This window comes from Loxodonta africana, chromosome 21 (genome assembly GCF_030014295.1).
Source record: "Loxodonta africana isolate mLoxAfr1 chromosome 21, mLoxAfr1.hap2, whole genome shotgun sequence".
Classification (NCBI taxonomy): domain Eukaryota; kingdom Metazoa; phylum Chordata; class Mammalia; order Proboscidea; family Elephantidae; genus Loxodonta; species Loxodonta africana.
The window spans coordinates 8,610,368-8,682,456 of record NC_087362.1 but is presented as its reverse complement, the minus strand read 5'-3'; the positions used below and the strand labels follow the sequence as shown (position 1 = coordinate 8,682,456).

Below are 72,089 nucleotides of genomic sequence, written 5' to 3'. Positions count from 1 at the left end.
ATATAGTGAGTACCCAAATGGTGCAAGAATCAACATGCAATTAACGATTTAATGATTAGTGACTTTTGTGTGTAGAAGTGCCTTAACACTTATAATCACAGCTTTAAAATATCTAAATATACCTCCCAGTGTTGGTTGTTATTTAATGTAGCAACTCCCTTTCCTAATAGTGTTATAAAATGTTTATTGATTTTATTTAGGTTATGGATGTTGTCACTTTAAGAAAACGTTAAGCTCACTGATTGCATATAAAGAGTGTACGTTAAAAAACGGTGGTTTATATACAGCTACTAAAGGATTAATAGTCATCAACCTAACCATTTCATATGGTTACACAAAATACACGATTCGTGCCTTGATTCTGACTCTTCTCCTTTCCATAAAAATTAAAAACAAACAAACAAAAATACTTTCCCTTTGTTTTTCAGTTCTTATTAAGTGAGAACTGTTATTATCTTGAAGTTTCATTATTGACTTCCCCTTGAAAGTTCTAATGTTCATCTGGGATTCTAAATTTGTATTCTCCTTCAAATCCCCTTCAAATACGTTTATCTCATAATTGCTTTCTCAGTCAAATGTACAGAAGAATTCAAGTAAGAAGATGGTAGACTTAAACTTCACCACAGGATTTCCTTTCTCCAAATCTCAATGAAATGGACGAAAACTAGGAGAAGCTAGTGTTTTATTTTACTAGGCCTCTGATAACAAAAAGATACAAATTGGCTAACTTACAACAACAGAAATCTCTTGTCTGAAAATTCTCGAAGCTATAAGCTCAAATCATGGTATCATATCAGTCATGTTAATTCCTTCTGGAGGCTCTGAGAGAGAAACATTCCACACCTCTCTCCTAGTTTAGGGTAGCTCCAGGGGTTCATTGGCTTGCAGCTGCAATGGCACGTTGTATCCTTCCTCTGTCTATCTCCATGCCTCTTCTACTCTTTTATAAGGAGATCAGTCACATAGAGTTAGTACCCATGCTACTTCATTATAACCTTACATTAACCTAATTGAGAACATCTTCAAAGACCCTATTCCAGACATGGTCACAATCGCAGGTAAAGGCATTAGGACTTCAACATATCTTTTGGGGGGACAAGATTCAATCCATAGCAGCCAGAGAATAAACAACCAAAAGCAGAACAAACAAAAAGTTTCAACTAAAAAATTAAATAAGAAAGGAAATATAACCTCATAAAATCCATGTGAAAATTTCAAGCCAACGAATGAGACAAGATTCATTATATTGAAGCTTGTAGCAAAAGAAGGGAGGAATCAAAGTTAGTTCCTCAGAACGTTCCCTCTCCTTAGAATTAATCCTAGTAAGGTTATAAAATCTTGAGAAATTCTCATTAATATTCCCAAATGTATACAGAGGCAAATGAGTGGGCCAACTTATCTTTTCCAGGTCTAATTGAGCGGTAGAGGAAACTACTACCAGCTACAAAAGGATCAACCATGGTAAATTTAATAGGGCTGTTTCTTTCCAAAAAATTAAAGACTCCAGGCCAGGTTGGGGAAAAGGTCTCAAGCCTAACACCATCCTTCTAATTGAATAGGATACACCACTAAATTAATTGAAACGAACCCTGCTAAAGCACCGAAAAAAAGCCAAGGTACTCTAACAAAGACTGCATGTGGCCCACAGTTAAACTGTTGAACTTCAAGGATAATGATAGAATTCTTTAGGCAACCAGTCCAAAAATATATTACCTAAAAGCAGAACAAATTAGGTTGGTCTCTGACCTCTCCATAGTAACAGTCAAAGTCAGAAGACAATGGAGCGTTGTCTTCAAAGTACTGAGGGAAAGAAACTGTGGCCCCTGGATACTGTTCACATGCACAATGTTATTTCAGTAAAAAATTAAAGAACTTAGGAAATAGAGCATCAGGAACTGTACATCAACAAAAAGACAATTCCTTGACAACAAGACAACTAGACAACTAGAAATGCATCGAAATAAAGAACTCAGAACTTGAAGTTATCATCACTTCTGATGAGCATTGAATCCATTTATATATAAAAATTTTACCATTGTTATTAGATGCCAGGCAGTTTTCTAAAGAATTTATTATTCGTTTAATCCTCTCAAACTCATATGAAGTGGGCACTACTATTTCCATTTTATAAATGAGGAAAACAGATAATTGTGATGGTTAATTTTATGTGTCAACTTAGCTAGGATATGGTGCCCACTTGTTTGATCAAATACTAAGCTAGATGTTTCTATGAAGTTATTTAGATATAATTAACGTTTATACTTAGTTGACTTTAAGTACCGCAGATTAGCCCATTGCTGTCAAGTCTATTCTGACTCGTAGAGACCCTATAGGACAGAGCAGAACTGCCCCATAGTTTTGTGTAATCTTTACAGTCAAATTTGTAAATGAATAAGGAAGACAGAAGAAAAGTTGACACCTTTAATTATGGTGTTGCTGAAGAATATTGAATAGATCATGGACTGCCAAAAGAATGAGCAAATCTGTCTTGGGAGAAGTACAACCAGAATGCTCCTTAGAAGGAAGGATGCCAAGATTGTGTCTTACATACTTTGGACATGTTGTCAGGTGGGATTAGTCCCTGGAGAAGGGCATCATGCTTGGTAAAACACAGTGTCAACGATAAAGAGGAAGACTCTCAAGGAGATGAATTGACACAGTGGCTGCAACAATGGGCTCAAGCATAACAATTGTGGGAATGGCACAGGACCAGGCAGAGTTTCGTTCTGTTGTATACAGGGTCACTAGGAGTCAGAATTGACGGCACCTAACAACAACAACAACAATCTTTACAGAAGCAGGCTGCCACATCTTTCTCCTGAAGAGCAGCTGGTGGGTTTGAACCCCTAACCTTTTGGTTAGCAGCCAAGTGCTTAACTACTGTGCAACCAGGGATCCTTTAAAGCAGATATACTCCAGAATGTGAGTGGGTCTCATCCAATCAGTTGAAGGCCTTAAGAGCAAATGCTGAGGTTTCTCAGAGTGAGAAGGATTTTGCCTCAAGACTGTAAAAGAGATATCCTGCTGGACTTTCTTGGATGTTACTCAGACAACAGAAATGCACCTTGTACCTCAGACTGATCATTACCATGTCCCAGAGGAGCCAAAATTACGTATTTTAGACTCAAAAGAGTATCAGAGTTTTCAGTCACTGCCTGTCCTATGGATTTTGGACTTGCCACAATCACATGAGCCAATTCTTAAAAAAAATTATCAATCTATCTAATCTATCATCTATGTATTTTCTCTTGGTTCTGCATCACTGAAGAACCCTGACTAATAAAATGGCCAAGTAACTAGTTTAAATGCACAGGAAGAGATGGAGCAGTTGATCTGAACCTAAGAAGTGGCGGATAGCTTCACAGCCTCTTCACTACTGCAACTAACTGCCCTACGTCACCCCACAACCATGGACCTTCCAGGTAGAGAACAGACAGTGGCCATCACAAAGCTGGGTCAGGGTTAGTTAAGGAAGCAATTTTGCATTTGATAGCTGTATTTTTGTTTTATCTAATTTAGATCATTGAGAGTTAGGAAATTACCAAATATTTTCATTTATATATTTAACCCAACTATTGTTCCTATTTGTCATAACTGTTTTAAGTTATATATATAACATAGCTATTATACGATTTTTTCAGTGGTTACTCTCCCTATTACAACATATATCCTGGGCATTCTTACAGCATAATATAAACCAGTACTTTACCTTCTTCCAGACAAGACTAGGACCAAAGAGCTGTGTTTTTTTAAGTTATTTATGATATATTTACTGATTATTTTGGTGGACAAATATTTTTCATAAAACAATAGATTACCTCGATAAATTGATATTTTAATCTATATTTTCCATTATTTTACTTTTTGACATTTCTAGGACATTCAGAATTTATTTTATACTTTTAAATTTAAATATTTAGAAACTACCATAACAACAAACAAAAGCAAAGTGTTGCCTTTGAGTCGATTCTGACTCATAGCAACCCTATAGGACGGGGTAGAACTGCTCCATAGAGTTTCCAAGGAGTGCCTTGCAGATTTGAACTGCCGAACCTTTGGTTAGCAGCTGTAGCACTTAGCCACTATGCCACCTGGGTTTCCAGAAACAACTATAGGAATATGTGAAAAAGTGGTATGCTTAGTACTTTAAAAGTAAGAATATGTAAAATTCACATACATTCTGGTATTTTGTTGAGAAAGAGTGTTCTAGACGATTTTTAAAAAAAAATTTAATAATACAATCAGCAGAAATAGCATTTTTTAAAATATTACACCTGTATTTTTTTAAATTGTGCTTTAAGTGAAAGTTTACCAATCAAGTCAGTCTCTGTTACAAAACCTTATACATGCCTTGCTATATACTCCTAGTTGCTCTCTCCCTAATGAGACAGCACATTCCTTCTCTCCAGCCTGTGCTTCCGTGTCCATTCATCTAGCTTCTGTCCCCCTCGGCCTTCACATCTCCCTTTCAGGCAGGAGCTGCTCACAAAGTCTCATGTGTGTACTTGATTCAAGAAGCCCATTCCTCACCAGTATTACTTCCTGTCTTATACTCCCTGTCTGAAGAGTTGGCTTCAGGAATGGTTCCTGTCTTGGGCTAACAAAAGGGGACCATGACCTCCAGGGTCCCTCTAGTCTCAGTCAGACCACTAAGTCTGGCCTTTTTACTAGAATTTGGGTCTGCATTCTACTGCCCTCCTGCCGCCTCAGGGATTCTCTGTCGTGCTCCCTGTCATGGCAATCATGGGTTGTAGCCGGGTACCATCTAGTTCTTCTGGTCTCAGGATGATGTAATTTTTGATTTATGTGGCCCGTTCTGACTCTTGGACTCATAATTGAATTGTGTCTTTGGAGTTCTTCATTCTCCTTTGCTCCATGTGTGTTGAAACAAATTGTTGCATCTTAGATGGCCACTTGCTAGCATTTAAGACCCCAGGTGCCACTCTCCAAAATGGGATGCAGAATGTTCTCTTAATAGTTTTTATTATGCCAATTGACCTAGATGTCCCCTGAAACCATGGTCCCCAAACCCCAGCCCCTACTACACTGGGCTTCCAAGTGTTCAGTTTATTCAGGAAACTTCTTTGCTTTTGGTGTAGTCCGGTTGTGCTGACGTCGCCTGTACTGTGTGTTGTCCTTCCCTTCACCTAAATTAATTCTTTTCTATCGTATAATTAGTGAGTACCCCTCTCCCTCCCTCCCTCCTTCTCCCGTCTCATAACCGTCAAAGAATGTTTCCTTCTCTGTTTAAACTATTTCTTGAGTTCTTACAATAACGGTCTCATGCAATATTTGTCCTTTTGCAACTGATTAATTTTACTCAGCAAAATGCCTTCCAGGTGCCTCCATGTCATAAAATGTTTCACAGATTCATCATTGTTCTTTAGTGATGCGTAATAGCCCATTGTGTGGATATACCATAATTTATTTATCCATTCATCCGTTGATGGGCACCTTGGTTGCTTCCATCTTTTTGCTATTGTAAACAGTGCTGCAATGAGCATGGGTGTGCGTATTTCTGTTTGTGTAAAGGCTCTTCTCTAGGATATATTCCAAGGAGTGGGATTGCTGGATCATATGGTAGCTCTATTTCTAGCTTTTTAAGGAAGCACCAAATTGATTTTCAAAGTGGTTGTACCATTTTACATTTCCCTGGCAGTGTATAAGTGTTCCGGTCTCTCTACAACCTCTCCAGCATTTATTATTCTGTGTTTTTTTAATTAATGCCAGCCTTGTTGGAGTGAGAGGAATCTCATTGTAGTTTTGATTTGCATTTCTGTAATGCCTATAGATTGTGAGCATTTCCTCATGTATCTGTTAGCTACCTGAATGTGTTCTTTAGTGAAGTGCCTGTTCATATCTTTGCCCATTTTTTAATTGTGGTATTTGTCTTTTTGTTGTTGAGTTTTTGCAATAACATGTAGATTTTAGAAATCAGCCACTGATCAGAGATGTCATAGCTAAAAACTTTTTCTTTTTACTCTTTTGATGAAGTCTTTGGATGAGCGTAGGTGTTTGACTTTTAGGAGCTCCCAGTTGACTAATTTCTCTTTTGCTGTTTGTGCAGTTCTAGTAATGTTTTGTGTACTGTTTTTGCCATGTATTAGTGCTCCTAGTGTTGTTGCTATTTTTCCTTCCATGAACTTTATCATTTTAGATTTTATATTTAGGTTTTTGATCCATTTTGAGTTGGTTTTTGTGCATGGTGTGACCTATGGGTCTCGTTTCATTTTTTTGCAGGTGGATATCCAGTTATGCCAGCACCATGTGTTAAACAGACTGTCTTTTCCCCATTTAACAGACTTTGGGCCTTTATCAAATACCAGTTGCTCATATGTGGATAGATTTATGTCTGGACTCTCAATTCTGTTCCATTGGTCGATGTATCTGTTGTTGTACCAGTACCAGGCTGTTTTGACTACTGTGGCGGTATAATAGGTTCTAAAATCACCTAATGTGAGACCTCCCACTTTGTTCTTTTTCAGTAATGCTTTTCTTATCCGGGGCTTCTTTCCCTTCCATATGAAGTTGGTGATTTGTTTCTCCATCTCATTAAAAAATGTCACTGGTAGTTGGATTGGGATTGCATTGTATCCATAGATTGCTTTGCGTAGAATAGGCATTTTTACAATGTTGAGTCTTCCTATCCATGAACAAGGTATGTTCTTCCACTTACGTAGGTCTCTTTTGGCTTGTTGCAGTAGCATTTTGTAGTTTTCTTTGTATAAGTCTTTTAATCTCTGGTTAGATGTATTCGTAAGTACTTTATCTTCTTATGGACTATAGTAAATGGTATTGATTTGGCGATTTCCTCTTCGTCGCTGTCTTTGTTGATGTAGAGGAATCCAGCTGATTAATTTTATCTTGTATCCTGAAACTCTGCTGAAGTCTTCTATTAGTTTCCATAGTTTTCTTAAGGATTCTTTAGGTTTTTCTGTGTATAAGATCATGTCATCTGCAAACAGAGATATTTTTACTTCTTCTTTGCCAATTTCAATGCCCTTCATTTCTTTATATATCCTTATAGCTGTGGCCAGGACCTCCAGCACAATGTTGAATAAAAGTGATGATAAAGGGCATCTTTGTCTGGTTCCTCTTCTCAGTGGGAATGGTTTCAGTGTTTCTCTGTTTAGGATGATGTTGGCTTTGTATAAATGCCCTTTATTATGTTGAGGAATTTTCCTTCTATTCCTATTTTGCTGAGAGTTTTTCTCATGAATGGGTGTCAGACTTTGTCAAAAGCCTTTTCTGTATCAATTGATAAGATCATGTGGTCTTGTCTTTTGTTTTATTTGCATGATAGATTATATTGATTATTTTTCTAATGTTGAATCATCCCCGTATACGCAGTATGAATCCCACTTGGTCATGGTGAATTTTTTTTTTTTTTTTTTTTTTTGTGAAATGTTGAATTCTATTGGCTGAGGATTTTTGTGTCTAAGTTCATGAAGGATATAGGTCTCTAATTTTCTTTTTCTGTGGAGTCTTTACCTGGTATTTACATCAGGGTTATGCTGGCTTCATAGAATGAGTTTGGGAGTATGCCATCCTTTTCTATGCTCTGAAATCTCTTTAGTAGTAGTGGTGTTTATCTCTTCTCTGAAAGTTTGGTAGAATTCTCCAGTGAAGCTATCAGGGCCAGAGCTTTTCTTTGTTGGCAGTTTTTTTTTTTTTTTTTTTTAATTACTTTTTCAATTTCTTCCTTTGTTATGGGTTTATTTAGTTGTTCTGTCTCTGTGTAAGTTTAGGTAGGTAGTGTATTTCTAGAAATTTATCCATTTCCTGTAGGTTTTCAAATTTGTTAGAGTACAACTTTTCACAGTACTCTGTTATGATTCTTTCAATTTCATTTGGGTCTGTTTTTTTTTTTTTTTTCTGTTGTAATATCACCCATCTCATTTCTTCTTCGGTTATTTACTTCATCTCCTGTTTTCTTTTTCAGTCTGGCCAATGGTTTATTGATTCTGTTAATCTTTTCAAAGAACTAGCTTTTGGTCTTGTTAACTCTATTAGTTTTTCTATTTCATTTAATTCTGCTCTAATTTTTATTATTTCCTTTCTTCTGCTGCTTGAGGGTTTCTTTTGTTGCTCTCTATTTGTTCAAGTTGTAGGGGTAATTCTTTGATTTTGCCCCTTTCTTCTTTTTGGATGTGTGCATTTATTGATATAAATTGACCTCTGAGCACTGCTTTTGCTGTGTCCCAAAGTTTCTCATAGGAAGTGTTTTCATTCTCATTGGATTCTATGAATTTCTTTATTCTGTCCTTAATTTGTTATATAATCCAATCATTTCTGAGCAGTGTTGCTCAGTTTCCATGTGTTTGATTTCTTTACCCTGATATTTCTGTTACTGACTTCTAGTCTTATGGCTTTATGGTCAGAGAAGATGCTTTGTAATATTTCAATGTTTTGGATTCTGTTAAGACATGCTTTATGGCCTAATATGGGGTCTATGCTATAGAATGTTCCATGTGCATTGGAAAAGAAAGCATACCTGGATGCTGTTGGGTGGAGTGTTCTGTATATGTCTACAAGGTCAAGTTGGTTGATAGTGGCATTTAGATCTTCTGTGTCTTTATTGAGCTTCTTTCTGTCCTTGTTCTGTCCTTCACTGAAAGTGGTGTGTTGAAGTCTCCTACTATTATTGTGGAGCTGTCTTTCTCACTTTTCAATGCCATAAGAGTCTGTTTTATGCATCCTGAAGCCCTGTTATTGGATGCATAAATATTTAATATGGTAATATCCACCTGGTGTATTGTCCCTTTAATCATTATATAGTGCCCTTTCTTATCCTTTGTGGTAGATTTAAGTTTGAAGTCTGTTTTGTAAGAAATTAGTATAGCCACTCCTGCTCTTTTTTTATTGTTGTTTGCTTGATGTATTTTTTCCCATCCTTTGAATTTTAGTTTGTCTGTGTCTTAAGTGTAATATGTGTCTCTTGTAGGCAGCATATAGTATTTTTATCCATTCTGCAACTCTTAGTCTCTTTATTGGTGCATTTAGTCCTTTTACATTCAGCTCGATTGTAGATAGGTACGAGTTTAGTGCTGTCATTTTGATACCTTTTCTTGTGTGTTATTGACAGTTTCATTTTTCCACTTACTTTTTTATGCTGAGTTTTTCTTTGTAAATTGTGTGTTCCTCTTTTTCATTGCAGTTGAATTTGTTTTTGCTGAGTTTTTATCATGTTTTTTATTTTGAAGTACAGGATTTTTAGCCTTCTTTGTGGTTACCTTAATATTTACCCCTATTTTTTTAAGTTTAAACCTAACTTGGTTTCCTTGTAAGATCTACGCATACTTTATTTAGTCCCTCTTTATTATTGTCATCTTTTTTTTTTTACATAATGACATCACGGACTCCCTGTTTTGAGCATTTTTAAAAAAACTTTTATTTATTTTTTTGATTTCCCTATCTGAGCTGATATCTGTTTGCTCTGTTCTGTGTTCTAGTGTTGGGTTGATATCTGATGTTATTGATTTTCTAACTAGAGAATTCCCTTTAGTATTTCTTGTAGTTTTGGTTTGTTTTTTGCAAATTCCCTAAGCTTCTGTTTATCTGTAAATGTCTTAATTTCGCCTTCATTTTGAGAGACAGTTTTTCTGGATATATGATTCTTGGCTGGCAATTTTTTTTCATTCAATGATCTATATATGTTATCCCATTGCCTTCTTGCCTTCATGGTTTCTGCCAAGTAGTCCTAGCTTATTCTTACTGATCGTCCTTTGTAGGTGACTTTTTGCTTATCCCTGGCTGCTCTTAAAATTTTCTCTTTATCTTTGTTTTTGGCATTTTTGATGATAATATGTCTTGGTGACTTTCTTTTGGGATCTATCTTGTACGGGGTTGCATGAGCATTTTGGATAGACATCCTTTCATTTTTCAAGATGTCAGGGAGGTTTTCTGCCAACAAATCTTCAACAATTCTCTCTGTATTTTCAGTTATCCCTCCTTGTTCTGGTATTCCAATCACTTGCAAGTTATTCTTCTTTATAGAGTCCCACATGATTCTTAGGGTTTCTTCATTTTTTAAAAATTCTTTTATCTGATTTTTCTTCAAATATATTGGTGCCAAATGCTTTATCTTCCCCCTCACCAATCCTACATTCCAGTTCCTCAATTCTGCTCCTCCGACTTTCTGTTGAGTTGTCTAATTGTGTAATTTTATTGTTAATCTGAATTTCTGAACGCTGTCTCTCTATGGATTCTTGCAGTTTATTAAAATTTTCATTATGTTCTTGAATAATCTTTTTAATTTTTTTTAACTGCTTTATCTCTGTGTTCCTTGGCTTTTTCTCTGTGTTGCCTGATCTCGTTTCTGATTCCTTAAAGAGTTCTGTATATTAATCTTTTGTATTCTATATCTGGTAATTCCAGAAATACGTCTTCATACGGGACAGTCCTTGAGTCTCTGTTTTGGGAATTTGTTGAATCAATCATGGTCTGCTTCTTTATGTGATCTGATATCACTTGTTGTCTTTGAGCCATCTATAAGTTATTGTATTAATTTCTTTTATGTTTGCTCACTGTGTCCTAGTTTCTTTCTTTATTTTGTTTTGATATACCCAAATAGACTACTAGAGTGAGCTAACTTGATTATTGAAGCCTTTGAAGAACTAATGTCCTGTTACCTGATGGCTAGAGCTATTACCAGGTATATGAGCCTAGGAGTCCATTCACTATTCTTGTGTAGATCCAGCTCAGGCGTCTTGATGGTTGGTCACCTAGTATGTGGTGTAGATTCTCACTTGCTATTTTAGAGGAGTAATGATGATGAGTGTATGCACTGGTTCTGGTAGCGGCAGGGGGTCACAACCTGAAGAAGGCAGGGGGCTGACAGCCTTCCCCCAAGTGTCAGTGAGGAAGGAGAATCTCTGCTCTCTAAAGTGTTCTGGTGGGTAGGCTCTGCAGCTGTACCTTAGGCAACCAATGCTTACACTTGTAAGGTCTGGTAGGCACCACTATCCTTCAACCCCTTTCACGGGTGTCTAGGTGGCGTGGATGGAACCTCCAGCCCTCAGGTCCCTGCTGTGGTTAGGTGAAGGCCCTGTCTAGTAGGCAGAGTGGTATCAGACCTCCAAAACCTGCCTCTACACTGCACAGCTGAAACAGTTACCGTCAGACCTCAAACAGATTTGCCCTTGAAATATAATAGCCACCTGGATCCATGTAGAGGTGAAAACCAAAGTCTGTGGACTGGACTGGACTGGAGCTGCTTCTGCTCTGAGCTTCCAGATTAAGGGAGTCAACAAATTATTTTTCCTGTTTGTTAATTTGTTCTTTCTCCCAGGCCAGGAGAATGGCTCAGGGAGCATAGTAGGTTCTATCTCAGGCCCAGGGATGGGCCTTAATATAGCCAGCTGGGGTAGAGGGGGGAGGGATCAGATAAATAGGAGAGAGTTCTTTCAAAAGAAGGAGGTAATAGATTCATGTGCCGTAAATTAGACAAAATCACTTATCTTGTGTTGAGATCTCTGTTTTATCTCAGATTCCAGAGGCATGTGTAGCCTGTGTGCACTGGCTGGTCCATGCCGAGATTGCCCCAGGGGGTTAGGAATGCATCCCACGCTTGCCTTCTTTCGCTGAAGGAGCTGTGTCCTAAACTCCGCAGCCAGTCCCACAGCCATCCCACCAGAGGCTCGGGGTCCCCGTACTTTGGTTGCCTTCTTTTGCTGAAGCAGCTGCTTTCTGAATGCTACAGCCAGCCCCACTGTAGACACACCACAGGCTCAGCGGCGTGCCCCTCTGCTTGCCTTCTTTTGCTGAAGCTGCTGTGTCTCTACCATCAGCCCTGCCACTGTCGTACCAAAGAATGGCACCAAGGAATCAGAGCTGAGGTGCTGCGGGCTCGGCAACTCATCGCTGCGTCTGCACCCATCTCTCCCTCCCCTTTTGCCTTTGATGCTCAGAGTTTCTAGTTTGTCATATATATAATCGATTCACTTGTTTTTTTGGGGTCTCGTAAGAGGGATAGGCGGGAGCTTCTGACTAGTTCACCATCTTTGCTCTGCCTCCTCTCTTTTCATAGAGCATTTTAATCACATTTGCCCCCGTCTGTTTTTGAGACTGAATGCTGACAGATAAAGGTATATCATACATTCAGAATGGGCACACATCATAAATGTACAACTTAATGAAAGTTTTTAAAATGAACATATCCGTATAAATAGCATTCAGAACAAGGAACATATATTATTAAAAAAAATAATAATAAAATATTATTAGGACAATAAAAATTTACTTGCACTCCATATCAGTCATTACCACCTCCAAAAGAAACCACAACTATGAATTATTTTAGAATTCAAAAAAAAAAAGGAAAGGAAAAAGGGGGTTTTGTCAGCTTTTGGGGCCTTGATGGTGTAGAGGTTAAGTGTTTGGATGCAAACAAAAATGTCAGCAGTTCAAATCCAACAGCCAGTCCTTGGGAACCCTAGGAGGCAATAGTACTCTGCCCTATAGGGTCACTATGAGTCAAATTGACTCAATGGCAGCAGACATGGTTTTGGTTTGTCAGCTTTTAAACCCGAAAAATAAATTCACACTTTATCTGAGTTTGCTAGAGTTAACATAACAGAATACCATAAAGTAGGTGGCTTCAAAGAACAAAATTTATGCTGTCACATATCTGGAGACTAGAAGCCCAATCGCATGATGTAGGCAGGTCTATCCTCACTTCCTGTGTGTCTACAGGCGGGAAATGGGACAAGAGATCTATTCGGCTCTGAAATTCTGTCGTATTCCAAGAAAAGGAAAAAGTGATTCCAGAAGCCATTCAGAGACCAAAGAGTTGCTGACATGAACATGGGGGAGTTACAGGGCTGCTTATTCCTTGGTTTCAGAGAATGAGACTACTACTTAGGTTTCAAAGTGTGGAGCAACCATTTTGGCTCCAGGAGGTGAGGCTACCATTCTCATTGGCTGGGCAGATGAGACTGCTGACAAAAGCCCAGAGAGAACTGTCAGTTACACAGTGAGCCCGGAGAGGGGCCTCTCTGGGTGGATGAGTACAATGTCCAGGGTTGAAAGGACACAGCCCAGGATCCAGAGAATGGGGCCATTGCCCAGATGGGAATGGAGAGTCATTATGTTCAAGTTTTGAATTCTGATGAAATTTGCCTGGCTGAATTTTGAATATGCTTGGTATCCGTGATCTTTTCTTTCTTTCCAATTTCTTCCTTTTGGAATGTCTGCCACACTATTATAGTTTAGAAGCAGATAACTTGTATTCTTGATGCACAGATGGAAAAGGAATTTTGCCTCAGAATGAACCATACCCAGAGTCTTATCCATACCTATTTAGATGATTCAAGAGATGAGATTTTGAATTTAGAGTGGATGCTGGAATGGGTTAAGATTTTTTAAAATACTGGGATGGGGTGAAGATAGAGAGATATTTAGATAGATAGAGACACAGGCAGACAGATTGATAGGTAGAGAGAGACATCATCTGTATCAAAATATACCTATTCCATACCATCATACCAAAGCCACACCTCAGAAGCTCTCCTCTGCCTTGATCTCCCCGTGACACTACTATGGAAGGACGCCCTTGAGATTCTCGGAAGACCTGTTTCTAAGAAGGCTGAAAGGCATTTCCTGAAGATGTTTGTTGGTATTTTGTCTGCCTGAAAGTGATTTATAAATCACTCCCTTAACTATTTCTGAAATCTTAGCAAAGGATGTAATACCCTGAGATTTAAGCTTCGGTGATTTGAAATATTTTTGGCCATGAGGATAAACTGGAAATGAGAAACACTTTTATTTTACAACTCAGTATGTCCTGGTTTCATTTTAAACGCCTCTTTATGTTATCTCTTCCTCTCACATTTTAAAAGACATCAGGTGGGACTTTAAATATTCTACCCGAAAATCTCCTTAGATAGTTCATCAAATTCTTTAGGCACTGTTCCTATTTTCCACATTACTTCAGGAAATAGTGTTGCCAACTTTCTGCCACTGCTTAATAACAGGTTCCCTTTCCTTCAGGCTCCAATAACATTTTCCTTCATTTAAGTCCTCACTGACAGCCTCCTTGAGGCCATTTGGGTCTCACTAACAGTTTTTTCAAGGCTTTGTAAACTTTTACCTGCTTTCTGGTCCCAAAACCAATGCCATAGTTTCAGACACCCATCTCTGTTATCTAATTCTATACCAGTAATCATTGCTGCAGTGAAGAGAAATATAGTGCCTTTTATCAACAATAATCATTTATTTTGGTCACAAACCTGCTCCACCTGGTGTCAGCTAGGGCAGATTGACCAGGGCTGGGAGATAATTATTATAAAGAGGATTTGCCTGTCAGCTATAGGCTTATCCAGGGTCTCGTTTTTCTCCATGTGTTGGTCTCTCAATGGGCTCCTTGGGCTTCCTTAGGGCATGGTGTCTAAGTTCCAAGACTGAGTCTCCCAAGAGAATTTGTTAGAAACATTCTCCAGAAGTCACATAGTGTCACTTCAGCAATAAAACCCAAAACCAAACCCACTGCCATCGAGTCAATTCCAACTCATACCGACCCTATATGACAGAGTAGAACTGCTCTGTAGAGTTTCCAAGGAGCACCTGATGGATTTGAACTGTCGACCTTTTGGTTAGCAGCCATAGCACTTAACCACTACGTCACTGGGGTTTCCAGTGCTTTAGCAATACTCCACGCAAATTCAAAGGGGGAAGGGTAATATATATCCCACTTCTTGAGGATGGAGCGCTGGTGGTGCAGTACTTAAGAGCTCAGGCTGCTAACCCAAAAGTTGCCAGTTCAAATCCACCTACAGGGTCGCTGAGTGTTGAATTGGACTTGATGACAATAGGTTTGGGTTTTTTTGAGGATAAAAATGTCAAAATTCTTGTTTAAGAAGAGCATTTGGGGTATGAGTTTGTTGCAATATGTCTCACACACTTAATTTAGACATTTTACTGTTAAAGGACATTCCTACATTTCCCCATTTTAAGCTAACTAGTGCTACAATTACAATTTTAGTATTTGTATTTTGGTGGAAATATTTTGCATTTATGTGGTTATTTATATCTAGGAGAGTAACTGCTGGATGCTAGAGTATGTATATGATTAGCTTTAAAGGATACTTCTAGTTTTCAAAACCTGATATTCCAATTTATAGTTTCACCAATAGTGTGTTTATCCTCCTCACAAATATTTGTATTTGTATAGGCTGATAATGGCAAACAATGTTTTTGCTAACTGTCTTGTTAAGAGGTGGCACCTAATTTCCTTCCACTTGAATAAAGGCTGGACTAGGTGACTTCCTTGGTCAATAAATTATATCAGAGTGAAGTTTTGGGACTTACACGGCTTATAAAAAGAAGCCTTACAGCTTTCCCCTGGGTATCTTGAAACACCTCATTCTGAACTCTGAACCACCATGTATATAATTTGATACCCCCATGCTAAGATGTGTGGTTGCGTACCAGGAAATCCTAGCCTTCCAGCAAACCTGCCAAGATGCCAGCCACATGAGTGAAGCTGTTTTGAAATTTTTGTACCTGTTCGGCCACTAGTAGCTGAATCCCACTAACGATCTCCTTTGAAGCCATACAGAGTAAAAGAATCACCCGTGTAGAAATGCTAGAATTCTTGACACATAGAACCAGGAGATATAAAATTGAGGTGCTTTTCCACCAAGTTTCGTGGCGGATTCTTTCTGCTGTAGTGGATGGCCGGAAGAGTACCATTTTCCTCTCTTACTTCGCCCATTATGGTGTACACGCACTAGTACCGCACTGCGTTTTTAGTTTGCGCTTCACTGATGACTATTGGTGCTGAGCAAATTTCCCGGTTTTGATTATCTTTTTTTAGTGAAGTGCCTGTTAGATTTTTTTTGCCAATTTACATTGAGGTTTCTGTCTTTTTCTTTTAGGTTTCTGGCTCTTTTAGGTTGGACCATGCGAAGTCAGAAATTTTTATGTTTCTCCTTTAATTCAGTTTACAATTGTTCTACTCATTTAAAAATTGTATTATTGGCTTTGTGCAGATTTAGGATTGTGGTATTTTGTGAATAAATTGTCTCTTGTGTCAGTTATCTTCCGATAACTGATTCAGGATCTTCACTTGTTAGGGACCTGTTGACATTTTCTGCTACATCTTGAGTCGGTTTACGTAGGTCGTATTCATTTAGGAATTTGTCCGGTTCATCTATGTTATCGAGGGTGTTGGTGTACAGGTGATCACAGTATTTTGTTATTCTTTTTCTTCCTGTTGTATCAGTCGTAATGTCTGCTTTCCTTATTTTGGTTATTTACATTTTCTGTCTCTTTTTTTTTCAGTCTAGCTTTATTGATCTTTGCAAAGAGCCAACTGCTGGTTTTCTTGATTTTCTCTATTGTTTTTCCATTTTCTATCTCACTTATCTCTGCTTTGATTTTTGTTATTTCCTGTCTTCTGGCAGCTTTAGGCTTGGTTTGCTCTTCTTCTAGTTCCTCAAGGTCTAGAATTTGACTATTGATTGGCGATCTTTTGTAATGTCGGCATTTGTTGCTATTCATTTCCCTGTGAGGACTGCCTTTTTTGCATCTCATGGCTTTTGGAATGTTGTGTTTTCATTTTGGTTCAGCACCAAGTATTTTTTTGATTTTTCTCTTGATTTCTTCTTTGACTGCCTGGTTCTTTAACAATGTGTTGCTTAATTTCCACATATTTGTCTATTTCTGTTTTTTTTTTCCTGCTATTAATTTCTATTTCTTAATTTCTGCTATTTATTTGTGTTTGCAAAATATACTTTGTATAATTTCCATCTTTTTAAGTTCATTGAGACTTGTTTTGTGATCTACCACAGGATCAAACTTGGAAAATGACCTGTGTGCACTGAAGAAGAACATGTATTTTTCTGATACTGGGTGCAGTGCTCCATATATGTCTGTCAGGTCGTATCGTTTTACGGTGGTGTTCAGGTACTCTGTTTCCTTATTAATCTTCTTTCTAGATATTCTGTCCAGTAGAAAAACGGTGTATTGAAGTCCTCAACTATTATTGTGGAGTTGTCTATTTTTACTTTCAGTTCTGTCAATATTTGCTTTATATATGTTGGGGCACTGATACTAGTGTCCTAACATGTACAAATTATACACATTAATAATTGTTACTTCTTATTGATATATTGACTTTTTTATCATTAGAACAATATCCATTATTATCTCTTATAACTGATTTTTACTTAAAAACTATTTTGTCTGATACCAGTATGACCACCCCTGCTTTCTTTTGGTTACTATTTGCATGGATTATTCTTCTCCATCCTTTCTCATTCAGTCTGTGTGTCCTTGGGCCTAAATGTATCTCTTGGAGATAGGATGTGGATGGGTCTTTTCTTTTTTCTTTTTAATTCATTCTGCCAGGCTTTGCCTTTTCCTTGGAGTGTTTAATTCATTTATATTTAAGGTAATTACCAATAAGGAGGACTTACTTCTTCCATTTTACTCATTTTTTTTCCCTGTATATTGTACTTTCTTTGTTCCTCAGTTCTATAGTTTTGCCATTATTTGTGTTAGCTGCTTTTTTGTTCTACATCTTGAATTTCTTTCTTCTTAACTTCTAAATCTATCTGTCATCTATCTATATGATATTTTCTTTGTAGTTACCATAAAAATTACATTTAATTACTTATGTTTACAACAATCTAACTTAACTTGATACCAACAAGTAACATATAACGTTAACATACAAAAACCCTGTTCCTGTTTTGCTCTTCTCTCCCCATATCTGTTATCGTTTTCACTTTTTACATCATTATACATCCTGTGCCTGTTGGAATATAATTATACTCATTTATTATGCATTTGTTGTTATAAAGGTTATACAGCATAACAACTTATTTTACCAGCCACATGCCATAAAAATAAAAATGGCCCTTTCATTTGCCCCTATATTTATATGGGCACACATATTATCTTATATATGTGTGTATATATATATATATATATATATATATATATATATATATACACGTGTTGTTGTTGTTAGCTATCATCGAGTTGGTTCTGACTCATAGTGACCCAATGCACAAAAGTACAAAACACTGCCTGGTCCTGTGCCATCCTTGCACTTAAGCTCATTATATATATTTATATATATATAATATATATAATTTTTGCTCCTATGAATGGCTTTGAGTATCTGTCTAGTATTCTTTCCTTTCCATCTGAAGGACTCCCTTTAGCAATTCTTGGAAGGCGCATCAGATGGTAACAAATTCTCACAACTTCTGTTTGTCTGGAAATGTCTTGATTTCACCCTCATTTTTGAAAGACAATTTTGCTGGATAAAAAATTCTTAGTTGATAGCTGTTTTCTTTCAGTACTTTATATATATATATATTTATAGTTCCATTGTTTTCTGGCCGCTAAGATCAGGAAAAGAAGAAATAGCCACTTAGTCTTATGAAGACCTCTTATATGTTATACCGAGCTTTTTTTCTTGCTGCTTTCAGAACTCTATTCTTGTCTTTGATTTTTGAGAGTTTGGTTACAATATGTCATGGGCTACATCTCTTTGGGTTTATTCTGCTTAGAGTTTGCCGGTCCTTGTATTTGTAGGTTCAACTCCTTTCTTAAGTCTGGAAAGTTTACTGCCATTATTTGTTCAAATATTTTTTCTCTCCTCTCATTCTGGGATTCACATGATGTCTGTGCTACTTTGCTTGGTGGTGTTCCACAATTCTATTTGGCTATGCTCACATTTCTTTATTATTTTCTCCTATTTTCTTGGGTCTTGATAAATTCAGTTAGCTTATCTTCTAGTTCACTTATCCCTATTTCTGCCTGTTCAAATTTATTGTTGAATCCTGCCACTGAATTTTTCAATTCAGTTACTCTACTCTTCAATTTCAATATTTCTATTTTTTTAAATTTTCTCTCTCCTTATCGAGATTGTCAAAAATGTAAATGTACAGAGAAATTCCAAAAATTAGTGTAACAGAATATATTTATTGTGAGTAGATATGATTTGGGCAGCACCCAAACTTGAAGTATTTGGAAATAGGCTCTGAAGTGGGGACGGTGAAAACAGGTTATATAGGTCATTGTTAAGTTAATTTCTCAGAAGATAACATCAAAGCACAGAGCAGGGTTTCAGGGTTCATTGGTTACAGAAACAGAGTCACCAAGGACATGCCGTACAACCTAAAAGACAACCTCTGGTCAAACCTGGAGTTCCTGCTTCTTGAGGTTGGCTGCACATAGATAATTTTCCAACAGAACCCAGTGCCTAAGACCAAACAGTCTCTACTAAGCTGCTTCCTACTCTATTGTTTGACCCGAAGGTGACTTCAGGGAACCAGTTCCTTTAAGGTTCAAAAGGAGTCCTAAGGGCAGATGGCCTGTGTGGGTCACCCCATTTCCACGAGCACAGAAATCTGGGTACCAGGAGAATGAAAACCCATTTGTTGAGATTTCCGTTTTGTTTACTGATTTCATTTAATTTGTTGTCTGTGTATTCTTTAAATTTATTGAGTATGGTTAATGTTGTTTGAAGTCCTCTATTTTGCCCTTTATTCAGACTTCTACAGGACTGATTTCCGCTTCTTCGTAATTTTCTTTTGATTGGGCCATTTTGTCTTGTGTCTTTGTATGACTTATAAGTTTTTGTTGAATCTGGGACATTTAAGTGTAATGCCGTGTTTGTTACCTCCGGTACCCAGAATCTTCTTTCCCCAGGGATAGTAGTTGTGTGCATTGTTCTTTTCATTTTCTACCCCTTCCCTTGAACTTCTCCAATATTTCACTAGAGGGTGCTCTGGTCCTTTATTTATGACTCAGAACTAGAAAAGACCTTCCACCGGGGCAATCCTTCTCTGCAGAAATTTCAAGTCTATGGGGGCAAGCTTATCTCAGAGATCTGCCTTTGGGAAACTTTTCCTTACCGCCAAAACCAAAAAACACCAAACCCATTGCTGTTGAGTCGGTTCCAATTCACAGTGACCATATAGGACAAAGTAGAACTAGACCATAGGGTTTCCAAGGAGCAGCTGGTGGATTTGTACGGCTGACCTTTTAGTTAGCAGCTTTAGCTCTTAACCACTGTGCCACCAGGGCTCCATCAACTGCCATTAACTGCTCCATTTGGTTATGCACTCTGGGGGCAGAAAACTTTTTTATTTTCTCTCTCGGTGCTGCCTGGAGGGGTGTGGGGGACTGGCTTCTTCACATGGGCCCTGTGTCTCCCCCCTTCCACTGAGTGTCCCCTGACCTTTGTGAAGGATCTAGCCCACCAGAATATCAGCTAAAGCCAAGCTCTTCACGTCCTTCCTGGGCTAAGGTAGCATGATTCACTGTATGCAGTTTGTGGCTCTTGGTTTACCACCATGGGGGCTGGGCAGAAGGGGCTTCCATATGGTAGAGAGAAAATAATCATCTTACCTTGTTTGCTGGCTTACTCTTTCTTCAGTTTTCTGCAAGTCCCTTTATCTCTTGAGTTGAGTTCCAGAGTTTTGAATTCCTTGGTTTCAACACATTATTTGTTCTATTTTATATCTTCTTTCTTTAATTATTGTAGAGAAATGCAAGCTTCACTGTCCATACTGCTGTCTGGAGTGGAGCCTCTTCATTCCTTCTTGCATTTCCATTTTTCCATGTGGGGTCGTTTTCTTCCTGTTTACGTATTTATTTACTTTATTTCTGTCTGAAGGCTACAAATGTTCAGCTCTTATATAATAACGTGTTTGTTTTTCTTTGATCTATTCTCTTCACCTTTTTTTTTGTCTGAGCACACCTTCATTTCTCATATTCTGAAGAAAATTTAAAAGCACAGTGTGTCATTGTTTATTTTGAGTGAATCTTTCGACTATTTTCTCTCTACAGGACACCTGTATGATTGAAGTCTTCTTTATGTTACCAATAATTGGCTCACTTGATGTTTTATGTAGCGTTCATTAATTAAAAAATGAAAGTAATATTTGGCATAGGAGACAATTCTGGGTAAAATTGTTTAAATTTTGAAGTGTTTTCTTAGCTTTGTAGGCAAAGCTTTCATTGTTAAAATTTTTTTTTGACATGTTTCTTTTTCTTTCAGTTAGTTTACATTTAAATACAAATGAAGCATTCATTATATTTATCATTTAATTATAAATATTTAATGGATGAAGGACTATATTCGACACTTTATTATAATAATTTTGCATTTGTTTCTGTGGTTATATCTACTGAAATGTTGATAAAAGCAATGGACAGTGCTGTAAATAAATAAATATTATATACCACCGAGAATATTGTGTATAGAGTTTCAGAGACCACCTAATCCACTAAGTTAATTATGCCCAGATAAAATAGAGCCTGGACAAGAACTTAAATCTGACTACAGATAAGCCCTGATTTACAACAAACAGCACTATGATTGTCTTTTTTTTGTTGTACCTTATTGTTAGTAATATGTACTGCTTACAGTATGGCAGCATGTATTTTCCTGATGTTATCAACATTTGCTGAGCACTGGGAACATATTCTTATTCTCCACCAGCACTATTTTAGCAGTTACAGACTGTTTATTTCAGAGTAACAAAACATGATGCTATGTGTGTCAGTCTCCGCATTATTTAACTATTTGATATAATGGATAGAAACATTCAAATCTCATGTGTAAGTGTACTTAGGTGTCTGTCTTACAGTGCTCTAATACTAAAGGATAAGAGGATCTGCTTACTAAACCAACTGAGAGCAGTGTTATCTTGGAAAACAAAACCAAACAAAAACCCAGCCCTATAGCAGTACAAGGTATGATAACTTCATCTCCAATGATTCATTGAGGGCAGAGTTGGAGTTTTATGATGATATCTTCATTCTCTGCTGATCACTGGGTTTTGAACACAGATCTTTGACAGAACTTCTTTATAACTGGAATTATCTCTTGAGGTTTTATTTGTGACAGATATTTCAAATAAACATGAATACTTGCAGTATAGTACTTTAGTAATGTAATGTGTTTTTGTAACTGAGGTGTTAAAAATAATTTCCTGTATGAGAATAGTATCATGACTCTATGTTGCTATAATACTCTTTTTAAAATATTTAAAATAATACCCTGTTATAGTTATCCTTGTAATGAACTTTTTTAACTTTAGCTTCATGAGTCAAGTTCATTATTTTGCTTAGTGATTTTGCTTTCTGTAATATGTGTGTAAAAGTTAGGATGTTAGAACAATCTGGCAATTATCCTTCTAAATATATCACATGTATCACCATGTTTTTATTAATATATACTAGTTTTTATTGCATGTCTGGAGTCCTGCTGGTACAGTGTAAGCGTTAGGCTGCTGATCAAAAGGTTGGCAGTTCGAATCCACCAGCAACTCCTTGAAAATCCTATGGTACAGTTCTACTCTATCTATAGGGTTGCTGTGAGTCGGAATGGACTCGGCAGCACCAGGTTTGGCTTTTTGGTTTATTGCATGTATGTTTGCCTACATGATTTACCCTTCCTAAAAAAAAAAAAAAAAATTTTTTTTTTAAAAACATATTATGGAAACCCTGGTGATGTAGTGGTTAAGTGCTACGGCTGCTAACCAAGAGGTCAGCAGTTCAAATCTGCCAGGCGCTCCTTGGAAACTCTATGGGGCAGTTCTACTCTGCCTTATAGGGTCGCTATGAGTCGGAATCGACTCGACGGCACTGGGTTTTTATGGGTAAACATATTATGCCCCTGGATGGTGCAAATGTTTAACACACTCAGGTGCAAACTGAGGTTTGAGTCTGCTCAGAAGTACCTCAGAAGAAAGGAGAGGTGATTTACCCCCAAAAACCAGCCATTAATGTTAGTTAGCAGAGTTCTGCTCTGACACACGTAGGGTAACCATATTCAGAATTGATCTGATGGCAGCTAGTTTTCTTTTTAAAAAAATAGTGAATGCAGGCCTCCCTAATTCAATCTAACAAAACTGGAGTCTTCCTATGGAAATGATATTACTTTGATAAGTATTCTAAAGGAAGAGTAGAGAATTATAACAGTACAAGGCAATATATATTTAAGTGTCAAGTTAATAAGGCAGGAAACTACTTTAGGAAACCAGTTACCACTCAGGGTAGGAGGTTTTAGAGGAGTCTAGTAGTTTAAGTGCTACAGCTGATAACCAAAAGGTCAGCAGTTCGAATCCACCAGGCACTACTTGGAATATCTATTGGGCAGTTCTACTCTGTCCTATAGGGTTGCTATGAGCTGAAATCAACTTGATGGCAATGGGTTTGGTTTTTTTAATGTCAGAGAGGTAGTCTTTTATTATTTTTATTGTGCTTTAGGTGAAGATTTACAGCACAAATTAGTTTCTCATTAAACAATTAATACACATATTGTTTTGTGACATTGGCTGCCAACCCACGATATGTCCACACTCTCCCTTTCTTGACCTTGTGTTCCCCATTACCAGCTTTCCTGTCTCCTGCCTTCTCGTCCTTGCCCCTGGGCTGGTGTGCCCATTTAGTCTCATTTTGTTTTATGGGCCTGTCTAATCTTTGGCTGAAGGGTGAAACTCAGGAAGTGGCTTCATTACTGAGTTAAAAGGGCATCTGGGGGGCCTGTCAAACCAGTAAGTCTGGTTTCTTTTTGTGAGTCAGAATTTTGTTTTACATTTTTCTCCAGCTCTGTCCCGGACCTCTATTGTGATCCCTGTCGGAGCAGTCAGTGATGTTAGCTGGGCATCATCTGGTTATGCTGGACTCATTCTGGTGGAGGCTGTGGTAGTTGTGGTCCATTAGTCCTTTGGACTAATCTTTCCCTTGTGCCTTTGGTTTTCTTCATTCTCCCTTGCTCCAGATAGAGTTGGACCAGTGAAGTGTCTATCTAAACGGCCGCTCCCAAGCTTTTAAGACCCCAGACACTACTTACCAAAGTAAGATGTAGAACATTTTCTTTATAAACTATGTTATGCTGATTGAGAGGTAGTCTTGAAACAGGATTTTAAAGATTTTGGTTTAAAAATATATATCTCAATGTTTTAAAATTGGATTATATAAGCTCTTAAATATTCAGAAGAGACAGTTTGTTATTTAACCATAAATCTATGCCAAGTAGAGTTCATAAAACTGCTGTAGGAAGTTACTGTGATCACAGTGCATTCTTAGAAACCTTACTGTAGAGTACATTGTTATAAAAATTTTATATTTCCTCACAGGGACAATGTTATAATTTGATGTTATATGGTAGGCCAAGCATCAAATAAATCACAGACATGACTGAAAACATGTCATAAAATAAAAGATACAACTATAAATTTATGCAATAATTTTAAATGATAAAATTATGCTTCATGTTCTATGCAATGGGCATAAATGTACGACACGCTCTGGTAATTTTAGGACCCTAGTGTATCATAAAATAAAAGTAGAATATATAAAAATACAATTCTACTCCATTATAAATTTGCACTATCCACAAGATGTAGCTAAGTTAATCTTCGTCTACTATGTAGTGCTTGGGTGTTCGCTGAGACTCAGTGCCCCCTCTCCTTCCTCTGCTGTTAGTAGTCCACTCCATTGTGTTACTATGCCCTCACATGACTAACATGGTTACTATGGTAACTGAATCACAGTAGTCAGATCTATTCCACTTAATAGATTCATTAAATTATGAAACTGAGATGTGTCTTTAACCCAACATGTGGTAAATATGAAATAATTATTTGAAAATCCTATTCCTAAATAGAAGAGGGTATACATGTGCTGTGGTTGACATACAAGTGTATGCTGTTTTTGTTGTTTGCTTGCTTGTTTTTATTTATTTTCATTTGGCTTATGCATTTTGAAAGTGAATGGCACGCAGGAAAAAAACAAACCAATTTCTCTTTGTATTATTTAAAAAAAACATGTGGAATGATCTCCATATCTCCTTTTCTCTAGTATGTCAAAGAGGTGCCATTGACAGATGTTAGGCAGGAGAGAACAAGCTGAGGAGCTGTTGATTTAGAACATATGAGAAAAGAGTGGAATCTCAGTAATCGTTGAGAGGTCTGCTAAGCAAACACTTATCAAGGGCTATCAAAAACAGGAAATAGGTTTGGATAGAGGATCTGAGTACATTAAAAAATTCAGTATAGAGGTAGGATTAATAGAGGTGCTGGTGAAATGAGTTAGTGACCTAGAGGACCAGGAGAATGGAGAGATCAGGTGAATGCTCTCATCTGTTTCTCCACAGAGTACAATGTCTCTGGCTGCAGCTATTTGTTTCTATTTTGGACACCATGGTCTCTTTTCTGCCTACTTGGGCATCCAAAAGAGGAGCAAGCTACCTTGAGATGTAGCATGTTTTCACTGGACGTATTCAGAAACTGAACAATTATTGTAGAAAGAATTGCCAAGGTAAAATAATAAAATGCAATTGAGAATTACTTTGCTGTGTGAGAGCTATTGCTTTGTCCAAGACAACGCAGAATTCTTTAAGTTTTGAAGGTCTGGGTTTTCCTTGACCTGGAATTAGAATTAAAATGACCTCATTTGCAAAAGCAAGAGCATTCAAGTGATTTGATAATCCTGGTTTTTGGAAAAGAATGAGGTTTCTTTGAGTAGAAGAGAATAGAGCACCCAAATCTCATGATAAGATAGAGATTTGTGGAGAAGGAGGATATTAAAGAGGGAAATATGCTGTTAGTGACAAGAACCTGCACCCTACTCCAAAGAAACACTTAAGAAGTGGCTGGACTTATGTGGTTGAGGATGCTATATGTGTCTCTGTGTGTGTTTGTGTGTGTATGCATGCCTGTGGACACTGTGACCTGAGTTGCTTGTAGCCAAGACTTAAGAACTGTTTTTTAGAAAGTCCTTTTATCAGTCAACTTGTGATGTGTACCAATCAACCACAAAGTCTTAGTGTGTATAGCAACAAGCTTTTATTTCTTATGGGTCTGTGGGTCCACTAGAAACCAGATCTACTTCAAGCTCCAAGACCAATTGGGCTTGGCTCCTTGCAGCATTGTATTCTGATTGATCCATGTTTACTTATTCTGGGGCATGAACTGAAGTGACTCAGAGAATCACTTCTCATGGCCATGGTGGGAGTACAAGAGGGCATATCCAAGCCCTCAAGCCCTGCTTGTGCACAATTGCTAGCATCCCATTAATCAAATAGTCACATGTTGAAGACCAAGCCACGGAGTAGCGAATTATGCTTTGCCTTTTCTAGGAGCGACTGTAAAGTTTCACAGCGTATGGAGTGGATACAGTGAGGTATAAAGGATCAAGGTCAATAATTCAATCTGCCACAACTATTTTTGTAACCATATTTATAGGTGGTGGAGTGTCTACTGTCGGCAGAAAACGTAATGATTCACCTGTGGTAGAAGATGTAATAAACTTATTTTCTACATTTATAAGACAAAGTAAGCCTAGGAAGTTTTATCCAACTGATTGGAGAGAGAGAAAACCCTGATAATCATTTTTGTTAGCCAGACCTCAAGCCAGATGATTGAGGAATTTTAAATCATGTATTTAAAAAATTTTTTTTTTAGAAAGAGTTACCCTTCGTGGATCAGGGCCATGTGTTTTACTCTTCTGTTTTGGTCTGAAAAGGCGCCCAGTGTAAATCACTCTACCTCAGCTTAAAATTTTAAATCGCTGACTGTGATGCACAATGAGGTTTCAGAGGATGAGACTGGGAATGACAGAGGAAGAGCGTTTTCCAGTTTGAAGCTTTCATTTCCCTCAGTTTGGCAGACAGTTTAGACAGGGTATGGTAGGCTCCCTAGCATGGGCTCGTGTGGCTAAATTTCCACCAAATAAAGAAGCATTGAATGCAATCATTAAATTGCTTATTTCGTTCTTCACTTGATCACTGCCGGACCTTTCGGTAGATTAGGTGGTATAAACATCCCCACCCATTTTAGATATGCTTTCATTTAAAATGTGCCTCTAACATATTCCATGAAATGAGCTTGAACCCAAGGAGCCCTTGGTCCCTGGATGAGAGGCAGAAGAGGCAGACCATAATCTACCCCAGAGCCTGAAGCAGAGTTGTCACTGTGTAATTTCAGATTCATAATGAGGAAAAGTAAACGTATGTGTTTGTAAGGCATTAGGATTTTTAGGTTGTTATGCTCCATTATTGTTGCAATAAACCAAAAAACCAAACCCGTTGCTGTCTGGTCGATCCCGACTCGATGGCTAACCAATGTAGTCAGCATCCTTGATTTTATAAAATGTCCTTCTTTTACCCATTAGCAATACAGTAACTGCCTTGCAAGCTTTTCTTTAACTCTGCAGATTGGATATTATAATAATATAATATATATAATAGGGTCATAGTGTATTTTGTCTGCATTGTCCCCTTTGCCCAGAAATACCTTAACTTTAAACACCTTTAGGACATTTCTTCTAGCAAAGATCAACTAGAGGATGCATTTTGACTCATAAAGTCACATAGAAAGGTTATGTGCAGCAGGTGGGATTCTGAGTTTAAGGCTCAGCTGTTACATAGGCCTGTAAGAAATTTTTGGTCTTCTGATCCTAAAAGAGATTTGATGGTATTAATCTCTATGGTTATTGTGTGGTATCAATAAGACATTAATTGTAAAATGTTCAGCATATTAACTTGTATCAAGTAAGTGATTAATAAAAGTTAACAGTGATTTTATTATTGTTGTGATTATCTTTAAGGTCAGTTTTTTCTGATTGTTCATTAATTTCAGGTTTGCCACAGTTGCAGACACTTGCAGGTGTTGGATATATATATGTATGTCATATAAGTTATCAAAGTTTGCTATCCACATAGCAAACATTGCTACATATTCAAAGCCATATGCTTTAGCTAAAATTATTTGGATTTCTGTATTTTTAATATTTATTTTAAATAATAACATTCTTTTTTAAAATTCTCATGTGAACCATTTAACATGAAGTTAATTGTTTTATGTTTTTGCTTATTTATTTTACCCGAATAGTGAACGGTTTAAAAAATAGAGTTCATTTATTAACCCTTTCCAATTTTTGTTTATAATCTGTATACTAACCACAACAGTCATATTCTCTCTCTCTCAGTAACTCTGTTTTGTTCAATTATCTTATCTGTATGTTGTTAGGTGCCATCGAGTCAGTTCCGACTCATAGTAAACCTATGTACAACAGAACAAAACACTGCCCAGTTCTGTGCCATCCTCACAATCGTTCTTATGCTTAAGCCCATTGTTGCAGCAACTGTGTCAATTCTTCTCGTTGAGAGTCTTCCTCTTTTTTGCTGACCCTCTAATTTACCAAGCATTATGTCCTTCTTCAGGAACCGATCCCTCCTTATAACATGTCCAAAGTATGTGAGACTCAGTCTCACCATTCTTGCTTCTAAGGAGAATTCAGGTTGTACATCTTCCAAGACAGGTCTGTTCATTCTTTTGGCAGTTCATGGTATATTCAATATTCTTCTCCAACACCACAATTGAAAGGAGTCATTTCTTTGGTCTTCTTTATTCATTGCCCAGCTTTCACATGCATAGGAGGCAATTAAAAACACCATGGCTTGGGTCGGGGGCACCTTAGTCTTCAAGGTGAAATCTTGCTTTTCAACACTTTAAAGAGGTCTTTTGTGGCAGATTTGTCCAATGCAATGCATCTTCTGATTTCTTGATTGCTGTTTCCAGGGGTGTTGATTGTGGGTCCAAGTAAGATGAAATCCTTGGCGACTTCAATTTTTTCCCCGTTCATCATGTTGCTTATTGGTCCAGTTGTGAGGGTTTTTGTTTTCTTTATGTTGAGGTGTAATTCATACTGAAGACTGTGGTTTTTGATCTTCCTCAGTAAGTGCGTCAAGTCCTCTTCACTTTCACCAAGCAAGGTTGTGTCATCTGCATAACAGGTTGTTAATGAGTCTTCCTCCAATTCTGATGCCCCGTTCTTCTTCTTGTAGTCCAGCTTCTCAGATTATTTGCTTGGCATACAGATTGAATAAATATGGTGAAAGGATACCACCCTGACCCACACCTTTCCTGACTTTAATCTACGAAGTACCTCCTTGTTCTTTATGAATGACTGCCTCTTGATCTATGTACAGGTTCCTTATGAGCACAACTAAGTGTTCTGGAATTTCTATTCTTGGCGTTGTTATCCATAATTTGTTATGATCTGCACAGTCAAATGACTTTGTATAGTCAATAAAACACAAGTAAACATCTTTCTGGTATTCTCTGCTTTCAGCCAGGATCCATCTGACCCACATGTCATACTGTGGGTACTTGTGTGTTGTTGTGATGATGGAGGCTATGCCACCGGTATTCAAATACCAGCATGGTCACCCATGGCAGACAGGTTTTAGCTGAGCTTTCAGACTAAGACAGACTAGGAGGAAGGACCTGGCAGTCTACTTCTCAAAAGATTTAGCCAGTGAAACCCTTATGAATAGCAGCAAAACACTGTCTGATATAGTGCCAGAAGATGAGCCCCTCAGATTGGAAGGCACTCAAAATACAACTGGGGAAGAGCTGTCTCCTCAAAGTAGAGTCAACTTTAATGATGTAGATGGAGTCAAGCTTTTGGGATCTTCATTTGCTGATGTGGCATGACTCAAATGAGAAGAAGCAGCTGCAAACATCCGTTAATAATAGGAACATGAAATGTATGAACTATGAACCTAGGAAAATTGGAAGTCATCAAAAATGATATGAAATGCATAAACATTGATATCCTAGCATTAGTTAGCTAAAATGGACTTGTATTGGCCATTTTGAATCAGACAATCATAGGGTATACTATGACGGGAACGACAACTTTAGGAGTAATGACGTTGCATTCATCGTCAAAAAGAACATTTCGAGATCTATCCTGAAGTACAATGCTGTCAGTGATAGAATAATATCCATATACCTACAAGGAAGACTAGTTAATACAACTATTATTTAATTCTATGCACCAACCACTAAGGCCAAAGATGAAGAAATTGAAGATTTTTACCAACTTCTGCAGTCTGAAATTGATCAAGCATGCAATCAGGATGCATTGATAATTACTAGAGATTGGAATATGAAAGTTGGAAACAAAGAAGAAGGAGCGATAGTTGGAAAATATGACCTTTGCGATAGAAATGATATCGGTGATTGCATGATTGAATTTTGCAAGACCAATGACTTCTTCATTACAAATACATTTTTTCACCAACATAAATGGTGACTATACACGTGGACCTAGCCGGATGGAATACATGGGAATCAAATTGACTGCATCTGTGGAAAGAAACAATAGAAAAGCTCAATATCACCTGTCAGAACAAAGTCAGCGGCCCACTGAAGAACAGACCATCAATTGCTCATATGCAAGTTCAAGTTGAAATTGAAGAAAATTAGAACAAGTCAATGAGAGCCAAAGTATGACCTTGAGCATAACCCACCTGAATTTAGAGACCATCTCAAGAATAGATTGGATGCATTGACACTAATGCCTGAAGACCAGATGAGTGTGGAATGACACCAAGGACATCATACACAAAGAAAGCAAGAGGTCATTAAAATGACAGGAAAGAAAGAAAAGACCAAAATGGATGTCAGAAGAGACTCTGAAACTTGCTCTTGAACGTCGAGTAGCTGAAGTGAAAGGAAGAAATGATGAAGTAAAAGAGTTGAACAGGGGATTTCAAAGGGTGACAGGAGAAGACAAAGTATTATAATGACACGTGCAAAGACCTGGTGATGGAAAACCAAAATGGAAGAACATGCTCTGCATTACTCAAGCTGAAAGAACTGAAGAAAAAATTCAAGCCTCTAGTTGCAATATTGAAGGATTCTATGGGGAAAATGTTAAAGGACTCAGGAAGCATCAAAAGAAGATGGAAGGAATACACAGAGTCACTACACCAAAAATAACTGATCAACATTCAACCATTTCAAGGGGTACCATATTAGCAGGAACCGATGGTACTGAACAAAGAAGTCCAAGCTGCACTGAAGGCATTGGTGAAAAACAAGGATCCAGGAATTGAGGGACTACCAACTGAGATGTTTCAAGAAACGGATGCAGTGCTGAAAGTGCTCACTAGTCTATGCCAAGACCTTACTTGTATATCTGCTGTTATATGGGGATATATTAATAAAATTTTTTTCAATTCAATTTATGTTCAGAGGTAATTTTTCTGCTTTTAGTTCACTGTCAAAGATCCTTAGTTATATTTCTTAATATCGGCTGGGGAAATCTCTTACAGGCTTTTTAGATTCTGCCTTTTTTTAAAAGATATTTGTTTTGAGGAAAGTTACATTTATGTTTTGAAAAATAATTTAAAATAACGTCTTATAATTCTCAAAATATCATTAATTTAACTTAAATATTTTATGTGTAGAGTAATACTAAATTTATTAAACATAAAAGTAAAGGGAGTAAGTTATAGCCTAAATTTCAGGTCTAACAGTTAACAAAGAAAGCTATTCCTAAGATTCCCAGATATCTATGTCCTACTCTGTACATAGTACCAAATTTATTTGCTTCAGGCTTCAGGTGTGTTTCAAAGAACTTTTCAATTTCGTTCCATAGACTGTTATTTTTCGTTTTCAACTGTTTCTACCTCTAAAACCAAAACCCAAGCCCATTGTCTTGGAGTCAATTCCAACTCATAGCCACCCTAGACAACAGAGTAGAACTACCCCATATGGTTGCCAAGGAAACAGCCTAGCTCTTAACCACTGTGCCAGCAGGGCTCCGTTTCTATCTCTAGCACATTCCAGTAGAAAAATTAAAAAATCTGTTGCCATAATCAATTCTGACTCATAGCAACCTTGTAAAGCTGCTGACTTTTCAGTTAGCAGCCTAGTACTTAACCACTGCACCACCAGGGCTCCTCATTCAAATGAAGCAAGTATCCAGAAAAAAAAACCAAACCCAGTGCCATCGGGTCGATTCCAACTCAAAGCAACCCTATAGGACAGAGAACTGCCCCATAGAGTTTCCAAGAAGCACCTGGCGGATTCGATGCAAGTATAGTCTTCAGTATCTTCTGACATCAGCTACCCCTAGTTTCTTGTATCTATAATTTTATCTAACTGGGGCAATTGGGCTAGCAAGCATGCTTAAGTATTGCCTATCGCCTCAAATTAAAACTACATCAGAGAAAGGCTAAAAGATAATTTTAAGAAGTCTTGCCTTCTCCCAGGCACCAGTTTCTGTGTTTCTTACAAACCATCAAAGGACAGGTCTGTATGCATTGCCTCTGCCCTTGGTTCTCCTGAGAGTGGAACTTCAGCACTCTGCAAGTTGGCCTACTGATGGAATGGCTTTCACGGATGTTGTTTTTTAATATTGTAGTTGACAAAGCCAATGACCCTTTCACATTCCTACTCCTCTTTTTCTTCTCCAGAGTATTTGACACTGTCGACTCTTGTTTGCAATTCTGTTCTCTCTTTCCCAGTGTGCTACGATACCTCTCCTGCTTCCCATGTGGTCTTCTCAATTTTTTTTTTCACCGCCTAAGGAGTGTGTGCCTTCAACACTCTGCCCCTGCTTTTTTATTTATTTTTTCTCTTTCTCAGCAGAGTCATCCTTAGTGGTCTGCTCCACACAGAGTTGTTTCTGGCTTCTCCCCAGAGATAGGTCCCAGAATATGCATTCATAGAGTGCTTCTTGAAGATTCGCATCCCCTACCACCTGCTGACATTTCTACCCTGTTATTTTTCCAGCAGCTTTCTGCCCGAGGTACACTTGCTTTCTCTCCCCTACATCTAAATTCTTACCTGTTATCTAAAATCTAGTGAAGGTACCTGCCCTACTGTGAACTCCTCCAGCCTGAGGAAACCGTCTTTCATCTGTGCTGCTTTGTGCCTATTTCTATAACATATCGCATTTATTCCTACACTTGCTGAGTCAATGTGTTTATATCACTGTAACAGTATGTTTAAGTTTACTGAAGGAAGCAAAACAGTAAAGTTGTTAAGTATTCAGTTAGTAATTTGCACATGTATACATATATGTGATTAAAGTTAGACTAATGTAAAAGGAGCTCTGGTGGTACAGTGGTTACAGCACTCGACTGCTAACCAAAAGGTCGAGTGTTTGAATCCACCAGCTGCTCCTCGAGAGAAAGATGCGGCAGTCTGCTTCCGTAAATATTGCAGGCAATTCTACCCAGTCCTGTAGTGTCACTATGAGTCGGAATACACTTGATGGCAATGGGTTTGGCTTTTGTGTTTTTAGACTAATGGAAATGGCCCAGAATTTTTCATTAGGGTTTATGATGATGATAGACTATCTTATTTGAGAAAAAATGCCAATGGTGTTCAAATGTAATGACAGTAATAGCTAAAAATATGACAAGTTTTGCTTCATTTTTAAAGTATATACACCATCTCCAAAGGATTTTATTTACTGAAAATACGTGGCCTATATGTTTAATGCTGAATCCTATACTTCTAACTATTAAAATGCAACCAAGCTATATTCCTTTAACACAAGAAGGAGACCAGCTCGAGGTGAGTTGCATAAGCTTCACAGAGATTCTCAGTTATTAATGTTGGTACAAAAATTTACATTTTAATAGCACCACAAGAATCAGGTAACACACAAAGACAGTCTCCACAAAGAAGAGAGAACAGCATTAGGTGTAAAAATACGAAGTGTCCTTTAGTTTTCCCTTTGTTATTTATACCTTAATGCTCGGATACCTCTTCACTGTAAGGAAAACAACAAAACAAAACTCAACACATCACGCCTCTGCTAATTCAAACGTTTGTTTGTGTCTTCTGTACCTGGATTTTCATTCCAACCTAATATGCTTACTCATTATTTCAATCTGCTCTAATAGATCAGGCATGACTATCAACGGCCCAGATGGCATTTTCACGAGTTCAAAACAAAGGCATCCGATCTCAATATGCTTCATTTTAAATTTTTATAATATTGGTTTTGTTGAAACATACAACCGATCGCTGTCTATCAGAGAATCGATCTAATAAACACACAAACACACAATCTCTGTGGATGAATGGCATCTTCACAAACGTGGCACACTTGTGCAGTACACAACCCCCGCAGCAGTACTCAGAGGCCCAGGACTCTACAGGAGTTTGCACATTAAACTTCTCCGGGCCTCAGTTTCCTAATTTGTGGGATGAGAGCAGCATCTATCCCACAGGGTTTTGTAAGCATGTGTGAAAGCCTCGTATCACCACATTTAGCATAAAATCATTACTCGATAACTCTTAGTTTTCCATTTTTCCTGCCTGTACTTACGAAATTTCTGAGGACTCGCCTTCCGCAAGAATGTTTCCCTAGTGTTCTAGTCCAGGGATCAGAAATTTTTTTCTATAAAGTGCCAGGCTGTATATGTATTTTAGGCTTTGTGAGCCATATAGCTTCTACTGCAAGTACTGGATCCTGCTACTGAATTGTAAAAGGAGCCATAGACAACATGCAAATAAATGAGCATGACTGTGTTCCAACAAAACTTTACAAAGAAAAACAGACAGAGGGCTTGATTTGGTCTACAGGCCATAGATGCTCACCCCCGATCAAGCTCATATTATCTCACTTTATATTTAATACTTATAAGTGTCAGGGAAACCCTGATGGCACAGTGCCTAAGAGCTATAGCTGCTAACCAAAATGTCGGCAGTTCAAATCCACGAGGGGCTCCTTGGAAACAGTACAGGGCAGTTCTACTCAGTCCTATAGGGTCACGATGAGTTGGAATTGACTCGACGGCAACGGGTTTGGTTTTCTTTTTGGTTGTGTATTAAGTTAGTCCGTCTTATTTCTTACTTTTGTATGGCCCTGATCCAGACAAAGAGGATTGCAAAGTGGGAACATTTTATTTAATTCTCTCTTAGAACTTAGTTTATGCTAAAATTAAGGCTGAAATTGCGGGGGGAGGGGGGGAAGTTACCTTCTGAAGACCTCTCATCCTTTTTATTTTTTTGACACATGTATATATTTAATAATGAAACAATTCATCAACAACAAAAATATTAGAAAAATTCATGAGACCTCAGTGCTGTGGAATAAAATGGGAAATCAAAACAAGAAGAAATAGCAAGAAAGCCACGTGAGGAATGAAGCAAAGGCAGATTTGCCTAGGATAGTATTATATGCTCTAGAAAAGGAGAATGGCTGGGGAAGTACCCACTTATTTGACTGCCTAGAAGCAGGCAGCCTCACTGTAGGCCCCATGGCTTGGAGGCAAAGAGCCTAAGAAGAGTGAAAGAGAAGAGGGAAAGGAGCAATATGGATCTAGGAAAAGCAGATGGAAGAGACTGAGACAGTTATCAAATGGATGATCCTAAGGCCTTTTGTTTCCTCTGAAGTCTAAAATAAACCTGTTTTAAGTCTTCAAGTTAATCAAGTTCAATGATCACATGAGTGTAGCACTAGGCACTATGAAGGGAGGGGAGATTTTATAAAAATAAACCAAAGACATGGTACAGCTCTCCAAGAGCATACAAAGTATATAGGGAGAGAGATCCCACACATAAAATGACTACAACACGTATTTACCAAACAACATAAACACTAATAAACATAAACTGCATAGGAAAGGTAAGGGGCACTGTGTCAATAATTGCTCAGAAGTCTCTAGTCAGTCAGAGAAGGCTCCCTGAAGGAAAACATTTTGCACTTTGAGTATAATGTTAGCAGAGAGTAGGGTGCACACAAAAATGTGAAAGTCGGAATAAATATGTTATGTCCAGCAAGCAGATTATCTCCGTTAGATTAGAGAGTCTCTCTTGTCCAGGTAAGGAGTGAGTGATACAATAGTAGGGGTCTTTTTGGTGAAAGACACTGCACTGTTAGGTCCGGTCCCTAAAACAAAATGAGTAGTGAAAGAATATTTTCTTCAGTTAATGATAAGTGGTCTTAGGTCCTGGACCATCTCACTGCTCCCCAGTGTTTTTTAGTCAAATTGAGGGGCAGAAACTAGAAAGGGAATGGTCTAGAGAAGTACTCAGCATCTGGGAGCAGTCCAGGTAGGAGGAAGTATCTTCTGGAAGAGCTCTGAGGAAGTGGTAATTGGATCCCCAAAGGTAAGTGAGTTAAAAACTCAGTGAAGTTTCTAGGCAGAGATCTGTCACCCACAGGCCGCTAGATCCCAGCATTCTCCAGTCATAAAGCAGAAAGTCCCAGATCCTTGTTACTAACTCTTGTTGGGGAGCAGATTGTACACACTTGTAAAATAATTAACTTTGGGCTACAGTGACAATCAGCTTTGGTCTTGACATTTTAGAAATTAAAGTAGGAGGATTAAAAAACCCTAATTTATAGGGAATGACCATGACCCTGAAGAAGGACAGGTCAGTAAGGGCCCAAATTCTTTCCTGTTTTTTAAGTGAAAAGGCAAAAATCACACCTTGGAGAGAGGATTATCTCTGCCAAGCAAGCAAGACCTCTTCCTTTAAGCCTGTTGATCTGAAGCTGTTCCAGCCAGAGAAAAAGGGTTCAGGCCAGATGTTTCACCACAGCCAGGGTTGTATCCTACGTCAGGAGAGAGCTCTGCTGAGAGGGTCAGGGTCCCACTGATGCTGAATGAGGATGCTGGAGCCCAACCTTGGTGTCATTCGCCTCATTATGGACATGAAATAAACACTGCTGGATGGTCCTATGTATTTCTTCAGCTGTGCTAATGAAGGCCCCTTCAACATTGTAAGCGGGGTGGGATTACCTAATACACAAAATGTGTTAAGTGGTGGAACCCAGGTGAAATATAAGGCCATGTTCCAGGACGAAGACCACTCCTTCTTCTCTCTTCACATCCCTGTGGAACTCTAGGTCATTCTTATTCCCAGTTGGTGTGATAACCATGCTGGAGCTGGGATGCTGCCGTCGTTCTCTGCCTATGAGATCTGGTGGGTGAAGGTTTCATGCCTCCTGAAGTCACACACCAGCAGTGCTCCAGCACTGTGGCACTTGTGGCAGGAAGGGGGAGATAGAACGGAAGGACTGTTGCCCAGCCATATCCCAGATGTGCACTTTGATTTGTTTTCCACCAACTCCACGCCTGTTGTGAAGTCATGGAGAGGTTGGAACCACTTGTCTATAAACTGGAGGAGAAATGACTTCCCCACACCTGAAATTAGGGGATATGCCTGCTGGGAGTCACGTGGAGGGCCTCTCCTTCTTGATTATGTGTATCTCTGAAGTTTGGTTTGTTTGCCTTCTTTTCTATCTCTGGTACCAATTGATATTTATACTTTCTTTCTATTGGAGAGAAAATACATTTGATGTCTTCTTATTAAGCATTGTTTTTTTCTTTTTTTTTTTCACTTTCTTCTTTTCATGAACAATTTTAACACTTTTTTTTTATAAGATGCCTAAAACTTATGTTCTAAGGTCATTTTTTCTATTTAATGAAATAAAATGGCTCAAGGTGATATTCCTTATACATGGAATGCCGAGAACCCATGCCATGACTTCTGAGGATTTCCAAGAACTTGGTATTCTGGTGGCCTTTCTCCTTATGAATTCTTCCTCCAGGAAAATATTGACCCTATTAGTGGCCATATCTGCTGTTCTACAAGGTACCATTAACTCAAGGTTGAGGCCTGAAGCAGACTTTAAAAGAAAGCTTTAGAACTCTGTAGGTGGTCCACTATACATCATAGAACAGGAGTTAATTTAGCTTTCAGTATGAAAAAATATCACTGTCCTGAAGTTTCCCTGCCCTGGGCAGGGACGTATACCAGACTCAACTGATGTGAAAATAAAAGTTATTTTGCCATTTTAAATAGTGTCCTTTTCTCCAGGGGTATGTGCTGCTTCTTATTCATTCTTCCTTCAGGAAGGGTTTCTTTCTTTGTTTCAGTCTTATTATTGGAATGGGGATGTAATGTAGAAAACATAAAAGTGAAGACAAATCAATAATCTTCAAGACATGAAACTATTACATGCCAAACAGCAGAGCATCCGGCAAAGCCTATTTTAAAAATTAGGAACAGACATAGCAGAAGATTTGAATGCAAAATTTATAGTGTAATGTGGATCAGATAGATATAAAAGATATCTAATTATTATTACTTTGTTTTAAAAGAATAAAAACATAGGAAATACTCAAGATATAAATTTCAGCAAAAATCAAAGCAAGGTATTCTTTCATTAGGATTTTTTGCCATCACACCAGAAAGAATTTAAAAATGAATAAAAACACAAAACAAATCTGAAATAATAACCATAGTGTGATATGGGAGTTCCTTATATACCCCGATACAGACCTCCTGTTGGCCCAAATGGTTAAGCGCTCAACTGCTAGTGAAGAATTGGCAGTTCGAACCCACGCAGCGGTTCTGCTTCAGTAAGGTCTTAGCCTCGAAAACCCTACAGAGCACAGTTCTACTCTGCACACATGCGGTTGCTATGAGTCAGAATCGATTCCGTGGCAAGTAACAACAACAACAATATATACCTCTGAGACAATGTATGTATCAAGTTATAGGTGACCTTGATTTCTAGTATTTTTGTCCCACACTGCGTACACTAATTTTCTTCCTTTTTATTCTCTCCAAGTGGCACTTCATCTATTCCATGCCACATAACCTTCTCATCAAAATGTTCCTTCATTTCTATCATGTATTTATTCCCAAGCCTGTACTGCACGGGTAGAGGTACATACATTTGCTTTATTCCCAGGTAAATAAACAGGAAAGAAATACATACAATACACAAGCATGTATGGGATAAAGACTGGAAAATTTATAAATACTTTCTAAACATTGACAAGATTATGATGATGGATACATTTTAATTTTATCTTTATTTATCTATTTTTTATTTCTTTTTTTATTGTGCTTTAAGAGAAAGTTTATAGTTCAAGTTAGTTTCTCATACAAAAATTTATACACACATTGTTATATGACCCTAGTTGCTCTCCCTATAATGCGACAGCACACTTCTCCTTTCCATCCCGGATTTCCCCTGTCTATTTAACTAAAAAAAAAAAAAAAAAAATTTTTTTTTTTTTTATTTAACTAGCTCCTGTCCCTTTTTGCCTTCTCATCTTGCCTCCAGACAGGAGCTGCTCATTTAGTCTCATGTATTTACTTGAGCTAAGAAGCATTCTCTTCACAAGTATCATTTTATATCTTGTAGTCCAGTCTGAGCTTTGTCTGAAGAGTTGGCTTCAGGAATGGTTTCAGTTCTGGTCTAACAGAGTCCTGGCATATGTCTTCCAGGGTCCCTCCAGTTTCAGTCAGACCATTACATCTGATCTTTTTACTAGAATTTGAGTTCTGCACTCCACATTTCTCCTGCTCCATCAGGGACTTTCTGTTGTGTTCCCTGTCAGGGCGGTCATTGGTGTTAGCCAGGCACCATCTAGTTCTTCTGGTCTCAGGTTGATGGAGTCTCTGGTTTATGTGGCCCTTTCTGTCTCTTGGGCTAATATTTTCCTTATGTCTTTGGTGTTCTTCATTCTCCTTTGTTCCCAGTGGGTTGGGATCAATTGATGCATCTTAAATGGCCATTCCCTGGCTTTTAAGGCCCCAGACACCACTCACCAAAGTGGGATGCAGAACATATTCTTAATTAACTTTGTTATACCAGATGACCTAGAAGTCCCCTGAAATCATGATCCCCAGACCACCTCCCCTGCTACTCTGTCCTTTGAAGAGTTTGGTTGAGTAAGAAGGAAACTTCTTAGCTTTTGGTTTAGTTCAGTTGTGCTGACTTCCTCTGTACTGTGTGTTGTCCTTCCCTTCACCTAAGATAATTCTTGTCTATTATCTAGTTAGTGAACACCCCTTTGTCTCCCTCCCCACCTCATAACCACCAAAGAATGTTTTCTTTTTAGTTTAAACATTTCCTTGAGTTCATATAATGGTCTCATACAATATTTGTCCTTTTGTGACTAATTTCCCTCAACATAATGTCTTCCAGATTCATCCATTTTATGAAATGTTTTACAGATTCATCATTGTTCTTTATCGTTGTGTAGTATTCCATCATGTGAATATACAGTAATTTTTTTATCCATTCATCTGTTGATGGGCACCTAGGTTGTTTCCATCTTTCTGCTACTGTGAACAGCACTGCAATGAACATGGGTGTGCAAATATCTGTTCATGCGACAGCTCTTATTTCTCCAGGATATATTCCGAGGAGTGGGATTGCTGGATTGTATGATACTTCTATTTCTAGTTTAAGGAAGTGCCAAATCGATTTCCAAAGTGGTTGTACCATTTTACATTCCCACCAGCAGTATATAAGTGTTCCATACTCTCCACAACATCTCTAACATTTATTATTTTGTGTTTTTTGGATTAATGCTTGCCTTGTTGGGGTGAGATGGTATCTCATCGCAGTTTTGATTTGCATTTCTCTAATGGCGTCACTATGAGTCGGAATCGACTTAACGGCACTGAGTTTTTTTTTTTTTTTTAATGGCTAATGATCATGAGCATTTCTTCATGTACCTGGTAGCTGCCTAAATGTCTTCTTTGGTAAAGTGTCTGTTCATATCCTTTGCCTATTTTTTAATTGGGTTATTTGTCTTTTTGTTGTTAAGGTTTTGCAGTATCTTATAGATTTTAGAGGTTATACACTGATCTGACTTTTGGTAGCCAAGATTTTTTCCCAGTCTGTAGGTTGTCTTTTCACTCTTTTGATGAAGTCTTCTTGTTGAGCATAAGTGTTTGATTTTTTAGGAGCTCCCAGTTGTCTAGTTTCTCTTCTGGTGTTTGTGCATTGTTGGTAATGTTTTGTATACTGTTTATGCCATATATTTGGGATCCTAGCATTGTCCCTATTTTTTCTTGCATGATCTTCATCATTTTAGATCTTATATTTAGGTCTTTGATACATTTTGAATTAGTTTTTGTGTGTGGTGTAAAGTATGGGTCTCGTTTAATTTTTTTGCAGATGAATATCCAGTTATTCCAGCACCATTTGTTAAAGAGGCTGTCTTTTCCCCAAATTATGGACTTTGGTTGTCTGTCAAATACCAGCTGCTCATATATGGATGGATTTATGTCTGCTTCTCAATTCTGTTCCGTTGGTCTATGTATCTGTTGTTTTACCTGTACCAGGCAGTTTTGACTATCATGGCATGGCAGTATAATAGGTTCTAAAATCAGGTAGTGTGAGACTTCCAACTTTGTTCTTCTTCTTCAGTACTGCTTTACTTATCTGGGCCCTCTTCCCTTTCCATATGGAGTTGGTGATAAGTTTCTCCATTTCATTAAAAAATGACATTGAAATTTGGATCAGGATTGCATTGTACCTGTGGGTCACTTTTGGTAGAATAGACATTATCACAACGTTGAGTCTTCCTGTCCATTAGCAAGGCATGTTTTTCCACTTACTTAGGTCTCTTTTGCCTTGTTGCAGTAGTGTCTTGTATTTTTCTTTGTATAGGTCTTTTACGTCTCTGGTTAGATCTATTCCTAAGTAATTTATCTTCTTGGGGGCTATTGTAGATGGTATTCATTTGGTGATTTCCTCTTCGACCTTCTCTTTGTTGGTGTAGAGCAATCTGACTGGTGTCTCTGTGTTTATCTTGTATCCTGATACTTAGCTGAACTCCTCTATTAGTTCCAGTAGTTTTTTTGTGGTTTCTTTAGGGTGCTCTGTGTATAAGATCATATCATCTGCAAATAGAGATACTTTTACTTCTTCCTTACTAATTTGAATGCTCTTTATTTCTTCTTCTAGCCTAATTGGTCTAGCTAGGACCTACAGCACAATGTTGAATGTGAGTGGTGATAAAGGGCATCCTTGCCTGGTTCTAGTTCTCAAGGGAAGACTGCCTTCAGAGTCTCTCCATTTAGGATGATGTTGGCTGTTGACCTTGTAAAAATGCCCTTTATTATGTTGAAGAATTTTCCTTCTATTCATATTTTGCTGAGAGTTTTTATCATGAATGCATGTTGAACTTTGTCAAATGCCTTTTCTGAATCAATTAATAAGATCTTGTACCTCTTGTCTTTTGTTCTATTTATGTGATGTATTTTTTATTTTGTTGTTTTTATGTGATGCATTACATTGATTTTTTTTCTAATGTTGAATCCTTCCTGCATACCAGGTATGAATCCCACTTGGTCATAGTGAATTATTTTTTGGGTATGTTGTTGAATTCTATTGGCTAGTATTTTGTTAAGGATTTTTGAGTCTATGTTCATGAAGGACATAGGTCTGTAATTTTCTTCTTTTGTGGTGTCTTTACCTGGTTTTGGTTTCAGGGTTATGCTGGCTTCATAGAGTGAGTTTGAGAGTATTCCATCCTTTTCTATGCTCTGAAATACCTTTAGTACTAGCAGTATTAACTCTTCTCTGAAAGTTTGTTAGAATTTTCCAGTGAAAGTGTCAGGGGCCAGGCTTTTTGTGTTGGGGGTTTTTAATTACTTTTTCAATCTCTTCTTTTGTTATAGGTTTATTTAGTTATTTTACCTCTGTTTGTGTTAGTTTAGGTCGGTAGTGAGTTTCTAGAAATTTTTCCATTACCTCTAGGTTTTCAAATTTGTTAGAGTTTAATTTTTCATGGTATTCTGTTATGATTCTTTTAATTGTAGTTGGATCTGTTGTGATATCATCCATCTCATTTCTTATTTGGGTTATTTGCTTCCTCTCCTGTTTTTCTTTTTTCAGTTCAGCCAAAGGTTTGTCGATTTTGTTAATCTTTTTGAAGAAGCAGTTGTGGTCTTGCTAACCCTTTCAAATATTTTTCTATTTAATTCTGCTCTAATTTTTATTATTTGTTTTCTTCTGATGCCCAAGGGCTTCTTTTGCTGCTTTCTGTTTGTTCAAGCTGTAGGGTCAGTTCTTAGATTTTGGCCCTTTCTTCTTTTTGGATGTGTACATTTATTGCTATAAATTGACCTCTGAGCACAGCCTTTGCTGTGTCCCAAAAGTTCTGGTAGGATATGTTATCATTCTCATTTGGTGCCATGAATTTCTTTATTCCGTCCTTAATTTCTTCTATAACAGAGTAGTGTTTGAGCAAGGTGTTGTTCAGTTTCCACGTGTTTGATTTTTTTCCCTTGCTTTTTCTGTTATTGGTTTCTACTTTCATGGCTTTAAGGTCAGAAAAGATGCTTTGTAATATTTCAATGCTTTGGATTCTGTTAAGGCTTGCTTTATGGCCTCATATATGGTCTATTCTGGAGAATGTTCCATGAGCACTGGAAAAGAATGTAGACTTCTCCGCTGTTGGGTGGAGTGTTCTGTATATGTCTATGAGGTCAAGTTGGTTGACTGTGGCATTTAGATCATCCATGCCTTTATGGAGCTTCTTTCTGGATGTTTTGTCCTTCATCGAAGGTGGTGTGTTGAAGTCTCTTACTATTACTGTGGATCTGTCTCCCTGTTTTCAATGCTTTAGTTTGTTTTAGGTGTTTTGGTGCCCTGTCATTGGGTCCGTAAATATTTTTATTTCCTCCTGGTGTATTGACCCTTTAATCATTAGGTAGTGTCCTTCCTTATCCTCTGTGGTGGATGTTACTTTAAATTCTGTTTTGTCTGAGATTAGTGTTGCCACTCCTGCTCTCTTTTTATTGTTGTTTGCTTGATATATATTTTTTTCTGCTAATTGAGTTTTAGTTTGTTTATGGCTCTAAGTCTAAGGTGTGTCTCTTATAGGCAGCATATAGATGGATCATTTTTTTAATCCATTCTGCCACTCTCTGTCTCTTTATTGGTGCATTTCGTCCATTTAGTGCTGTCATTTTGATGTATTTGTGTGCGTGTGTTGTCGACAGTATCTTGTTCCACTTAATTTTCTTTATATATTTTATTTTCATTTTTTCATTGTTGCTGATTTTCTATTTGCTGAATCTTTGTTTTTCTTTTTTTTTAATTTTGATGTGTAGGATTGTTAGTTTCCTTTGTGGATAACTTGACATTTATCTCTATTTTTCTAAGTTTAAACCAATCTTTTATTTCTTTATATTGCCCTGACTTCCTTTCCATATGAAAGATTTGTGACTACCTTTTTTAATCTCTTTTTTTGTTTTAATGTTGTCATCTTTTACATATTGACGTCTCTGTTTCCCTATTTTTAGCAGTTTAGCTTTGGTTTATTTTTGTGACTTCTCTATCTGGGTTTATATCTGGTTGCTCTGCCCTGTGTTCTAGCCTTGGGTTATTACCTGATGTTATTGATTTTCTAACAGGAGGACTCTCTTTAGTATTTCTTGTAATTTTGTTTTTGTTTTTGCAAATTCCCTAAAGTTTTGTTTATCTGGAAATGCCCTAATTTCACCTCCATATTTGAGACACAGTTTGGCTGGATATATAATTCTTGGCTGGCAATTTTTTTCCTTCAAGGCTTTATGTATGTCATCTCATTGCCTTTTTGCCTGCATGGTTTCTGCTGAGTAGTCCGAGCTTAGTCTTATCGACTGTTCTTTTGTAGGTGACTTTTTGTTTATCCCTCGCTCCTCTTAAGATTCTCTCTTTATCTTTGTTTTCGGCAAGCTTGATTGTAGTTTGTCTTCGTGATTTTCTTTTGAAATCTACATTTTCTGGGGTTCGAAGAGCATCAGGGATAACTATTGTCTCATCTTTCACAACATCGGTAAGATTTTCTGCCGATAAATCTTCAACAATTCTCTCTGTATTTTCTGTTACCATCCTCCGTTCTGGTAGTCCAATCACTCGTATGTTATTCCTCTTGATAGAGTATCATGAAATTCTTAGGAATTCTTCATTTTCTAAAAATTCTTTTGTCTGATGTTTTCCTTAAGTAATTTGGTGTCAAACGCTTTATCATCAATCTCACTAATCTGACATCCATTGCCTCAATATTGCTCCTGTGACTTTCTATTGAGTTGTCTAATTCTGAAATTTTATGGTTAATATTTTGCATTTCTGTTTGCTGTTTCTCTATGGATTCTTGCAGAATCTTAAATTTGTCATTGTGCTCTTCTATAGTCTTCTTACATTCCTCTATTGCTTTGTCTCTGTGTTCCTTTGCTTGTTCTGCGTTGTGCCTGATCTCCTTCCTGATCTCTTAAAGGGCTCTGTATATTATCTTTTGTATTCTACATATGGTAATATTGGGATATTCTCTTCCTCTGGAAGATTTCTTGTTTCTTTGTTTTGGGAGCTTGCTGAAGCCATCATTTTCTGCCTCTTTATGTGATTTGATATTGACTGTTGTCTCCAAGCCAAAAATAAGTTATCATAGTTATTTATTTTATATTTGCTTACTGTGTCCTAGCTTCTTTTTCGTTTTGATATGCCCAAACAGACTTACCTTGTGAGCTAGTTTGATTGTTGGTGCCTTTGAAGCTCTAATGTCCTGTCACCACCAGGAGGTTACATTTGCTGCTAGGTGTGTCAGCCCAGGAGCCTGTTTTAACTTTCTTGTTGGATTCAGCTCTGGTGTCCAGATAGTCAGTCACCAAGTGTGTGATGCAAGCTCTTACCTATAGTCCTAGATGGGCAAGAGTGATTAAAGTAGGCACAGATATCTTGCTGCAGTAGGTTGTCAAGAGCTGAGTAAGGCAGGGGACTGATGGCTGCCCCTGAGTGTCTGGGAGGAAAGCATGTCCTTTTTCCCTAGAGTCCGTAGGTGGTGGGCTTTGCAGCTGGACTATGGGTACTCAGTGTTGTTGGCTGTAAATACTAGAAGGCATCACTTATTCTTGGACCCTGCTGCAGGGCGCTAGGTGGCCATGAGTAAGTCACCAGTCTTCAGGCCCCTGATGTGGGTAGGTGAGAACCCTGCTTAATGGGAAAGAGAGGTGTCAAATGTCACAAATCTCCCATTCTGTCATATAGCTGATACAGAGAAGTTAGGTTTCATGTATATACACCGTTCTGTGCTAATGAGGTCCTATGTTGTTGAAATAGGCCCACACAGTTGTGTGCAGGGGTGTGAAAGGCATTCAAATTCTGTGGAACCCTTATGCCTGTGCCCAGGCAAAGGACCTGTACCTGCCCTGACTTCCTAGCTAAGGGGAGCTGGCAGGTTATTTTTTCCTATTTGGTAGTTTGTTCCCTTTCCCAGGCTGGAAGAATGGCTCAGGGTGTGTGACAAACCCTACTTCTGGTTCAGGGGAAGCAGCAATTGCTGAAGCCAACCCAGGACCCAGTTCAGAGCAGGGAGGGAGCAGGGAGGGAGCAGGGAGAGAGGTTCTTCCTGAACGGGGTATTTTTTGATTTGCACAGTAGGATAGACGCATGTACTTATTGTTTGCTGATTCAGAGCTTCTTTTTTGCTGGTTCCGGAGGGCTGAGCAGACTCTCCACTGCTCGGTGTCTCCTGATGTGGAAAACAAGTGCCGGACACTACTGTTTGCTCACTGTGCTAGTCAGCTTATCCAGACTGCAGGGTGCCATTTCCCACCAGATTGGGTCTGGCAACTTCTTGCTGCTTCTAAACCATCTCTCCCTCCACCTGCCACTTCGTCTGTTTCCCCAACTTTGCACTTGATGTTCAGTGCTCCTAGATTGTCGTGTATTATAGATTCACTTGTTTTTTTTTTTTTTTTTTGGCCTTTGTTGTAAGATGGACCACCAGAAGCATCTGACTACTCTGCCATTTTGCTGTCTCCTTTATTTTATCTATTTTCTGAAATGAATGAATAGTCAGATCTTAGAATCTATAACTCCAAGCTTACCAAAAAGGGGGGGCTGGGATTTAATTTAGTTTGCCCTTTTCAGGATCATTTGGAACTTCTCAGATCCTAGCTGGAAATATTTAGTTGTCGTGATTGTTCCTATAACTAGCTGAGTATAGTCTGGAGCTCAGACACTTTCAACAAGAAACTGCTGGCATCTGTACAACTAAGACATGGATACGGTCTTTATCTTATCTTTGGCTTTATAATTAATCATTATAATGGAGGACAATGTAGATCCAAATGAAAAACACTTCCCTCTCTCAGAAAATAACTACAATGTTGTTACCAATGAGCACAAAGTTACCCATTTTGCTTATGACTGAAATACTATCATGACCACAGATCAGATATTCATTCATTGAAAAACACTTATTAGATATCTAGTGTGTGTCAGACATTGCTTAGGCAGTTGAGATACATTAAAAAAAGGAAAGGAAAGAAAGAAAAGAATACTTTTAAAAAAGGAAAAGAAAATACATCAGAAACACGTTATTGAAGCCTGTATAATCTAAACAAGCCAAGGGTTAATGTCCATTTATGCAATTTTCTCACACCATCAAACCAGTGCATTCTCACTTAAGAACAATGAGAATTCCTTGTTTAGCTTATTGTCTGCCTTCATGTTTTGTGAATAACAGTTTTTCAGCAACACAGAGATCATTGACATAAACACAAATAGTAGAAATTATGCCATTCATTATTCTATGATTAAATGAAACAAATCTACGTAGCCATTGTCTTCATTATAGAAATTTCCATATTAAATTTGGATTTATTTATTGTTGTTTCATATATGATGTATTTTCTCTCAGTTTTGTATATATTGTAACTAGAAAACAAAGTTTTATATTCCAGAAAAAAAAAAAAAAAAACCTTCTTTATGTATTGTTTATAAATATTTTTAAGGCTATTTTTTTTTATACCCATAGTATGCTATGCATAATAGCCTTGCCTGTTTACTTGTGTGCATGTGTATATATACCTATATATATGTGTGTGTGTGTATATGTGTGGGTGTGATTTTACTGATTAGAATTGCTTTAGGACAATTCTAATTGTTCTTCCCTTCTGAAAATGCATTAAGGATTTTAACTGATGAGTTTTGAGATTTGTTTCATATTCTTGCAAAATTTTGCCAACAAAGTAATTCGAGCAAAGGACTGAAATAACCATGCTTTCCATGAAGCTCGTATGACACTGCTCTGAAATGAGCTTCAATTCAGTTACATTTACGAGGAAGAATTCGTTTCTTGGCCTTTGGCTCCAGAGGATGGACTCCTACAATTAGACTTCAAGGTTCTGCATGTGATTAAATCTGTAATCCCTTCATTTCCCTCATCAAAATACATTATATGTTTTTGAACCTCTCTGTATTTGCCTCCAAGCTTTTGTGCTTCTCTCTTTATGTAATCTCAGCAACAGTTTAATGGACATATATTTTGAGTCCCATAAATATAAATAACTTGGGTTTTTTCTTAATATATAAATTAGATAAGAATTAGTATGATGATCCCTCTCCTTGGTTTTTTCATGGGCTGTTTAAGGTAATTTCATAAACTTCTAAGGTTTATAAAGTAGGTATAGAACAGGAATGCTTTAGAGAAATAAGCTTATACTCTGAGAGGAACTTTTCTTGGCATGAAAAGATGAAGGCGAAGAGTTCTGCCAAAATTGGAAAGGGACAAAGCCAATAAAATAAAATATCTTTTTGTTATGTATAGCCCCTGGCATATTGTAGTTGCTTAGGAGATGTTCATTTAGTTATAATTATAGTTATATGATATTATAATTATAGATAATTATATAATGATTATATAATTTATTACGATAATGAAAATGCCTCAGAGCTGGTGAACAAGTAATCACTGGGATTAAGATCTTCCTGGAGGTGTCTCCATTTCTAACTTTTCCTTTTCATGTAATTTTAATTTCCAAGAGTATGTGCTTAATAAAAATGCAAAGACAAATGACATAAAAGTAAAATTGCACATTCCACCCTGTACTTTTTCATATATGTATATTTAATAGTAGTTTTATTATTTGTTAGATTTTTGTGATTTTGATGGTAATATTTAAAATGTTTTAAACTTGTCATTTCATGTACAGTAAAACCTGTGTAAGGTACAATCTGTCAGGGAAGGAAAACTCAAATATTTTCGATGAATAGAGAGCAATAGAAAAATGGTAAGACTACACCCTATCAAAGGTGGAAAAACTTGTGAGACCCAGAAAAACAAGACAGTCTTGTTGAGGAGTTCCCGTTCTCACATGTTTCACTGTATAGGAAAACATTGTTAGTAACTTTAAATTTATTTGTTTGGTGAAAATGAAGAAAATATAGCACATAAGTTTAAGAACGTCAGTTTATTTTATTTATGTGGTACTGTAATTCTGGAAGCTACACCAACAATATTTTGAGTACCAGCAGGTGGACAGGTTTCAGCAGAGCTTCCAGACTAAGACAGACTAGGAAGAAGGACCTGGCAATCTGCTTCTAAAAAACTTGGCCAGTGAAAACACTGTGAATAGCAGCAAAACATTGTCCAACTAGCTTATTTGGACACATGATCAGGAGGGATCAATCACTAAAGGAGGCCATCATGTTTGGTGAAGCAGAAGGCCAGTGAGGGCAAGGGAGACCCTTGGTGAGATGGATTGGCATAATAGCCACAATGATGGACACAGATATGCAAGCAATCATGAGGATGATGCAGGACCGGACAATGCCTCGCTAGATCACCAAAAGTCAGAGTCAACTCGATGGCAGCTATCATAATCATCAACAACAGAATCTTGATTAAAAGGCAGTTTGATGAACTGGGAACCTACTGTCAAGCCTTGGTATTTATGTAAAACTTAGGACTAAGTCTTATCATATTTTCATTCTCAGCTCTGCCTATTTGTAGCCCCTCCAGTCTTTGTTTAGCCTGAGTTTCAGTCCTAAGCAACTAGCTGTGGCCCCCACACACCCTGTGCTGTGTCATGCCTCCATGCGAATGCCCATGCCAGTCCTTCTGCCTAGAATACCTTTGTGATGAGTTTTAATTTTAAAACACTTATGGCTAAGGTTTCTGAGCCCTTATTCTAATAAATATTTTGCAGACATTAACTCCATTAATACTCACAGTAGCACTGTGGAGTGGATATTGTTATGCACATTTTATATACAGAGATGGAAACTGACTAAAGAGTTAGACAGCTTAGACAATCTAGAGAAGTTAATAGAGTTAATGATTGATGGAACTAGATTTACCACCAAGTTTTTTTTTATCTGAGTTTAGAGCTTTGAACCGCAACTTCTTCCCTGATGTTTGGCTCACTCAGAACTGTGAAGAAGGAAACTAAGAACTCTCTGGGCTCATGGAGGCAAATGGTGGTCAAATTAGTAAGGGTCTACTTCGTGAAATTTTAAACTGGAAATGATCAGTGTTGTGGTTCTGTCAGGCTTCATCAGTTTTTATTTTCTAAAATAGGGAAAAGCCATGTGGTATGAAGTACTAGTCAGAAGGTTCCAGCCATCATGATGTCGCTTATTGGTCCTGTTGTGATGATTTTTGTTTTCTTGATGATAAGGCATAATCTGTTCTGAAAGCTGTAGTCTTTGGTATTCATCAGTAAATGCTTCAAGTCCTGTCCATTTTCAGCAAGCAAGGTTGTGTCATCTGCATAATGCAGGTTGCTAATGAGTCTTCCTCCAATCCTGATGCCCAGTTCTTCATATAGTCCAGCTTCAAGTATTATTTGCTCAGCATACAGATTGAGTAGGTATGGTGAAAGGATACAACCCTGATGCACACCTTTCCTGACTTTAAACCAGACAGTATCACCTTGTTCTGTTTGAAGGACTGCCTCTTTTTCTATGTCCAGGTTCTCTGCCAACACAATCAAGTGTTCTGTAATTCCTATTCTTCGCTATGTTATCCGTAATTTGTTATGATCCACATAGTCAAATGCCTTTGCATAGTCAATAAAACATAAAAAACATCTTTCTGATCTTTTACACTTTCAATCAAGATCCACCTGACATCAGCAATTGTATCCCTTGTTCCATGTCCTCTTCTGAATCCAGCTGCAAGCTTGCATGGTGCCATAGGCAACAGCATCATGTTTTATGGAGAATACCTGTACAATTTTTTTACCTGAAGGTCAAGAGTACTTCAGCAGTGATTGCTCATAACAGAATGATAAAAGCAGGGCCAAAATCCAGAGAAAATTGCAGAGGCTCAAAGGAAGAACTAGAAACCTGATAACATACAACGTAAGGCTGATGCAGTCACACTGGGATCTGCGAGTCCCTGCATAACACATGCTTTATCTAAAGGCAGCACCTTCTGTAGAGGTCCAGGCACTACTTGCCATTTGGAAAAGCAGGTCTGGAGCTCAGAATCCAGTTGGTTTTCTTAACACAAATTTTCTATTTCATGGTAACATTTTGTTGTTATAATTGCTTGTTTGCCGTATTTTCCAATTACAAATCTTTCTTCTTTGTTTCCTGCCTTTGCATTCCAATCCCTAAAAATTATCGATGCATCCTGGTTACATTTTTGGTCAACTTCAGACTGCAGAATTTTCTAAAAATCTTCAATTTCATTTTTGGTATTAGTGGTTGGTATGCAAATTTGTATAATAATTGTATTAACTAGTCTTCCTTTTAGACTTATGGATATTATCCTATCACTGACGACATTGTCTTTCAGGATGGGCCTCAAAATGTTCTTTTTGAGGATGAACGTGAGGCCATTCATCTTCAATTTGTCAATATGATTGTCTGATTCAAAATGGCCAATTTTAGCTCACCAATGCCTAGGATATCAATGTTCATGAGTTTCATTTCTTTTTTGGCGACCTCCAGTTTTACTAGATACATACTTCCTACATTCCATGTTCCGATTATTAATGGATGGTTGCAGTTGTTTCTTCTCATTTTGTGTCATGCTACATCAGTAAATGAAGGCCCCAAAAGCTGGACTCTATCTGTGCTCTCTCCCTGTGAGGTATTTTCATAAGTGCTGCTATGCCAATTTTTTTTTTAACAAGCTGCTGCAAAAAAATTAGCATCACACCTTTATGAAAATACTTTTAAGGAGGAGGGCACTGTTTGCAGACAAAAGTAGAAGACACATGTTGTTTGCTTAAAAATGTGGCAGTATTGACCCTATTAAATGAGTTAGGAGATGTCTCCTGCAAGGGGTTTTTCTTTTCGTATTTTTGGAAGAGTTGGTGAAGGACTGGTGTTAACATTTTGTAGAACTCACCAGTGAAGTGATTTGAGTCTGTCTTCATTTGTGGGAAGTTGATGGTTACTAATTTAATCATTGTACTTGGTGTGTGTGAATTCAGACTTGCTATTTGCTCCCGAGTCAGTTTAGGTAATTTTTGTATTTCTAGGAATTTGTCCACTTTGTCTAGATAATCTAATTGGTTGACATAAAATTATTCATTATATTCCCTGAAAATCCTTTTTATTTATTACCATTGGTAGTAATGCTCCCTCTTTGATTGCTGATTTTTGCTTTCTTTCTTTTTCTTTGGTTATTCTACTTAAACATTTTTAAATTTCACTGATCTTTTCAAAAAAGCATTTTGTTTTGTTGATATTCTGTATATTTTTTCTATTCTTTATTTTATTTATTTCCAATCTAATATTTTATTATTCTCTTATTTTTGCTTAGTTTAGGTTTAGTGTGCAATTATTTTCTAGTTTCTTACGGTGTAATGTTAGTTTATTGATTTGCGATATTCTTTCTTAACACAGACCTCTATGGCATGGATTGACACAGTGTCTGCAATGATGGGCTCAAGCACAGCAATGATTGAGAGGATGTCGCAGGACCATGCAGTCTTTCGTTCTGTTTTATGTAGGGTCACTATATGAGTGGGAACTGACTTGACAGCACCTAACAACAACAACAGCTAGAATATTCCCTCTGAATATTGCTTTAGCAACATCCCATAGGTTTTGTTATGTTGTTTTAATTTTCATTCATTTCAAAGTATTTTTTTATTTCACTTGTGGTTTCCTCTTTGACTCATTTAGTTCTTTAGGAGCACGTTGTATACTTTTATATGTCTGAGAATTTCCCAATTTTCCTTTCATTATTAATTTCTAAATTATTGTGGTCAGGGAACACACTTTGTATGATTTCAGTCCTTTTCAATTTCTTCACACTTGTTTTATGGCTCAGCATGCAGTCTACCCTGAAGAATGTTCCATGTGCTCTGCTATTGTTGAATGTAGTACTCTTTAGCTGTGTGTTAAGCCTGCTTGGTTCATAGTATTGTTCAACTTTTCTATATCCTTGTTGACCTTCTGTCTGGTTGTTCTATCCATTATTGAAAGTGAAGTATTGAAGTCTCCAATTATTTTTGTTGAATTTTTATTTCTTCCTTTTATCAATAGAAAATATGCTTATTTTTCCCTAGTAACAAATATTGCCTTAAAATTTACTTTGTCTGATATTAGTTTGCAATGGTATATTTGTTTTTATCCCATTACTTTCAACCTATCTCAAAATTTGAGTCCAAAGTGTGACTGCTGTAGACAGCATATAATTGATTATTATTATTATTTTTTATGCATGCTGCCCATCTCTGCATTTGATTAGAATGTTTAGCAATTGTATATCTTATGTAATTACTGATTAGGTAGGGCTTACATCTGCCATTTTGCTATTTATATTTTATATGTCATGTCTTTTTTGCATCCTCGATTGGAGCCCTGGTGGCTTAGTGATTAAGTGTTTGCTGCTAGCCAAAATGTCAGCAGTTTGATTCTAACAGCCTCTCTCCTTGGAAACTTTATGGAGCAGTTTTTGTTAAATACAGGCATACCTCAGAGATACTGTGGGCTCAGTTCTAGACCACCACAGTAAAGGGAATATCACAATAAAGCAAGTCATACAAAGTTTTTTGTTCCCCAGTGCATATAAAAGTCAGGTTTACACTATACTCTAGCACTAGTGGTACAGTGGTTAAGAGCTTTGCTGCTGGCCAGAAGGTCAGCAGTTAGAATCCACCAGCCACTCCTTTGAAACCCTATGGGGCAGCTCTACTTTGTCCTATAGGGCACTAGGAGCCAGAATTGCCTCAACGGCAATAGGCTTTTTTGTTTTATTAAGTGTGCAATAGCATTATGTCTAAAAAAAATGTACATATCTCAACTAAAAAACACCTTGTTACTAAAAGATGCTAACTGTCATCTGAGACTTCATCGAGTCCTAATCTTTTGGATGGTGGAGGGTCTTGCCTTGATGTTGATGGCTGTTGACTGATCACTGTGGTTGTTACTGAAGTTTGGGGTGGCTGTGGCAATTTCTTAAAACAATGAAGTTGGCCACATTGACTGACTTTTCCTTTCATGAAAGATTTCTCTGTAGCATGTGGTGCTGTTTGACAGCATTTAACCCGCAGTAGAACTTTTTTCAAAATTGGAGTCAATCCTCTCAAACCATGCCACTGCTTTATCAAATAAGTTTATGGAGTGTTCTAAATCCTTTGTTGTCACTTCTGCCATGTTCACAGCATCTTCACCAGGAGTAGATTCCATCTCAAGAACCCACTTTGTTTGCTCATCCATAAGCAGCAGCTCTTCATCTGTCAAAGTTTTATCGTGAGATTGCAGCAATTCAGACACGTCTTCAGGCTCCACTTCCATTTCCAGTTCTCTTGCTATTTCACCCACATCTGCAGTTACTTCCTTCACTGAAGTCTTGAACTCCTCAAAGTCATCCATAAGGGCTGGAATCAACTTCTTCCAAACTCCTGTTAATGTCGATATTTTGACCTCCTCTCACAAATCATGAGTGTTTTTAATGGCATCTAGAGTGGTGAATCCTTTCCAGGAGATTTTCAATTTACTTTGTGCATACCCATCAGAGGAATCACTAGCTATGGCAGCTATAGCCTTATGAAATGTATTTCTTAAATAATAAGACTTTAAAGTTGAGATTACTTCTTGATCCATTGGCTACAGAATGGATGTTGTGTTCGCAGGCTTGAAAACAACTTTAATCTCCTTGAACCTCTCCATCAGAGCTCTTGGGTGACCAGGTGAATTGTCAATGAGCAGTCATATTTTGAAAGAAACCTTCTTTTCTGATCAGTAGTTCTCAACGGTGAGCTTAAACTACTCAGTAAACCATGTTGTAAATAGATGTGCTGTCATCCAGGCTTTGTTGTCCCATTTATGGAGCACAGGCAGAGTAGATATAGCATAATTCTTAAGCGCCCTAGGGTTTTCAGATGGGCAAATGAGCATTGTTTTCAACTTACAGTCGCCTGCTACATTATCCCCTAACAAAAGATTCAGCCCTGGTGGTGCAGTAGTTAAGAACTCAGGTTGCTAATCAAGAGGTCAGCAGTTCAAATCCACCAGCCTCTCCTTTGAAACCCTATGGGACAGTCCTACTCTGTCCTGTAGGGTTGCTATGAGTCAGAACCGAGTCGACAGCAACAGTTTTGGAAACCCTGGTGGAATAGTGGTTAAGGGCTACCACTGCTAACCAAAAAAAAAAGGTCAGCAGTTTGAACCTACCAGGCACTCCTTGGAAACCCTATGGGACAGTTCTACTCTGTCCTATACGGTCACTATGAGTTGGAATCTACTGGATGGCATTGGGTTTGAAGCTTTGAAGCCAGGCACTGGCTTCTCTATAGCTATGAAAGGCTTAGATGGCATCTTCTTCCACTATAAGGTTGTTTTGTCTACATTGAAAACCTATTTAGCGACTTTTATCAATTATCTTAGCTAGGTCATCTGGAAAACTTGCTACAGCTTCTTCATTAGTATTACCATTTCACCTTGCACTTTGATGTTATAGAGATGGCTTCTATCCTTAAACTTCATGAACCAACCTCTGCCAGCTTCAAACTTTTCTTCTGCAGCTTCCTCACCTCTCTCAGCCTTCATAGAATTGAACAGAGTTAGGGCCTTTTTCTGGATTAGGCCTTGGCTTCAGAAAATGTTGTGGCTGGTTTGATCCTCTATCCAGATCACTAAAACTTTCTCCATAAAGCAATAAAGCTGCTTTACTTTCTTATCATTCTTGTGTTCACTAGAGTAGCACTTTTAATTTCCTTCAAGAGCTTTTCCTTTGCAATCACAGCTTGGCTAACTGTTTGGTGCAAGATGTCTAGCTTTAGGCCTATCTTAGCTTTTGACATGCTACCCTCCCTAAGCTTAATCATTTCTAGTTTTTGATTTAAAGTGAGAGACATGTGACTCTCCTTCCACTTGAACACCTAGAGGCCATTGTATAGGGTTATTCATTGGACTAATTTCAATACTGTTGTGTCTCAGGGAATAGGGAGGCCCAAGGAGAGGGAGAGAGATGGGTGAAGGGCCAGTTTGTGGAACAGTCAGAACACATACAATATTTATCAATTAAGTTTGATGTCTTATATGGGTGGGATTTGCGGAGACCCAAAACCAATTACAATAGTAGCATCAAAGATCACTTCTCACATCCCCAGAGCAGATATAATAATATGAAAAAGATAGAAATATTGCAAGAATTACCAAAATTTGACACAGAAACATGAGGTAAGCATACGTTATTGGAAAAATGACACCAATAGAGTTGCTTGATACCATAAACCTTCAATTTGTAAAAAATCCAATATCTGCCAAGTGCAATAAAGAGAAACACAATAAAATTAGGTATACCTGTAGATATTTCTATTGGACTATTTTAATTTACATGTCATTGCCATGACTATATTTTTCAAGTTATTTTCTTAGTGCTTACTCTGTGGATTGCAATTAACTTCTTAATTTATAATAATCTAACTCACATTAATGCCAAGTTAGTAGCCTATAGATCTTTGCTGTTATATAACTGATTTACTTCCTTCTTCATGTTATTATTCTAAGAAAATTATACCTTTAAATATTATATGATCCATAGTTTGTTATGATTCATACAGTCGAATGCCATTGTATAGTCAATAAAACACAGGTAAACATCCTTCTGGTATTCTCTGCTTTCAGCCGGGATCCATCTGACATCAGTGATGATATCCCTGGTTCCACATCCTCTTCCGAAACCGGCCTGAATTTCTGGCAGTTCCCTGTCGGTATACTGCTGCAGCCGGTTTTGAATGATCTTCAGCAAAATTTTGCTTTGCGTGTGATATTAATTCACCATACCTATTTAATCTGTATGCTGAACAAATAATCCGAGAAGCTGGACTATATGAAGAAGAATGGAGCATCAGGATTGGAGGAAGACTCATTAACAACCTGCATTATGAAGACGACACAGCCTTGCTTGCTGAAAGTGAAGAGGACTTGAAGCATTTACTATTGAAGATCAAAGACCACACCCTTCAGTATGGATTACACCTCAACATAAAGAAAACAAAAATCCTCACAACTGGACCAATGAGCAACATCATGACAAATGGAGAAAAGATTGAAATTGTCAAGGATTTCATTTTACTTGGATCCACAATCAACAGCCATGGAAGCAGCAGTCAAGAAATCAAAAGACGCATTGCATTGGGCAAATCTGCTGCAAAGGACCTCTTCAAAGTGTTGAAGAGCAAAGATGTCACCCTGAAGACTAAGGTGCACCTGACCCATGCCATGGTATTTCCAATCATATCATATGCATGTGAAAGCTGGACAATGAATAAGGAAGACCGAAGAAGAGCGGACGCCTTTGAATTGTGGTGTTGGCGAAGAATATTGAATATACCATGGACTACCAAAAGAACGAACAAATCTGTCTTGGAAGAAGTGCGGCCAGAATGCACCTTAGAGGCAAGGATGGTGAAGCTGCGTCTTACATATTTTGGGCATGTTGTCAGGAGGGATCTGTCCCTGGAGAAGGACATCATGCTTGGTAGAGTACAGGGTCAGCGGAAAAGAGGAAAACCCTCAACGAGGTGGATTGACACAGTGGCTGTAACCATGATCTCAAGCATATCAAGGATTGTAAGGATGGCACAGGACCGGGCAGTGTTTCGTTCTGTTGTGCATAGGATTGCTATGAGCTGGAACCCACTCGACAGCACCTAACAACAACAACATATTATATGAACATCAGTATATGAAGTTTCTTAATTACTGTGTAAAGATTTTTTTTTAATTCAGATATGAGGAGAAAGAGTTACAAAGAAATTATATATCTGAGTTTATTGTACTTGGAGTTTTTTGAGTTTCTAGGATTTGTAGATTAATGTTTTTCTTCAAATTTGGAAAGTTTTTGGCCATTATTTATTTAAATATTATTTTTGTCCCATTTTTCTCTCTCTTCTCTCTCTCAGGGCTCCCACTATATATACGTTAGTACTCTTGATGGTCTTCCATAGGTCTCTGTGAGTCTGTTCTTTTTTTTTTTTAATTCTGTTGCTAAGACCATTGCCACTGATTGTTTGCAACAAATGCTCCAGGGAAAAAGCAAGTTCTGAGGCAGGTAAAATAAACATCAGTTCTGTTCAATTCAAATAATCATAACTCTCTGGGAATGTGGCTTTTGGGTCAATTCAAACCTGTGTCCCTCCCCGCCAACTCCAGCAGCTGCTAGGCTACTGTTTTTTGTGACTACTGTAATTATGACATTGTAGATCGTCAAGGCAACCATGAAGCTGAGAATCATGGGATGGGAATAGGACATGTTAAAAGACCACAATGTCCACGATTATTGAAATTCAACCCTTTTTTTGATTCAACATTCTTCAGATTATTGAAAAGCTTTGGTTAATTTTTCAGAGTTTTGAAAAAGTTGACTTTGACAATTTTTTCCAGCTTCTCATTTCTTTATGGAGGAGCCAATTTTTGGAAGTTCTTATTCTGCCATTCCTGCTGACATCACTACACTGATCAATTTTTTTTTTTTTTTAATGATTTAGGTGGTGTCCAAATTTTGTCATGCTTTAGGGCCATCATTAGCAATATCAACTCTCAGTTTCTGATTCATTTAAAAGCGCTCAGTAAAGTGTTCTTGTTGTTGAATAGTTATATAAAGCAACATTTTTATGAAACCTCCTTTTAATCAAAGGAAAAAAGGAATATTTTAGTAACACTAAAAAGTAGAAGGCTAATGTCTTCTGTAGACATTGAAAGAATCACCATTCTTTAAAATAAAAACTCATTGTAATTATCCTTTTCATTATTGAAACCAGTGATTACAATAGTTTACATTCACATACACAGGAAATATTCAATTTGTGCTATTATTTTTTAGCAAACAGAAGCAATATAAACTTTCATCACTGGGTAAGAATTTTTAACATTGGTAATAACAAGCATATTATGAGCATTGTTACACTCAAACTGTTTTTCACAAAGATAATCTGGGGATTAAAAGTGGAAGATTAAGGCAGTTTAGTGATTTAATTTAAATGTATCTTTGATGGTATTATATCAAACGAACTGTTTACTCAGCACAGTACTAAAGTTATTTCTTGTTTCAGAGACAAAGAATTTACTCAGTTAAAACCTATAGTCTCAGATACAGTAAAAATAGAGGAAAAGCTCTTATTAGCCTATTTGTATGCTAAGACCAAAATGCATTTGGCTAATCAAAATGTCTAATTTTTCCCAATAAGTTCTGCTTTATGATTCATATTGATTCCTCTCAGGAGCAAAAAGGATTGGCAGCACCAGCTTAAGGAACTCCTCATGTTTATAACTACTTGACTTTAGGAGAGGGAAGGAGTGGCAGGGGTGGGTTAACCAACGAGCACGGCATACGCTGGCTTGCAATGATGGTGTATACCAGTTTGCATTGAAGAAGGTATACACGGACTTAACTGTTTTTACTTGCTAATCTGGGGTGAGCAATTTCACATGGGTTTCACCTCATCTTTGATGTGGTAGGGGACAGGTGAAATTTGCACACTGCAGATTAATGGGAAGGCACAACTGGGCCCGTGAGTACTTTGCTTATTGACTAATCCAGTCCTGGGTGAGAGATTGTGGAACAGAGGTAGGAGAAGGCTGTATAAAGGAAAGTGTACTGGTCCTAAATCAAAAGATTAGAATTTGGCTCCTAAAAAATTCCTAGCTCTGCTATAATAGGTATAGCACTACATGGTGAGTGAGAAGTCTTTTATTTATTTATTTTTAGGAAACCAGAGGTCTCAACTTTGAACCTTCAATACTAGTAATAAAATGGATATTATGAAAATGAGATGAACTAGTGAAAGAGAATGTTGAAGTACTGCATACCTTTATAAATGTTTTGGTCTAGCAACTTTGTGTTAGATTGAGTTTTCCCATCCTCTCAACCCTCAGGTGATTGTTACTTATTTCAATGTGCACACACAGGAAATTCTCATTACGATAAGAATTTAGGACATTAAGACACAAGTCTTCGTATGTCTTAGAGTATTTACATTGCAATACACATCTCAATACAGAAAGTCTTCTCTGTGCGGGACATGGCTGTGATAAAATATTTTGGATGCTGCGAGGGTAACTGGACTCTTCCGCAGAGAAGACAGGTGATGGTTTTTCACTGTAAAGAAAATATCCTCTTTCAGTGCCTTCAGTTGACTGTATGTAACTTGGTGGGAGAAAGAAGATGTTAGGAAAGATTGCAATAACTTAAGTTGCAACCTGCTGTGACGGATCTGACAGCGTGGAAGACTGTTAACCTGTTACCAGCAAATCTCTTTCTCATTGAACCCAGTACAATATAAACGGAAAGCAATAGGAAGAGGAGGGGAGGTGCGTTCTGGGTCATGGGTCACGCTAGGCTGGTACTATGACAGTTACTCACCTCCCAGCTCCTGTTAGAAGTTTCTTTTATTGCCTCTTTGAATTAATTAAACAAAATCAGGTTTGTTCAGAATGTGACTATAGAGAAGCATTTTAAAGTCTGGAACAGAGAAGATGGGCCAAACAAACATGTTATCTGTTCAACTTCAAAAGATTAATTAACAGAAAATTCTGATTGTAATTTCAAGTGATTAATTGAGAGAAACATCTGATGGTTTGAAGATGGAATTTGATAAAAATACATTCAGTTTTCAAAATTATTTTCTGAAGAAGAAACTTACATTTTAAGTTAAAAGGATAAAACTTAAGTTTATTTCAAATTTCAACTAGAGAACTAAATAATGTTGTTCTTAGGTGCCATTAAGTCATTTCCGACTCATAACAACAAAAGAGTGAAATGGTGCCCAGTTCTGCGCAATCCTTAGAATCCTTGTTATGTTTGAGCCCTTTGTGGCAGCCACTATTTCAACCCATCTTATCAAGGGCCTTCCTCTTTTTTGCTGACCCTCTACTTTACCAAGCATGATGTTCTCCATGGACTGGTCCCTCCTGATAACATGTCCAAAATACATGAAAGGAAGTCTCTCCCTCCTTGCTTCCAAGGGTCACTCTGGCTGTATTTCTTCCAAGACAGACTTGTTCTTCTTCTGGCAGTCCGTGGTATATTAAATATTCTTCACCAAACCCATAATTAAAAACATCAACTTTTCTTCAGTCTTCCTTACTCATTATCCAGCTTTTGCATGCATGTAAGGTGATGGAAAATATCATGGCTTAGATCCTCAAGATTACATTTTTGCTTTTTAACACTTCAGAGAGGTCTTTTGCAGCAGATTTGCCCAATGCAATATGTCTTTTGATTTCCTGACTTCTGCTTTCGTGAGTGTTGACTATGGATCCAAGTAAAATGAAATCCTTGACATCATCAATCTTTTCTTCGTGTATCACAATGTTGCTAATTGGTCAGTTGTGAGGATTTTTCTTTTCTTTGTGTTGAGGTATAATCCATACTGAAGGCTGTAGTCTTTGGTCTTCATCAGTAAGTGCTTCAAGTCTTCTTTGCTTTCAGCAAGCAAGGTTGTGTCATCTGCATATTCACAGGTTGTTGATGAGTCTTCCTGTAATCCTGAGGCGGCATTCCTCATATAGGCCAGCTTCTCGGATTATTCCCTCAGCGCACAGATTGAATAAGTATGGTGAAAGGATGCAACCTTGATGCACAGCTTTCTTTAGTTTAAACCATACAGTATCTCCTTGCTCTTGTCAAAAGATTGCCTGTTGGTCTATGAACAGTTCCCACATGAGTAAAATTAAGTGTTCTGGAATTTTCATTCTTTGCAATCTTATCCATAATTTGTTATGATCCACACAGTCGAACGGATTTGCATAGTCAATAAAACACAGGTAAACATTTTTCTAGTATGCTTTGCTTTCAGCCAAGATCCATCTGACATCCGTAATTTTGGGCAATTCCTGTGGATGTGCTGCTTTTGAATGCCCTTCAACAAAATTTTACTTGTGTGTGATATTAATGAAATTGCTTGATAATTTCTGCATTATGGATCCCCTTTCTTTTTTTTATTGTGTTTTAGACTAAGATTTACAGAGAAAATTAATTTCTCGTTAAACAATTTATATGAGGTTTTTTTTTTTTTTTGTGGCATTGTTGCCAACATCATGACGTGTCAGCACCCTCCCCTTCTCGACTTTGGATTCCTCATTACTAGCTTTCCCGTCTACTCCTGAGACTTCTCATCCTTGTCCCTGGGCTGGTGTGCCCATTTAGTCTAGTTTTGTTTTTGTGCCTGTCTAGTCTTTGGATGAAGGGTAAAACTCAGCAGTGACTTCAGTATTGAGTTAAAAAGGGGTATCCAGGGGTTATACTCTGGGTTTTCTCCAGTCTCTGTCAGACTAATAAGCCTGGTCTTTTTTCTTGAGTCAGAATTTTGTCCTACTCTGGAACCCTCTATGTGCTCCCTGTCAGAGTAGTTGGTGGTGGTATCTGAAAATCATGTAGCTATGCTAGACTCAATCTGGTGGAGGCTGTTGTAGTTGTGATCCATTAGTCCTCTGGACAAGTCATTCCCTTGTGTCTTTGGTTTTCTTCAATCTCCCTCGTTTCAGTCAGGGTGGGACCAGTGGAGTATCTTAGATGGCTGCTCAAAAGTTTTTAGGATTTCAAACACCACTCACCAAAGGTGGATAGAGAACATTTTTTTACAAACTATGTTATGCCAATTGAACTGGGTGTCCCCTGAGACCATAGTCCCCAGCCCTCAGCTGGGTAGTTCAGTCTCTCAGGGCCTTTGGGTATGTCTATGAACCTTCCATGACCTTGCCTTGTGGATCACCTTTCTTTGGAAGGGTAACAAATATGGATCTCTTCCAGTCAGTTGACCAAATAGCTGTCTTCCAAATTTCTTGGCATGGATGACTGAGTACTTCCAGCACTGCATCCCTTTGTTGGAACATCTCAATTGGTATCCCATCATCTCCTGGAGCCTTGTTTTCAGCAATAACTTCAGTCCAGCTTGGACTTCTTCTTTTAATACCATCAGTTAATGACCATAAGCTACCTCCTGAAATGGTTGAACATTGACCAATTCTTTTCAGAACTGCCCGTGCTTTGCTTCTATCTGCCTTTTTTTTGTTGTTGCACTTTAAGTGAAAGTTTACAAATCAAGTCAGTCTCTCATCCAAAAACTTATATACACCCTGCTTTTTTTACATACTCCTAGTTGCTCTCCTCCTAGTGAGACAGCACACTGTTCTCCACCCTGTATTCCCTGTGCCCATTCAGCTAGCTCCTGTCCCTCTCTGCCTCCTCATCTCCCCTCCAGACAGGAGCTGCCTACATAGTCTCTTGTGTCTACTTGAGTCAAGAAGTTCACTCCTCACCAGTGTCATTTCCTGTCTTATCATCCAGTCCAAACCCTGTCTGAAGAGTTGGCTTTGAGAATGGTTCCAGTCTTGGGCTAACAGAAGGACCAGGGACCATGACCTCTGGTCCTTCTAGTCTCTGTCAGATGATTAAGTCTGGTCTTTTTATGAGAATTTGAGGTCTGCATTCCACTGGTGTCCTACTCCATCGGGAATTCTCTGTTGTTTTCCCTGTCAGGGAAGTCATCAGTTGTAACTGGGCACCATCTGGTTCTTCCAGTCTCAGGCTAATGTCGTCTCTGGTTTATGTGGCCCTTTCTGTCTCTTGGGCTCATCATTACCTTGTGTCATTGGTGTTCTTCATTCTCCTTTGCTCAGGTTGGTTGAGACCAATTGATGCACCTTAGATGGCCACTTGCTAGCATTTAAGACCTCAGATGCTATTCACCAAATTGGAATGCAGAACATTTTCTTAATATAGTTTGTTATGCCAATTGACTTAGATGTCCCTGAAACCGTGGTCCTCAGACCCCCACCCCTGCTACTCTGGCTTTTGAAGTGTTTGGTTGTATTCAGAAAACTGCTTTTGGTTTAGTCCAGTTGTGCTGACCTCTCCTGAATTGTGTGTTGTCTTTCCCTTCGCCTAAAAGAGCTCTTGTCTATTATCTAATTAGTGAATACCCCCTCCCTCCCACCCCACCATCGTAACCATCAAAGAATATTTTCTTCTCTATGCAAACTATTTCTTGAGTTCTTATAATACTGGTTTATACTATTTCTCAAATTCTTATAACAGTGGTCTTATACAATATTTGTCCTTTTGCAACTGACTAATTTCACTCAGCATAACGACTTCCAGATTCCTCCATGTTATGAGATGTTTCACAGATTCATCATTGTTCTTAGTCATTGCGTAGTATTCCATTATGTGACTATACCATAATTGTTTATCCATTCATCCGTTCATGGGCATGTTGGTTGCTTCCATCTTTTGCGATTGTAAACAGTGCTTCAATGAACATTAGTATGCATGTATCTGTTCATGTGAAGGCCTGTATTTCTCTAGGATATATTCCAAGGAGTGGGACTGCTGGGTTGTATGATGGTTGTATTTCTAGCTTTTTAAGAAAGTACCAAATTGATTTCCAAAGTGGTTGTACCACTTCACATTCCCACCAGCAGTGTGTAAGCATTTATTATTTTGTGTTTTTTAGATTAATGCCAGCCTCGTTGAGGTGAGATCGTATCTCATTGTAGTTTTGATTTGCATTTCTCTACTGGCTAATGATGGCAAGCATTTCCTCATGTATCTGTTAGCTGCCTGAATGTCTTCTTTGGTGAAGTGCCTGTTTATATCCTTTACCCATTTTTTAATTGGGTTGCTTGTCTTTTTGTTTTTGAGTTTTTGTAGTATCATGTAGATTTTAGAGATCAGATACTGATTGTATCATAGCCAAATTTTTTTTCCCAGTCCGTAGGTAATCTTTTTACTCTTATGGGGAAATCTTTGGATGAACATAAGTGTTTGATTTTTAGGAGCTCCAATGAGGTCAACATATATACTTGCCATTTATGTTATTTAAAAAAGTTATTTGCAATTAAGAAGTTGCAGGTCTTGCAAAATTCTGTCCCACAATCTCTGGCATCGTTTCTATCACCAAGATCATATTTTCCAGCTACTCATCCTTCTTCTTTGTTTCCAATTTTCACATTAAAATAACCACTAATTATCAATGCATCCTGATTTCATGTTTGACCAATTTCAGACTCAGAAGTTGTTAAAAATTTCCAATTTCCTCATCTTTGGCATTGTGGGTTGGTGCATGAATTTGAATAATAGTTGTATTAATTGGTCTTCCTTGCAGGTGTATGGATATTATCCTATCACTGACAGAGTTGTACTTCAGCATAGATCTTTAAATTTTCTTTTTGATGACGAATGCAACATCATTCCTTCTCAATTTGTCATTCCTGGCACAATATACCATGTGATTGCCTGATTCAAAATGGCTAGTATCAGTCCATTTCAGCTCACCAATCTCCAGAATATTGATGTTTATGTATTCCATTTCATTTTTGACTACTTCAAATTTTCCTAGATTCTAACTTCATACATTCTATGAAGAACATGCTAAGCATTTCTCAAGCTGAAAGAACTGGGGAAAGAAATCAAGTATCAAGTTGCAATATTGAAGTATTCTGTGGGAAAAAAACTAAACAAAGCAGGAAGCGTCAAAAGAAGATGAAAGAATTACACAGAGTCACTGCACCAAAAAGAATTGCTTGACTTTCCACCGTTTCATCAGGTAACGTATGATCAAGAACCAATTGTACTGAAGGAAGAACCCGAGCTGTACTGAAGACGCTGATGAAAATCAAGGCTCGCTCACCTATGCCAAGACATTTGGAAGACAGTTAGCCGGGCAACCGAGTGGAAGTGACCAGTATTTGTACAACCCCAAAGAAAGGTGATAAAACCCAATGCAGAAACTATCAAACAATATCATTAATAACGCAGGGGAGTAAAATTTTGCTGAAGATTATTCAAAAGTGCCTGCAGCAGTACGTACACAGGGAACTGCCAGAAATTCAAGCTGGATTCAGAAGAGAATGTGGAACAAGGGATACCATAGCTGATGCTAGATGGATCCTGGCTGAAAGCACAGAATACCAGAAAGATGTTTTCCTGTGTTTTATTGACTATGCAAAGGCATTCGAATGTGTGGATCATAACAAATTATGGATAACATTGCAAAGATTGGGAATCCCAGAACACTTAATTGTGCTCATGAAAAACCTGTACATAGATCAAGGGGCAAGCATTCAAACAGAACAAGTGGATAATGCATGGTTTAAAGTCAAGAAAGGTGTGCCTCAGGGTTGTATAATTTCCATGCTTATCCAGCCTGTATGCTGAGCAAGTAATCCAAGAAGCCGGACTATTTTGAAGAAAAGCAAGGCATCAGGATTGAAGGAAGACTCATTAACAATCTGAGTTATGCAGATGACACAACCTTGCTTGCTGAAAGTAAAGAGGACCTGAAGCACTTACTGATGAAGATCAAAGACCGCAACCTTCAGTATCAATTACACTTCAACATAAAGAAAAGAAAAATTCACACGACTAGACCAATAAGCAACGTTATGATAAACAGAGAAAAGATTAAAGTTGTCAAGGATTTAATTTTACTTGGATCCACAATAAACACACATGGAAGGAGCAGTCAAAAGTCAAATGATGCATTGCATTGGACAAATCTGCTGCAAAAGACCTCTTTAAAGGGCTGAAAAAACAAAGATATCACTTTAGGGACTAAGATGCACCTGACCCAAGCCAGGGTGTTTTCAATCACCTCATATGGCTGTGAAAGCTGGGCAATGAATAACGAAGACCCATGAAGAGTTGATGCCTTGAATTATAGTGTTGGTGAAGAATATTGAATATACCATATACTACCAGAAGAATGAACAAACCTGTCTTAGAAGAAATACATTCAGAATGCTCATTAGAAGCAAGGATTGCAAGACTTCATCTCACATACTTAGGGCATGTTATCAGTAGAGAACGTTCCCTGGAGAAGGACATCATGCTTGGTAAGTTTGAGGGTCAGCAAGAAAGAAGAAGACCCCCAGTAGATAGGTTGACCAGTGATCTCAACAATGGGCTCAAGCATAAGAACAGGTGTGAGGATGGCACAGGACTTGGCTGTGTTTCCTTCTGTTGTAGGTGGAGTTGCTATGAGTTGGAAGAAATTGGTGGCACCTAACGACATCAATAGATTCCATGTCCCTATTATTAGTGGATGTTTGATGCTGTTTGTTCTCACTTTGAGTCATGCCACATCAGCTAATGAAGGTCCCAAAAGCTTGACTCCACCCATGTCTTTAAGGTTGACTCTACTTTGAAGAGGTAGCTCTTCCCCAGTGGTCTTTTCTACATCAATGTTCTGTTGCAATTCATAAGGTTTTCACTGGCTAATTTTTTCAGAGGTAGACTGCCAGGCCCTTCTTCCTAGTCTGTCTTAGTGTGGAAGCTCAGCTGAAACCTGTCCACCACCGGTGATCCTGCTGCTACTTGAGATACTGGTGACATAGCTTCCAGCATCATATAGCAACATGCAAGCCACCACAGTACAACAAACTGTCAGACTTGTGGGATTAAATAATGTAAAGCATTAGATTCATTAAAGTTGTTCTCTACCTTTAGTGAAGATCTTATAAACTCACATGTGAATGTGAATTTGTTTTACTTTTTAAAACTCTCAATATTAACTTCTGTAAACTTTCAACCTTAGAATTGAATTACTGCCTGTGTCAGGTTTGTTTTCTGTATTTTTCCTTCTTTTGTCTCCTGCTTCTGCCATTCATTCCTGTCTTCCATAAGTGCCAGGCAGTGTGCTTCCTCTGGAGAGGTAACCATGAGCAACAAAATATGATCCCTGATGCTGTGGAACTTACCACATAGTAGAGATCACAGATATGAATTGAATATATTATGAGATGAAAAGTTCAGCTATGACCACAGCTACCAAAGATAGGTGTAGTTGTTCTGCGAGAATGTTGACCTGAGCCTGTTGACAACAGCTGCTGGACATTACGATTCAACCCTGGCAATTAATGCAAAGACTAATATCACAGTCAGACCCTTTTCATAGCTAATGATGTTGCACTCTGATTTAATGCAAGTTACGAGGAGGTAAGAGATGAGTTTTTTGGTAATTTCTGTACCATATGTTTCATATAGGCCATCTATATTTAAACAAAGTAAATGTTTTCTTCTGACGGTGATATGTTGTGGGCCATCAAGTCAATTCTGGCTCATAGCGACCCTATAGGACAGAGTAGAACGCCCCATATGGTTTTCAAGGAGTGGGTGGTGGATTTCAACTGCCAACATTTTGGTTAGCAGCCCAAGCTCTTAACCACTTCGCCACCAGGGCTGTGATGGTAATTTTATGTATATATATATATATATATATATATATAAAATATATATATATATAGTTGTTGTTCTTGTTGGGTGCCATCAAGTCGGTTCCAACTCATAGAGACCCTATGCACAACAGAACGAAACACTGCCTGGTCCTGAGCCATCCTTACAATTGTTGTTATGCTTGAGCTCATTGTTGCAGCCCCCATGTCATATATATACATATGAATATGTATATATATATATGTATACACATATATATGGATATATATTGTATGTGTGTATATACATGTATATGTGTGTATATATACATATATATAACACAAATAAACATTTTCCTTTCATTTTGGCAATACTATTGCTCGTAAAATTTATTCACCATTATAGAGTGAAAGTGTCCTTAATATTATTTGCCATTTATTTTGTTTTGGGTTTTTTTTTTTATATGTATGAAGTACTGTTAAAAGAAAAACAATTCACAATTTTCTTTTAAAAATTGTGTTATGGGAATAATAATCGGTCCCTACTTTTCTTATTGTTAGAAGGAAGGTATAATTTCAGTTTTTCAACAGTGGTTCTTCACATGTAATTTATAAAATAACCAACCTTTAATAAATGATTCACTGTAAACTATCGGCATGGTTACTAGAACATGGTGATCTGTTTGCTGCACCAAGAACATGAGAGAATTAATCTTAGATTTTTTGAGATCTACCTGAATTCCATGCTATAAGTTTAAATTTGATAATTTTCAAAATTATTATTATATAGATGAACTTAGCTTAAAAAGTAATTGATAAGGGCATTTTCTTTAAGAGACAGAGAAAAATCACATAAAAATGTTCATATTGGAAAACGAGCCACAGTAGGAAATGACAGCAAGCTCTGTTAAAGCAATCGACTGCTAACCAAAAGATTGGCGGTTCAAAACCACCTGGGTTCCGTGGGAGAAAGATGTAGCAGTCAGCTTCCATAGAGATTTACAGCCTGGGAAACCCTATGGGAACGTTATGAGTTGGAATTGACTCGATAAGAGTGGGTCATTAAAACATACATTCTGTTTGCCTGAAATGCTAATTAAAATTGTAATCAAGAAATAAAAAGGTTTCTGTATATTCACAGCTATTTAAGTGATGTGCAATTTACGCAGATTCTCTTTCTTGTCATTGACTACCGAAGTACTCTTTATTTTTTTTTATTACTGCTACCTATTCATTAATGCATCTGCTAAAACAAGGCATGATGCTCATATTCTTTTTGTGTGATGTTTTTAACAATGGTGTAGCAGTATAAGGTGAGCTCTCAGCCTGGAAAAGCAACTTTTTTTCATTGTAGACTGTCTTACAAAAGACAAGCTGATTTCAAGGCATTTTCTTGATATTGAAATTAATATATATCACCTAAATACATTGTATTTGCCAGATTAGCCAATGTTTATATAATTAAAACACAACATATCGATGATGAAAAAATATTTCACACCTTTGGTAGGACAATTATCTAGTAGTTCTTCATAAAATTCTACTTAATAACAATATAATTGTTTTCCAAATTTTAATATTCCTTCTTCTCTGCTATAAAAAGTAAAAAAATATTTCTGGATATTGCTCTATTTCAGTCATTTCCAGTGTAGATTATGCTGAGGAGGTCGTAAACATCTAAGTGACATATTTTGTGTATAAACCTTTTTTTCTCAGAAAATACACAAGAGCACAAAATCACAAAGTTTTACATTTACTATTAGAGGGATGGTTGATATTTTTAAGATAATCCATAGATTTTTTAGAATTAGTGTATTCTAGGGTCAGAAATATAGATATAAACTAATCATAGCATGCTTATTCTTTGTCGTTTGAACATTCTTGCTGTATTATTTCTAAGGCTCTTCTGTGAATAAGTACTCACGTGCCCAAAAACATGGAGAAACCTGGGCCAGCTAAGAAGATATTCAAGATACGAGTTCATTATTTGAAAAAAAAAAAAAAATTGAGGCTCTCTAAAGTAGAACTGGCAGAAATATTTTGCCATAGACACGTAGGGTTGTTGGAGAATGGCAGATAGAGGCCCAGGGTTAAGGAGTTGAAGAGTTTAGGAAGCGGGTGGTGGGTGATTTAATTAAGACACCTGTTGTTTTAGTTGTTGTTAGGTTCCATGGGGTTGTACAATGGAACGACTGTGTACAACAGAAGGAAACACTGCCTGGTCCCACGCCATCCTTACAATCGTTGCTATGTTTGCATTCATTGGTTTCAGCCACCACGGATATTATAACTGACAGCTTTGTACTCCAGGATAGATCTCGAAATGTTCTTTTTGACAATGAACACAATGCCATTCCTCTTAAAGTTGTCATTTCCGGCATAGTAGACGTTATGATTGTCCAGTTCAAAGGGAATACCAGTCCATTTCAGCTCACTAATGCCTTTTTTCAGCAACATAATCAGCGACTGTACCCATGGTGTCACAGCGACTCTTAGTAACCCTATAAGACAGAGTAGAACTGCTTGACTTGGTTTACAAGGAGCAGCTGGTGGATTCAAACTGCTGGCCTTTGGGTTAACAGCTGAACTTTTAACCACTATAAGGTTGCTATGAGTCAGAATGGACTCAACGGCAATGCGTATACAAATTCAGTCAGAACTAAGTAGATGGCACCTAACAACACACATATATATATGGTATTCTCAGCATTTGTATGTATATACTTCCATACGGGAGGAATCTTTTTTTTTTTAATTAAAACACTTTTTGACTCCTGTTAGGGTGTCTTTCTCTATATTACATGTCAATATGTCATTGGAACGTAGAGACAGGCAGCTGAGAGAGTAACCCAGACTCGAATTCTGTTTTCTAGTGCTAACACTACTCATTTTTCCTGATGTTCAACTGTGGAAATAATACCATATTTGCATGTATAGATATTTTGATTTTATGTTGAAAGTTTTTCTTAAAAATGAAAGCAATAGAGCAATTCTTTACTGGTTCACATGAAAGCCATTTCCTGAAAACTTAGCCAGGTTTCTTCGCCTCTTGGTAACATGATTTATTGTTTTTACCTTTGTAAGTTCCAAGGTGCATGTCTTAGAACCACAAAGTAGCTTTTTGGATGGTATTCTCTGGAACAATGCAATCCATGTGTTAATTTCAAATCCTGAGCTATTAAGGGAATTATTGCTTAAATGTTTAATGGTTCAGTTACTAGAAAAAGTCTTTCAAGATTTGGAAAATAATTATAATCTTTATGTCAAGGCTGTAGAGGAAAATGCCAATAGGGCAGAGGATCATTTAGTTCTTCCATATCCTTTTGGACCTTGTTGTTTGGCAAATCTCTAATTCAATTTTATTATTTCCTTCAATTCCTTCCTTGATGAAATTGGTTGGTTTGCTCCTCTAATGGAAGAATCAGAAGATATCTTGATAAATTCTTATCATTAATCTTAAAATTATTAAACAAAGTTGACAGAAGAGGGATAATGCACTTTTATGTATTTTTATTCTAAATGCAGTTTTTGCTTTCGGGTATGGAAGTTTCCAAGAAAAAATGCAGAGAGAATAGTATAATAAATAAAAAAACCCATATATCCAATACTTAGCTTTAATAATTATTAATACTTTGCCATATTTAGTACATTCGTTTTTGCATTGAGGCATTTTTAATGTTTGGAAGTGTTATAACATTTTTAACTAGTTGAACACATGACCCAAATCTTGCAACTTATCTTTCTGGCGTGACCATAAGCAATGAGAAAGTCTTTACCTGGCAGGCCTCACGGTAGGAAAATTCCTTCCTCACACCAGACGCAGTGCACAGCCTGAAGGAGGTCGCAGTCAAGGCCTCAGGTCCCCCGCAGGCCATGCTCCTATGCATCTCTGCATTCATAACATAGAACCCGCCGTCCAGTGGCCTTACTGAAACTTGTCGTGGTTGTTGTTAGTTGCCATGTAGTTGATTGTGACTATTGGCTACCCCATGTGTGTGCAGTACAGCTGCTCAGGAGGGTTTTCAAGGCTGTGATAAAGAGAGAAAAGACTGAGGTTGTTGAGGATATCATTTGACTTGGCTCCATAATCAACACCCATGGAAGCAGCAGTTGAGGAATTAAAAAATGCATTGCATTGGGCAAAT

The 72,089-nt window shown here is 37.7% G+C and overlaps 1 pseudogene; it reads right to left on the bottom strand.

The window, feature by feature from the left end:
- Positions 1–36,268: 36,268 nt before the first annotated feature.
- On the bottom strand, positions 36,269–54,081 carry LOC111752185 (ras-related protein Rab-2B-like; annotated as a pseudogene).
- Between the last annotated feature and the right edge of the window lie 18,008 nt (positions 54,082–72,089).